The following is a 70,542-nucleotide window of genomic DNA, read 5'->3' as shown; positions in this document are numbered from 1 at the left end:
CCTTGAAGCGGACCCGGAGAACCACTGGTAACCAGTGCAGCTCACGCAGGAGGGGTGTTATATGGGAGTAACGAGGGGCTCCCATAACAACCCGTGCGGCTGCATTCTGGATCAGCTGGAGTCTCCGGGTGCATCTCAGGGGCAGGCCCATGTAGAGGGAATTGCAGTAATCCAGGCGGGAAGTAACCAGGGCATGAGTGACAGTGCGAAGGTCATCTCGGTCCAGGAAAGGGCGCAACTGGCGCACCAGGCGAACCTGCGCGAAGGCCCCCCTGGTCACGGCCGTTAGGTGGTCTTCTAGGGACAGCCGAGCATCCAGGAGGACACCCAAGTTGCAAGTCCTATCAACGGGGGCAAGTTTTTCCCCACCCATCAAAAGTGATGGGTGTCAAGTTTTGAGGTCGTCTCAAATAAATTGCATTTCAAACAAAGTCTTTGAAGAAAAACTCCTATTTATTAAGCACGACATTCTACACCCGACTCCATCGAAGCCAACACTGACTTCCAGACCCAAAACCCTCCCTTTCCGTTCCCCACTCCCCTGCACTCATTGGCCATCTTCCAAGTCATTCTACCCCTAATCTACTGCTCCAGCTCAAAGGAATTTCCCCCCTCCCATCCCACCTCCTAGGGGATATTATCTCCAGGGAAAATAAGTAGGTGAAAAGTCAAACGTCCCTTTCCAGACGCCTCCGCTTCTCCTTCTTATGTCAGCACTAGAGTAAATGCAGCTTGAAGTGCTGACAATGGGGTCTCTGAAACCCGAGATGCCGGCATCCACAGCCACTCAGTCTTGGAGGGGTTGAGTCTAAGTCTGTTTCTACCCATCCAGGCCTGCACTGCCTCCAGGCAACGGGACATCACGGAAAGGGCATCTCTGGGGTGGTCTGGGGTGGAGATGTATAACTGGGTATCATCAGCATATTGATGATATCTCACCCCGAAGCCACGAATGATCTCACCCAGTGGCTTCATATAGATGTTAAAGAGCAGGGGGGAGAGAACCGACCCCCGAGGCACCCCACAATTTAGAGGCCTTGGGGTGGATCTCTGCCCTCCCGCCCATACAAACTGTGAGCGACCTGAAAGGTAGGAGGAGAACCACTGTAAGACAGTGCCTCCCATCCCCAACCCCACAAGTCGCTGCAGTAGGATACCATGGTCGATGGTATCAAAAGCCGCTGAGAAGTCAAGTAGGACCAGGATGGAGGAGCAATCCCCATCCTGGGCCCGCCAGAGATCATTCACCAGAGCGACCAATGCCGTTTCCATGCTGTGCCCGCGTCGGAAGCCCGATTGGTCTAGGTATTTTCTGCCCGCTCTCGTGGGCATCAGGCTGGAAAACAACCTCCTCACCAGGGGTGAAATCCAGCAGGTTCTGACAGGTTCTGGAGAACCGGTAGTGGAAATTTTGAGCAGTTCGGAGAACCGGCAAATGCCACCTCTGGCTGGCCCCAGAGTGGGGTGGGAATGGAGATTTTGCAATATCCTTCCCCCAAGAGTGAGAAGGGAATGGGGATTTTGCAGTATCCTTCTCCTTCCACGCCCACCAAGCCACGCCCACAGAACCGGTAGTAAAAAAAAAATGGATTTCACCACTGCTCATTACTCTCACTGGGGTAGAACTACATCTACATTACTACATGTAGTCCTTAATGGGACTACATCTACATGGAGAGAACATCTACATCTACATCTTAGGTCCAGCACTCTTCAATATCTTCATAAAGGACTCAGATGAGGGAATAGAAGGGAAACTCATCAAAGTTGCAGATGATAGTAAGCTGGCAGGAGTAGCTAACACCCCAGAAGACAAGCTCAGGATCCAAAAAGATCTTGGCAGAGTTGAACAATGGGCCTTATCCAAAGAAATGAAATTTAATGTGGAGGAAAGCAAGGGCTTACACCTGGGCAGGAAAAAGCCAAAAGGGACAAGTACAGATTAGGTGAAACTTGGCTCAAAAACAGGAACGGAGACAGGGACCTTGGAGTCCTAATGGACGATCCCTTCAACGTGAGCCAGCCGTGTGCGGCAGCAGCCAAAAAAGCCGAGACGATCCTGGGCTGCATAAACAGAGGCAGAGAATCAAAATCACGTGAAGCCTTAGTACCGCTTTATAGTAAGGCCACAGCTGGAATACGGCATCCGGTTTTGGTCCCCACATTACGAAAAAGATGAGACGTTGGGGAAAAAAAGTGCAGAGAGCAGCAGCTAAAGACCTGGAGACTAAGACATACGAGGAATCGCTACAGGAATTGGATTTGGCCAGTCTAGTGAAGAGAAGGACCAGGGGGGGACATAATAGCAGTCTTCCAGGATTTGAGGGCCTGCCCAAAAGAGGACGGGGGGGTGTCAAGCGATTCTCCAAAGGCAGGAGAAGAAGCAACGGATGGAAACTAATCAAGGAGAGAAGCAACCTGGAATTGAGGAGAAACTTCCTAACAGGGAGAACAATTAATCAGTGGAACAGCTTGCCACCAGAAGTTGTGGGTGCTTCAACACTGGGGTTTTTTTAAGAAGAGACTGGACAGCCACTTGTCTGAAATGGTATAGGTCCATGATGGCGAACCTATGGCACACGTGCCCGAAGTGGCACGCAGAGCATGTCACCTGGCATGAGCGGCGTCACCCGTTCCTCTTCTGGGTTTCTGGTGCGCATGGTTGCGCGACAATCAGCTGATCTTTTTGCATGCGGCAGTGCTGTAAACTGGAAGAGCTGGTTTTCCATTTTCCTGCGTGGGCATGCGTGCCGGCCAGCTGATCGTGCACACCAGAAACCCAGAAGAGTAGCTGGCTGAAACCGGAAGTTCATTTTCGGGCATGCACATGCGCCCTGGGCAGCTCCTCTTCCGGGTTGTGGCCCAGACGCGTTCGTGCGGGGCGCGCTCCCTTTTCAGCATTCGGTGCCGAAAAGGTTGGGCATCACTGGTGTAGGTTCTCCAACTTCTCCTGCCTGACCAAGGGGCTGGACTAGAAGTCCTCCAAGGTCCCTTTCCGGCTCTATTCTGATTCTGACTTTTCCCCCCATGGAGCTAATGGCACAGAAACATCCCTAGGGCTCAGCAGGGAGAGAGGTCGGCCAGAGCCTGCCTGGAACTGTGCCCTGGAATCCAGGAAGGCAGAGTTTTTCCGTGGAAAAGCCCAGCCTTTGCAACCCCCAAGAGCCCTCTGGGTCAGGTCAACCCGGCCTGCTAAAACTGCTTGGACCTGGGGGGGTCCAAGCTCTCTTCCTAGGCTTGGTCCCAACTGCCCCTCCCTTGCCAGGGCCATCGCATGCCAGATGCCCATTTGAGTTTCATGCTTGTTCGACCTTTGCTTAGCAAGATGGACATCTGTTTGGGAAAAAGCAGCCCTCTCCGTTTTTATTTCTAAAACATTTCCCATATTGCTGCTCCTTTCCTTTCGCGTAGAGCCTCTGCCAAAGCTGTGGGGCGGGCTGGGGCAGGAAGGAAGCTCTTTGCAGGCCTGTTGTGGCTGTGCCTCACTCGGGTTGGTGGCAACTCCTGAAGTAAAGGACCTGTTTTTTTGCAAGGAGTTGAGTTGAGTTGAGTTGAGTTCATTGTCATTGCACCTCATACAAAGAAATTAAATGCCATCTTCACTGTACATTATAACTATAAAAATAAAATACAAACACACGTCCTTCGCATTCTATACAACTGGATTGAAAACCCCTGATCTTGCGCTAATATTGCACTATACCGTAGAATTCCATATAGTTACTGCCCTGGGATAGAAGCTGTTTTTCAGCCTCTTTGTCCTTGTTTTTATTGCCCTGTACCGGCTGCCAGATGGTAATAGTTCAAAAAAAATAATAATGAGATGGATCTTTAGGAATGTTTTGAACTTTCTTAAGGCAGCGGGAGCTATCAAGCTCTTCCGAGGAGGGGAGAGGGCAACCCATGATCCTCTGGGCAATGGCGTTGGCCCTCTGGAGCGCTGCCCTATCTCCCACAGTGCAATTGGCAAACCAGACACAGGTGCAGCAAGTTAAGATACTCTCTATGGTGCAGCGGTAGAACTTGTTCACCAGCAGTTTTCCATTCAGTTGTTGTTTCCTGAGAAGTCTCGGGTAGTAGAATCTCTGCTGGGCCCTGCAATCTGGAAGAAGCCCCAGAGGTCAGGTCGTCTTTTATGACAACGCCCAGAAACTTCAAACTGGCCACTTGCTCCACTCGGTCTCCATGGATGAGCAAGGGCTGGAAGTCTGATCTACTCCTTCTGTAGTCCACTAGAAGCTCCTGGGTCTTCTTGGTGTTAAAGACACAAGTTATTGTCACCACACCACGAAAGGAACCAATCCACCTCATCTCGATATGCAGACTCTTCCCCCACCACCCAGAGATGAGTCCCACCACTATTTTTTAATTTATTTATTTATATATGCCGCCCTTCTCCGGAGACTTACAGTGCGTTAAGCAATAGCCTTCATATTTTTGTATATTTTTATACAAAGTCAGCTTATTGCCCCCACAAACCGGGTCCTCATTTTACCCATCTTAGAAAGGATGGAAGGCTGAGTCCACCTTGAGCCTGGTGAGAATTGAACTCGCAGTAATTGCAGGCAGCTGGATGTTAAATGCTGCCATAGTAGGAGGCATTAGCCTCCTACGCCACTCAGGCTCCTTCTTGTTGTATCATCTGCAAATTTAATAATAATATTACTGGCGTGAGTGGGAATGCAGTCATGCAAATAGAGAGTATAGAGTAAGGGATGCAACACGCAATCCTGTGGTGTACCAGTGTTAAGAATAAGGGCTGAGGAGATACGATGACCTAATCTGTCCCTCTGAGAGCGGCCAGGCAGGAAATCCATAATCCAAAGGCAGATTGAATAAGAAAGCCCAAGACCCCTAAGTTTAGGCACTAGTCTCTGTGGAAGGATTATGCTCAATGGAATGGCCGGCCTTCAGAGGCTCCATCACTGGAGGTTTTTCAGAAGGGACTGCAGGGCCTTTTGCCCAAAATGGACTATAGATGATAGACTTTCTTGCTGGAACAGGGGGCTGGACTAGAAGACCTCCAAGGCCTCTTCTCTTCTCTTCTCTCTTCCCTTGCCCCCTTTCCCTTCTATTCCATTCCATTCTGTTCTCTTCTCTTCTGTTCCTATATTCTCTTCTCTTCTCTTCTCTTCCCTTCTCTTCCCTTCCCTTCCCCTTCCCCTTCCTATATTCTCTTCTCTTCTCTTCTCTTCTCTTCTCTTCTCTTCCCTTCTCTTCCTATCTTCTCTTCTCTTCTCTTCCCTTCTCTTCCTATATTCTCTTCTCTTCTCTTCTCTTCTCTTCCCTTCCCTTCCCTTCCCCTTCCCCTTCCTATCTTCTCTTCTCTTCTCTTCTCTTCTCTTCTCTTCTCTTCTCTTCTCTTCCCTTCCCTTCCCTTCTCTTCCTATCTTCTCTTCTCTTCTCTTCTCTTCTCTTCTCTTCCCTTCTCTTCCTATATTCTCTTCTCTTCTCTTCTCTTCCCTTCCCTTCCCCTTCCCCTTCCTATATTCTCTTCTCTTCTCTTCTCTTCTCTTCTCTTCTCTTCCCTTCTCTTCCTATCTTCTCTTCTCTTCTCTTCTCTTCTCTTCTCTTCTCTTCCCTTCTTTTCCTATATTCTCTTCTCTTCTCTTCTCTTCTCTTCTCTTCTCTTCTCTTCTCTTCCCTTCTCTTCTCTTCTCTTCTTTCTCTTCTCTTCTCTTCTCTTCCCTTCTTTTCCTATATTCTCTTCTCTTCTCTTCTCTTCTCTTCCCTTCCCTTCCTCTTCCCCTTCCTATATTCTCTTCTCTTCTCTTCTCTTCTCTTCTCTTCTCTTCTCTTCTCTTCTCTTCTCTTCCCTTCTCTTCCTATCTTCTCTTCTCTTCTCTTCTCTTCTCTTCTCTTCTCTTCTCTTCTCTTCTCTTCCCTTCTCTTCTCTTCTCTTCTCTTCTCTTCTTTCTCTTCTCTTCTCTTCTTTCTTCCCTTCCCTTCTCTTCCTATATTCTCTTCTCTTCCCTTCCCTTCCTTTCCTATCTTCTCTTCTCTTCTCTTCTCTTCTCTTCTCTTCTCTTCTCTTCTCTTCTCTTCTCTTCTCTTCTCTTCTCTTCTCCTCTCCTCTCTTCTCTTCCCCTCCCCTTCCCCTTCCCTTCTCTCCTCTTCTCTCTTCCCTTCCCTTCTCTTCCAATTCCACTCATTCTAATTCTAAATCTAATTTTAATTTCAGTGCTAGTTCAAATTGTAATTCTATTCTGTTCCATTCCGTTCCATTCATTCTAACTGTAAATCTGTTTTTATTTCTACTTCCATTCCAAATTAAGCTGCAGAAAATAGGGGGAAAGGCTGAGAATTTTCCAAAGAATGAAGGCTCCTGGCTTCTAACCCTAAAGCCTTCGAGCGTCCGTCCCTCTTCCAAAAAGCAGAACCCGTGAAGGAGACTTAAACAGGTAGAAGGGAGGTTTGCTTGACGGCACCTTGGAACACCTTGCAACGAACGGCTAAGGCGGAAGAGCCCCAACCGGGGAGCCCGGGCAGAAGCAGCCGCTTGCAAAGATTTGCTGGAAAGTAGGTCATTGCGCATTGACTTTCCATCGGCTGACGGCTGACAAGGGGAAGCAAAGCCAGCAATATTTTTCCCCCGACTCTGGAGTCTCTTCCAGCATTCCTGCTTTTGCTGGTGGCCACACATGGCCAGCCACGCTCTCCTTTTTTTTTATAGAATAACAGAGTTGGAAGGGACCTTGGAGGTCTTCTAGTCCAACCCCCTGCTTAAGGCAGGAAACCAGAGATCATTTCAGACAAATGGTTGCCCAACAGCTTCTTAAAAACTTCCAGTGTTGGAGCATTCACAACTTCTGGAGGCAAGTCATTCCACTGGTTAATTGTTCTCACTGTCAGGAAATTTCTCCTTAGTTCTAGGTTGCTTCGCTCCTTGTTGAGTTTCCACCCATTGCTTCTTGTCCTGCCTCCAGGTGCTTCGGAGAATAGCTTGACTCCCTCTTCTTTGGGGCAGCCCCTGAGATATTGGAAGACTGCTCTCATGTCTCCCCTAGTCCTTCTCTTCATTAAACTAGACATGCCCAGTTCCTGAAACCGTTTTTCATATGTTTTAGCCTTTAGTCCCCTATAATCCTCTTTGCTGCTCTTCTCTGCACTCTTTCTAGAGTCACCACATCTTTTTTACATCGTGGCGACCAAAACTGGATGCCATATTCCAAATGTGGTCTTATCAAGGCATTATAAAACGGTATTAACACTTCACGTGATCCTGATTCTATCCCTCCCTTAATGCAGCCCAGAACTGTGTTGGCTTTTTTGGCAGCTGCTGCACACGGCTGGCTCCTATTTAAATGGTTGTCCACTAGGACCCCAAGATCCCTCTCACAGTTACTACTATTGAGCGAGGTACTGTACCACCTGTACTGTACCTGTGCATTTTGTTTTTCTTGCCTAAATGGAGAACCTTGCTTTTTTCCCCATTGAATTTCATTTTTGTTAGATAGCCGGACAAAAACATGGCAAATTTCGCAGCCGCTTTTCCCCCAAATGGGTTGTGGGAGCTGGCTTCCTCTGGGGCCTGGCCGTGCCTTCTGGGGCCTTCAGAGCCGAGGGTGCCACGTTAGATTTAGGGCAGGGAAAGGAGGATCTATCAGAGAAAAAAAAATCTATTTTTCGGAGCACAATCCTCTCCTCCCTGGACGGCTCTCAGGCGGCTGTGCAGACAAAGCTGCTTTTTCAAGGGTTCAGGACACGAGACTACAGATATCCTCGACTTAACTACAGCTCAGTTTAGTGACCGTTCAAAGTTACAACAGCACTGAAAAGAGGGACTTATGTGACCACTTTTCACAGTTAACGACCACTGCTGCATCCTTGCAGTCACGTGATCAAAATTCAGAAGGTTAGCAACTGACTCGTATTTATGACGGTTGCAGCGGAGGTCAAGAGATTCCCCTTTGGCCACCTTCTGATAAGCAAAGTCCACAGGAGTGGGGGTGGATGGGTGGGGGGAGAGATTCACTTCACAACCAGGTCACTAATTCAACAACTGCAGTGATTCACTTAACAACGGCGGCAGAAAAAGGTGGTAAAATGGGACTAAATTCACTTGGTCAATGTCTGGCTTACCCACAGAAATTTGGGGCTGAATTGAGGAAAAAGCTCAGAGAAGAGCAACTAAGGTGATTAAAGGCCTGGAGACTAAAACGTGTGAAGGACGGTTGCAGGATTTGGGTCTGGCCAGTCTAGAGGAAAGAAGGACTGGGGGAGGCCTGATAGCAGCCTTCCAGCATTTGAGGGGCTGCCCCAAAGAGGAGGGGGGGGTAAAATTACTCTCCAAAGGGCAGGACAAGAAACAATGGATGGAAACTAATCAGGGAGAGAAGCAACCTGGAACTAAGGAGAAACTTCCTAACAGTGAGGACATTTAACCAGTGGAACTGCTTGCCACCGGAAATTGTGGGTGCTCCAACACTGGAAGTTTTTAAGAAGTGGTTGGACAGCCACCTGTTTGAAATGGGATAGGGTCTCCTGCCTGAGCAGGGGGCTGGACTAGAAGACCTCCAAGGACCCTTCCAGCTCTACTCCATTCCAGCATATTCAAAGCTAACCAGCTGCCTTGCCATTCAGCCACCTCCAGTTCTTTCGGTTTTCCAATTCTGTGACTCGGTTTCACTTCTGTGTTTGTCTATTTCGTTCAGCCGGGTGGTTTGGCTTTTGGAAACCCCCTCCTTTGGTCAACTGACCCCTCTCTTGTTTTTCCACCGGCCCATTTTTTTTGGCTGGGGTCCTGCTGGCCGACACCCTGTTGGGCTCCGTCTCTGGAAAGGAAGATTAATAATTGATGCGGCTGTAAAAGAAGGGAACTCAGACCTCCCCTGGATTGGGCGCTTGGGGGGGGCGGAGGAATTGCAAGCATTGTTTGCTGACTTCTCACTGCCTGCCCCCAAAGTGCCCCCCCCTCCCCAAAGAGGCTGCTCCTTCCTTGGGACTTTGGAAGAGGCCCAGAGTGACCACAGTCTGCTTTTGCCAAGGCAATCATTGGGTGTGTATGTGCAAGGTTGTTTATTTGTTCAGTTTATACCCTGCCTTTCCTCTGGGTAGGAGGATAAGGCTGCGTTGAAAGCGTTCCTCAAAACTGTCCTGTGAGGTAGGCTGTGGGGCATCACAGAGAGAGAGAGAGAGAGAGAGAAGGAGAAGGAGTCAGAAAGAGAGAAGGAGTGCGAAAGAGAGGAGAGAGATAGAGATAGAAAGAGAGGGGAGGGAAGAGAGAAGGAGAGAGAAATAGAGAAAAACAGGGAAAAAGAGAGATGGAGAGAGTGAAAGAGAGAGAAAGAGAGAAATATACACACAGAGAAAGGGAGACAGAAACAGACTGAAAGAGAAAGAGAGAGAGAGGAGTGAGAGAGACAGAGAGGGTGGGAGAGACAGAATGAAATAGAGAGAGAGAGGAGTGAGAAAGAGGGGGGAGAGAAAGGGAAATAGAGAGAATAAGAGAGAGAAAGAGAGGGGGAGAGAGGGGTGAGAAAGGAAGAAGGAGTGAGAAAGAAAGAAAGAAAGAAAGAAAGAAAGAAAGAAAGAAAGAAAGAAAGAAAGAAAGAGAGTGAGAGAGAGAGAGAGAAGGAGTGAGAGAGAGGGAGGGAAAGAGAAAGAATGAAAGAGAGAGAGAGGTCCAATGAGTAAAGGTTAACTGGGACTGGCCCAACCACAACCCTGTGAGGAAGGCTGGGCAGAAAGAGTGACGGGCACAAAGAGGGCATTTGCGGCTCAGGAGCCAGATTTGAACCTGGCTCCCCTCCAGGCCTATGCCAACGCTTGGACGTAGGCGATGCCATGCCAACCTGGCTCTCAGGGAGCCACGCTCGAACCGACTGGCAAAGGCCGCTGGGCCCCGTGGAGTTCCAGCCCCCGCCCCTGGCGTAGCCCACCCGGCCAATCCCCTGGAAGGCTTGTTTTCGTTAGCTGAATAAGCCACCGTCATTGGCACAGGTCAGGCCCGATGGCCAGGCTCTCCAGACGCAGGGGGACTCCACAACCCATGTAGCACAGCCGAACCTCTGGGCTCCCATCCCCTGCTGTGCCTCCGCCCTTCGACCGGAGGCTGCAGCCAAGCAAACTCGGCAAGGCTGTCTCGGAGTGGTGGGAGCCCAGCCGCCAGCGGCAAAGTAAGACAATAGCTGAATGCTAGGTTGTGCGATCCGGGCACGTGACTTGGGGGTGGCGGGAGAGAGAAGGCCACAGGAACAAAAGGACAACAAAGCCTCCTTTTTCCATCGGTGGCCTTGGCAGCTGGGCTGCCTCTCCTGCACCTGAGAGACCCACCTGAGCCCTCCTTTCTCTTTCTGCCCCCTCCCTCCCTCCTTGGGGGCACCGTTCCCAGGCAGCTGGAAAACAAGAGTGCTTGGAGGCTTGACTGAGTCCTCCCCAAGGCGCCACAGCTCAACGGAACTAGCAGATAGCAGAGTCGGAAGGGACCTTGGAGGTCTTCTAGTCCAGCCCCCTGCTCGAGCAAGGCACCCTATCCCATTCCGGACAAGTTGTCCAGTCTGTTCTTAAAAACCTCCAGTGTTGGAGCACCTATAACTTCTGGTGGCAAGCAGTTCCACTGGTTAATTGTCCTCAGTGTTAGGAAGTTTCTCCTTCATTCCAGGTTGCTTCTCTCTCTTGATCAGTTTCCATCCGTTGCTTCTCATCCTGCCTTCGGGTGCTTTGGAGAATAGTTTTTTTTATTTTATTTTTATTTTTTTATTTATTTTTATATGCCGCCCTTCTCCGGAGACTCAGGGCGGCTTACAGTGCGTTAAGCAATAGCCTTCATCCTTTTGTATATTTATACAAAGTCAGCTTATTGCCCCCACAATCTGGGTCCTCATTTCACCTACCTTAGAAAGGATGGAAGGCTGAGTCGACCTTGAGCCTGGTGAGAATTGAACTCGCAGTAATTGCAGGCAGCTGGATGTTAAATGCTGCCTTAGTAGGAGGCATTAGCCTCCTACGCCACTCAGGCTCTAGTCAAGTTTGACCCCCTCCTCTTTGGGGCAGCCCCTCAAATACTGGAAGACTGCTATCATGTCCCCCCTTAGTCCTTCTTTTCTCTAGACTGGCCAGACCCAAATCCCAAAACTGTCCTTCATGTGTTTAGTGACTGTCTCCATCTTAGTTGCTTTTCTCTGCACTTTTTCCAAAGGCTCAACATGTTTTTTGTGTCGTGATGACCAGAACTGGACGCAATTCAAATGTGGTCATACCAAGGCATTGTAAAGTTGTACTAAAAACTTCACATGATGTTGATGTTATTCCTCTGTTAATGCAGCCTAGGATTGTGCTGGCTTTTTTGGCGACTGCCACACACAGCCGGCTGGCTCATATTTAAACGACTGTCTACTAGGACTCCAAAATACCTCTCAGGCTTAGTACTGTTGAGCCAAGTACCACCTATTCTACACCTGTGTATTTTTTTGGTTTTTGCCTACGTGTAAAGCCTTCCTTTTCTCACCACTGAATTTCATTTTGTTAGTTAGGGCCCAGGGTTCAAGTCTGTCGAGATCCTTCTGTATCTTGAGCCTAATCTTCTGGGGTATTGGCTATTCCTGCCAGCTCGGTGTCGTCTGCAAATTTGATGAGTTCCAATTCTTTGCCCTCATCTATATTGAAGAGTCCTGGGCCCAAGACGGAAACTTGTGGTACCCCACTGCTTACTTCCCTCCATGCAGAGGTAGTACCATTAAGGACTACTTGTTGAGTACGGTTTGTAAGTCAGTTACGAATCCATCTGGCGGTGATGCTGTTTAACCCACATTTTTCTATCTTAGCAAGAAGTAGATTGTGGTTTACTTTGTCGAATGCTTTAGTGAAGTCCAAGTGTATTATGTCCACAGCATTCCTCAAGCACCATCCTTCTTTGGCCATCAAACTGGAGGGCTGGGGGGTTGAGATCTGTCCTCCTCAACCTGGAGATACCTATCCAAAGAATGAGCACTACATAGATTGGGGGGGTGGGGGGAAATATACTCTCCAGGTAATCTACAACATACAGTTACATCTGCAACTGTAACTGAGCCTGCAATTTCATTTGAAAGTCATGTTTGTTGTTAAGCGGGTCACCAAGTGACCGTTCTCAATTTGCCAACGTTTTTTTGTCTGACCGTTAAGCGAACCCTGCAGTCATAAAGCAAAGACTGTGGTCATTAAGCAAACCCATCGTTTGTTGAGGGGTGTTTTAGCTGGAAACTGAAAGCAAACGCCCGTTTCCAGCCAAAAGGTTGTAAACGGTGGCGATTTGACACACTGCAAATGGGCATTGCAACTTCAAATTTGGGTCCAAAGTCCCTTTTTCAAGGTCCGTTGTAAGTCATAATTTGAGGCCTATCTGGACTGTACTGCAAACCTTTTGGAAAGACCTCTGAACAAATTGGAAAGCCAAGATTTCCATAGAGGTTGAGGGCTAGAAGGTGGGACTTTTAGGAATCTGACTGGCTGCCCACCCTTGGGAGAGCTATGCAGGTGTTTGCCTGTATCTCTTTCGGGAGTGCTGGAAGCCCCCCACCCCCGCGAAGAATGAAATATTTTGGGAAATATTAAAAAAAGGCAGAATATTCCTACAGGAGAAATGGAGAAACATGTTTTTAGGGGCAGAAAGCAGTCCCCACAAGTCTTTCTTAATAGCCCACAGCAGATGCTGGCACTTAATGAGATAAAGAGCTTGTTGAAAGAGGAAGCCAACTATCTAGATGGCCCCATTCATAAGCAGAGCAAAATACTGCAGATAGAAAACCATTCAAGACAGGATATTTTGAAACTCCTTGCAGCAAAACTAACAAACTAACAAAACTAACAACTAACAGAGTGGTAGGATTAGAACAAGCAGCCCCTCACCTAAGATCCCATAGGACGAAAGAGGGAGAGGGAGGGATGGATGGATGGATGGATAGATAGATGGATGGATGGATGGATGGATAGACAGACAGACAGACAAACAGACGTAGGTAGGTAGGCAGATAGGCAGATGGACAAATACAGTAGGATGGATGGATGGATGGATGGATGGATAGATAGATAGATATGGATAAAGATGTCAATAGATGAGGGCCAGTACGCTCCCACAGAGAGGGGCTCCTCAGGGTGCCGTCGGCCAAACAGTGTCGACTGGCGGCCCCCAGGGGGAGAGCTTTCTCTGTGGGAGCACCTGCCCTCTGGAACGAGCTCCCCCCAGAGATACGGACGATTCCGGATTTACGTACTTTCCGCCGGGCCCTCAAAACTTTTTTATTTCAACAAGCCGGGCTGGCCTAACTCTCCAATTGTTTAATTTTAATTTGAATTTTAAATGGGGTATTTTAATTGTTGGGCCAAATTGTTTAATATATATATTTTAATTGTTTTTAAATTTTGTATTCTATGTTTTTTACTTTTGGCTGTTCACCACCCTGAGTCCTTTGGGAGAAGGGCGGTATATAAATTTAAATATAAATAAATAAAATAAATAAATAAATAGAATTTTTTTTATTGGCCAAGTGTGATTGGACCCACAAGGAATTTGTCTTGGTGCACACGCTGTCAGTGTACATAAAAGAAGAGATAGCCATGAAGACAAGATGATAATCAAATGCTGGGAATCATAAACAAATTTAACAAATAAATCCATGGATGGTTCTGAGCTGCAGAACAAGAAAGCCTGCCTACAAATCAACAGGGAGCAGGGTGGATAAAAATCAATGATTTTTTTAAGAAAATCAAAAAAATCAGATTTTTTAAAATTTAAATCGGATTTTTTTTTTATTTTTATCGAATTTATTTTAATAAAAAAATTTTGGGGTAAAAATCTATCGTAAGTTAGTTTTCTATTTAAGATACATAAATAATTTAGTTTATTCAGCATGAAATGGAGCTTAGTTATGTAGCAGGAGGCTGTATATTCTGCAACCCTGGGACTGTCGATGAGTCAACAGCGGGTCAAAGGAGTAGCAGAGGTGACAGTCGCTCTTTAAAAATTACGATTTAAATCGAGTTGATTTAAATCAAGCCTTTTTACTAGTGATTTAAATCATGATTTAAATTGGGATTTAAATCAACTCGATTTAAATCAAATCCACCCTGACAGGGAGGCTGTGCACACACCAACACAAAGACAATAACCGAGGTGAGCAGGAGGCAGGTGCGCACAGACGAGGGCTGGTCTAAGTGTCCTCAAGGGAACCCCTTAGCTGTGCTTGCAATCCAGGGTGCAGAAAGATGCCCTGAGCTCTGGCCTTCCCACACCCCTTGCCCCCCCCCCCGGCCCTCTTTTTGGATGGGAAGCGGGACAGAGGACTTGGGGGGGGGAGAGGAAGAGCCAGGGGAGCCCCAGCAAATCAAGCTAAAAGGTGTGAAAAGCCACATCTGGCTTGTGGGTTTGTCATCCATGACGCTTTTAAGATGGGTGGACTTCAACTCCCAGAATTCCCCAGCCGGTATGGCCGTCTGGGGAATTCTGGGAGTTGAAGTCCACCCGTCTCGAAGCGGCCAAGATTGACAAACACTTCAACTCTCGCGAGAACAGACTTTCTCCACATCCAAGAGCGCCACCGCGTGACACCACGGAACACAGTTCCGGCAGCCGCGGGCCCTCATTGGCTGAGGCGGACGTCCATCTTGCCCCGGTGGGTGGGCATGAGGCGACAAGTGATATTTCTACCCAGTTAGAGAAAAAAACCGTCGTCTTCTTCTGTCGCTAATGAAACATTAATTAAAACGATTCCCGGTTGTAATTTTAAGAAACCCGGCTACAGCGATTCCCTCATACACATAGACGCGGAGGGAGGCGCCCAAAGGTTAGAGCCGGCTTCCCGCCCTTTTCGATTTAATTTTCGCATTACCGGAAGTCCCGCCCTCGACCGTTGTTGTCGCCCAGGGATGCGTTTCTGGGAGCAGTAGGAACGCTCGGGCCGCTCTAGGCTCCCCTCTTGTTTATTAACGGATTTTTGAGGGAAATAATAAACGTTGGAAGGGGCGTTGGAGGACTTCTAGGCCAACGGAAGCCTACCTGAAAAGCCCGGCGGCCTAACGACCCAACGAAGCGGGAGACCGGCGTAGCAAAGCAGGAGTTCGAGCGGTGGGGATGAAGCGGCTGGAGGCCGCGCGACAGCGGACCAAACGGCAGCTCGAGAGGGCCTGGCTGAGCGGCAGCAACGGCTGGAGACGGCAGGGCGGAGCGGCGACCCCGGGGGACCGCAGAAAAACCGACTAGTAGACCGGCTTAACGCAGAGGGATGGTTTTAATACCTCAAAAAAATACAACCTGCCTAATAATTGTGCACACAGTGTGACAGCACAGAAAGACCAGCAATTAAACCGGCTCATCAGTGAAAAACCAACGAGTGGACTGGGATAGCACAGGAAACAAACTGGCTCAGCACAGAGATACCAGTTATTAAACTGGCTCAGCAGAGGAAAACAAACTAGTAGACTGGCTCAGCAGAAAAAAAAAAATCCAGTTAGTAAACCTGGTCAGCACAGAAAAACCGACTAGTAGTCTGTCTTAAGACAGAGACCGGCTATTAAACCGTTTTAGCAGAGATAAACTGACTAGTAGACCGGCCTAGCACAGAAAAACTGGCTCAGCAGAGAAAAACTGACTCATAGACTGGCTCAACACAGAGAGATCGGCTATTAAACCATCTCAGCAGAGAAAAAACGACTAGTAGAACGATTCAATACAGAAAAACCGACTAGTAGTCTGGCTTAAGACAGAGAGACTGGCTATTAAACCGTTTTAGCAGAGATAAACTGACCAGTAGACCGGCCTAGTGCAGAAAAACAGAGCGGCTATTAAATCATCTCAGTAAAGAAAAACCAATTAGTAGACAGTCTGATAAATAACTCAACACGAACAAGCTGGCTATTAAACCGTCTTAGCAGAGAAAAACCGACTAGTAAAACGACTCAGTACTGAAAAACCGACTAATAGACTGGCTCAACACAGAGAGACCAACTATTAAACCACCTTAACAGAGAAAAATCAATTAGTAGACAGACTAATTGATAGGTAACTCAGCTTGGAAAAAATGGCTATTAAATCATCTCAGCAGAAATAAACTGACTGGTAGACTGGCCTCGCACAGAAAAAACTGGCTCAGCAGTGCGAAACCGACTAGTAGAACGACTCAATACAGAAAAACTGGCTATTAAACCAACTCAGCACAGAAGGAGATCAACACCCCATATCAAGGTGTTTAGGCAGCTTCTTTTCCTCAGGCAAAATGGGCCAAAAAAGGGATTTATCTGACTCTGAAAAGTCAAAAATTTTAAAAAGTCTTTCAGAGGGATGCAGCACTCTTGAAATTGCTAAGATATTGGGCCGTGATCACAGAACCATCAAACGTTTTGTTGCAAATAGTCAACAGGGTCGCAAGAAACGTGTTGAGAAAAAAAGACGCACCTTAACTGCCAAAGATTTGAAAGAAATCAAACATGAAGCTACCCGAAACCCATTATCCTCCAGTGCTGCCATATTCCAGAACTGCAACCTACCTGGAGTGCCCAGAAGTACAAGGTGTTCAGTGCTTAGAGACATGGCCAAGGCAAGGCAGCCTGAAACTCGACCACCACTGAAGAAAACACAAAAGTTGAAACACAAGCAAGATTGGGCCAAGAAATATCTGAAGATAGATTTTTCAAAGGTTTAATGGACTGTTGAGATGATAGTGACTTTTGATGGGCCTGTGGCTGGATCAGTAACAGGCACAGAGACACCGGTAAGGTGGAGGTGGGTGCTGGTATGGGCTGCTGGTGTTATTCTCATGGGAACAGAACCAGCCATCTGTAGACCTGACATCAATCAATCAGGAGGTATACTGGCCGCCTGGAGCAAAAATTAAAGATGTATCTGAGAATCTTACTAAAATAATTAATCCCACAGATTACTACACCATTCTTCTCCTTCATGGAGTGACCAACAACATAACAATGAGCCTAGAAACACTTATTGAGAGATTACAAGCAGTTAGGCAAGACAGTTGAGGAGTTAGGCGCACAAGTGGTGTTTTCATCTGTATTTCTAGCAAAAGGTCAACATCCAATGAGGGAACAAAAAGTTTTAGAAATAAACCACCAGTTTAAAGAGTTGGTGCCGCCAAGGGAAGTTTGACCATGGTCTGCATTACCTACATGAAGAGCTTTTGTCAAGGGATGGACTGCACCTCACAAGAACATGTCCCAGCAGCCCAGTACATCCAAAATACTGCATTCCTTGTGGTACCTCACACACTTAATCAAATTTTTGATTGCTTGCATGGTGGTGCCGAAGCAGCATGTTTCCCAGTCCTGCTTGAAAGGGCCAGGTCCTCCTTCCAGATATTCCAATAGTCGTCTGATGTACCTTGTCCACAGATCGCGGATTTTTTCATGGATTATGGAACCCACTAAACCTAGGAGATCTGTTGCAGAAATCTGAATAACTACTTTATGCCAAACAGCAGCTATGACCAAAAGTTTAGTTAAAGGGACTTGTTGGTAGTGAAGAGAATCTTGTCCAGGAAATGCAGCTTTTAACGTTCGGAAACCCTTTTCAGGATCAGGTATATGTGCAGCCAGTTGCCAAGAGATGCATAAATCTGGAGACTGTAGATCTTGGATAATGCTGGCTTGATTTATATTATCAGAACTGCCACCTCACACCTGTGCTTTACAATTGTTCAGTGCCAGTCTGCCATGAACCCTGGGAAGGAGAGTGGATGCTGGGGGAAAGGGAAACAATTGGAAAGGAGCATGCCTCTCAGTGTCTAGTCCTCAAGGCTGTTTTCCTGGGGGAAGAATGCAGCCTTCATGCAGAATGACTGTTTCAAAAACATATCTTTTAAAACTGAACAGGGGGGGGGGGGGAATCAGCTATGATAAGAGCCGTGGTGGCGCAGTGTTTAGAATGCAGTATTGCAAGTTGACTCTTCCCACTGCCAGCAGTTTGATCCTGACTGGCTCAAGGTTGACTCCGCCTTCCCTCTTTCCGAGGTGGGTAAAATGAGGACTCAGATTGTTGGGGGCAAGAGGCTGACTCTGTAAACCGCTTAGAGAGGGCTGTAAAGCAATATAGGTGTAACTGCTATTGCTATGGGAAATGTCTGGGAGGGAAAAGTTATATCTAGGGATTTGGTGCGGGAACCTCAGGCTTTGCTTTACTGTATTTCACTTGACCTTTGGTAAACTATACCTTTCTCAACAAATGGAGTCAAGGATTGTTTTTGCTTAAAGATTCAAGTTGAGGCAGGATTGACAGCGGGTTTACAGTTGTTTATAGCAGTTTCTCAAGCTTGGCCAGTTTAAGATGTGCGCACTTTAAACTCCCAAAATTGGCTGGGGAATTCTGGGAGTTGAAGTGCAAACATTTTAAAAGTTGCCAAGGTTGAGAAACGTTGCATGAAAAATGAGATGCCAGCCTGCATTGTATTAGGGGAAGGGCTTGCAAAAACAGTGCGGCTTACGAAAAACTGCTAACAAAACTCTGTCCTCATTTAGCAAGTGTCTTGTTGTGCAACCTTTTGCAGTCAAAACTGATGAAAATGGAAGTTTACAGCTGATCCGTGCATTTACGAGGTCTGTAAAGCAGAGTTTTGGATCCCAATTGTGGTCTCTAAAGGAGGATGACGTGTATTTTGGGGGAAACGCTGTGTGTGTGTTATCTGTACATTGTCCAAAGGCAAATTGGCAGCTTTGCAAAAAGGGGCAACCAATACAAAATGGACTTGACCGTCCAATGGTCAGATTGGGTGGTTTCTCGGTCAGCTCCTGCTTTCCCTCCGAGGCCTGGCCATTTGCAGGGCCCCCTCTGGGCCAGTGACAAGACCCCTGCCCTGGCAGAAGCCTGGATGATCTGGGCTCTCTGGCGAAAGCAGCTGCCTCTTTCTCCCACCCCATAGGAAGTCTAGGGCCATCTCGTTCTGCTTTGGGATGGATGGCTGCACTACTTCTAGGTAGTCCTCGATTTACGACTACAATGGAGCTGAAAATTTCTGTTGCTAAGTGAGACAGTTGTTAACTGAGTTTTGCCTCACTGTATTACCTTTCTTGCCACCGTTAAGTGAATCACTGCAGTTGTTAACTTAGTAACAGGGTTGTTAAGTGAATCTGGTTTTCTTTTTGGACTTTCTTTGTAAGAAGATCGCAAAAGGGGATTACATGACCCCAGGACGTTGCAACCATCATAAAAACGAGTCCGTTGCCAAGCATCTGGATTTTGATCACGTGACCGTGGGGATGCTGCAACGGACACTAAGTGTGAAGTCAGTTTTTTCAGTTCCATTGTGACTGAATAGTCACTAAACGAATGGTCGTAAGTGAAGGACTACCTGTATCTCCCAGGGAGACCTGCAGGTTCCCCAGCAGCAGCGCTTGTGCCCCAGCATCCTTCGCCCTCTCACCACTCCCTTTTTCCAGGTTTATGAATATTGCAATGGGGGTCTGCTCCTTTCGTCCCCCCCCCCCAAAAAAACAGAGGTATCCCATCTAGCTCAGCCATGCCCCGGATTCTCTTGGGGGTTGACCCCCTGAATTATTTACTCTCTTCCTACAAAGAGTCTGGTTCCCCACTCTCCTGCCCTATGCCCATTAGTGCTGCCCAAGCCCATCCCCTTGGACCCCCAGCTCCCTCCCCCCTCTGCCCCAGGTCGACTGTGGGCCAGGAGGCATTTTAATGGCCTCCCTCGGGAAGATATTCCCCCCAGTGAGCTTCCGGAGGTTCACAGTTGCTCAGCTCCTGGATTTTAGATCCAATCTCAACTCTGCCCAATCCAATCTGCGTAAGGTCAGTTCCTTTGCTAAGCAAGGCGGTTCTTAAGTGACTCGCACCCGATATTATGACTCCCCTCCCCAGGTTGTTAAGTGACTCACTGCAGTTAGAGGAAACAGGTGGGCCCGTTTCCCTGGAGTTTGTCAGAAACTGTCTGGAAAGGTCACAAAAGATGATCCCATGGCCCCAGGACACTATAACCACATGCCGGTTGTCCAGCATCCTTCAGGGATTTTACAACAAGCCAAAAGGGCAGGGACCGGCCATCGGTTATTTTTTCCAGTGCCATTGTGGCTTGATTGAATCGATGCTAAAACAAATGGTTGTAAGTTGAGGATTACCTGCACAGTGCCTGCAGGTCGTTGTGGCGTGCTTTAACTTAGGGTCGGTGCCTGCCACCTCTGGATTTGCATAGGGATACACCCCCCACCCACCCCCAAAAGGGACTGGACCTTCACATCACTCTTCTGGCTCCTTGGATAATTGTAACTGAAAGGAAGAAGATGCTGCCAGTCACTCCCATTTCCTTTCATAAGGCAGTTTGGTCAAGTGGTTAAAACACCTGGCTAGAAAGCAGGAGACCATGAGTTCAAGTCCTGTCTTAGCTATGAAAGCCTGAGTTTGGGCCAATCACCAGGAGACGGTGAGTTCTAGTTCTGCCTTAGGCATGAAAGCCATCAGGGTGACTTTGAGCCAGTCCTTCTCCCTCAGCCCAATCCACCTCACAGGGTGGTTGTTGTGGGGAAAGGGGAGGAAGGATGTGTGTTTATCACCTTGAGTTATTTGTAAAAATAGTAAAGGCAGGATACAAATCAAATCAGTCAGGCTGAAGGAGGTGGAATTAAGAGCTGAGGTGGCGCAGCGGTTAGAGTCCAGTCCTGCAGCTACTTCAGCTGACTGCTAGTTCAGCAGATCAGCGGATCAAATCTCACCGGCTCAAGGTTGACTCAGCCTTCCGTCCTTCCGAGGTGGGTAAAATGAGGACCCAGATTGTTGGAGCCAATATGCTATTTAGTATACTGTCGATTGTTGTAAGCTGCCCAGAGTCCTCGGAGAGTGGGTGGCATAGAAATGAATAATAAAAATAATAATCCAGCAGAACTTAAAAAGAAGCAGAAATACTCCTGGGAACAAACTTGTATCTACTTGCCCATCCAGCATACATTTCTCTCTCCTTTTCAATTCACACAACCCTCAAAACTCAGAAACGGAAGGGTCACTCTGTGATAATTCGCCATGGCCAACTTGCCATGAGGGACAAGACTTACACTAATATCAAAGAGATGGTGGAATAGAATCATTAAAGAAAGGAGGCCAAAGGAGGGACAGAATGAAATGCGAAAGGCAAAAGCTAAAGTAAGTTTTATTTATTGTAAATAATTAAATAGAATTGCTCAATTTTCCCACAAGGAGTTGTCGTCTGCCATTCCTGAAACAGAAAGCCGTCGGCAGAGAAAGACCTGGTGGTCCATCGAGTCTTCTCCCTTTGTGTGGGGTGGGGGTTCTTGGGCCAGTTCAAAGCATTGTCGGCCACCAACATGCCCCGAAAGGCTCCCACGGAAGGGGGACACTCGCTCTTCACCCTCTTCCCCCACACCCCAGCCTTGCTCTCTAGACCACCAAGCTCCGAGTCCTTTAAATTAATAATTAGCAGCTCTCTCTAACAAACGCCAGCCTTTGATCCTGGGAGAGGGGGCAGCATCGACATGAAAAATTGATCAGCCTCGATGAGAATCGAGCGGCTCCCCCCCGTGCAGAGAACGTTTTAGTGCTGAGGGGCGCACGGCTTGATTGAGGGAGGGGGGAGGAAGAGAATGAAGAGGAGAGAAATGCTTTTAAGAGGCTCGTATCGATGCAAAAATCTTTTCCACTTAGAAGATGCTTTTTCCATTGCCAGGTTCCAAAGATGAAGCCAAGGCCATTTAGCTCCTATTAAAAGCGCGTCTCTCCCGGGGTTTCCTCCCCAGGCAATCGAAGGGCAGGGCCAAAGGAGAAGCCCCCTCCCCTTCATTCCTCAAGTTTGGAGGGTTTGAAAGAGACGGCTCCCACCCTTAAATGCCGGCCAGCCATGCGGAACCTCCCTCCCTGAATGAGAGGTTAGAAAGGCAGAGAGAGAACATGGAGCCAGCCGCGTGCTGCAGCTGCCAACAAAGCCAATGCGGTCCTGGCTGCATCAACAGAGGAGCTGCTAGCATCAGGACTGTGGCGAACGATAGCGCCATTTTCTGCTGCACGAAATCCCGCTTGTGTCCAGTTTTTCTTGCCACGATATAAAAAAAGATATCGAGATTCTGGGGGGAAAAGTGCAGAGAAGAGCAAGAGAGACGCTGCAAGAAGAGATTGGACAGCCATAGAGTGTCTCCTGCTTGAGCAGGGGGTTAGTCTGGATTAGAAGACCTCCAAGGTCTCTTCCAACCTTATTCTCATTTTATGTTCTGTGGGGTTCCGCAGTCGAGAGGGGCACCACCCCAGCCCTGCTTACAGCTGCATTTCCTGGTGGCCTCCCTTCCAAAGATGAACCAAGACGGCAAAGAGCTTTCCCAGATCTTCCCTACCCCCCCCCCCGTCTCCGATACATCTAGGCAGGGATCCCTGTGGGGGGGGGGGGGTGAGAGGCATTTGAGGGGCCCTGAAGACAACCACCCAAGGCCATATTCTCCCTGCCCCCCAAGTGTGTTGGTAGTCTGGCAACTGACCTTCAGGATTTGACCTAAGGTGGTGCTTTGGTCAAAACCCTGGCAGGAGTGTCTGGAAGAGCCCAAGAGAACAGCCACAGGATGAAAGCAGATGCCAGGCTGGCCCTGCTGCACTCCAGACCCACCCCAGATCCCCCCCCCCAGAAATCCTGCATAAATCCACCCATTATTTAAAAAAAAATAAATCCATTCCCTAATGGAGAATTTCCACCAAGGGTGGCCAACGATGGGTTGCTTCACTACCTGGCTCCCAACGCCCCGCCATCTTTGCATGCTGTTTAGTGGCCGGACCCTTTGTCCGAATGCCCAAAGATCGTGCCAGTCCATGACTCTTTTTGAATCCTCCTGCGGCCTCCGAAGGCTCAAGCTTCCCCCCCACCCACCCAGAAGCGGCTCAGCGTATCACTGCCCGCACCTCAGCACTGCCACCGTGTGACCCCAGCCCAGAGCTTTCAGACTTCAGCCGTGGGGAAGGGTCCAAACCAGGGTTCCTGAAAATAGCAGGCATCTTGGGTTTTGCAGTGCAGACGGGGTTTGACTGCAGGCCGAACAGAAGAGAGAGAACCACATTCAATGGGGCAGCAATTGCTAAAATCCAAGTGAAGCACAACCTGACTGAAGGCAGAGGAGAGGAGAGCAGTGGAAATCTATGGGCCAGTCCTTAGAGCCACTGCTGCTAGCAAAGCAATTGGTGAAGACGTCACGGTGAGGGTGACCCACCCCATAACATGCAGGCTGGGATGACACGATCCCGGGTTACGGAAATATACGGTTGGATCCAGCATGTTGCGAGATTTAATCACCTGCTCAGCATTTGCTGTGACCCAGTCACCCGAGTTGTGCTCCTGGTTCAGCCCCCAGGTCTGGAGGTGGAGGATGAGGAAGAGGAGGAACAGCTGGGTCCAGTGCCTGACGTGCGGATGCACAGAAGGCAGAGGAGAGGAGAGCAGCGGAAATCTATGGGCTGGTTTCTTAGGACGGAAGCCCCACCCTAGCTCTGGGGAGAAAAGGCAGGGGGCCGAGATGAATAGGTGTGGCAGACAACTAATCATCTCCCTGCCGGACAGACTTGTTAGCCTGCTATCAGAGAGACAGACTTTCTGCCGGGGCTGCTGGCGCTCCTAATAAAGGAATCTTTAACTTCAAAGGGTTTGTCGTGTTTGGGGAGCTGCGTCAGAACAGACTCAGCTGGACCTGTAAAGCTAACCGTGGCAACCTAGTCAGTTCAGCAGGAGTCAGCCCCCCCTGGCAGTGCCCGAAATATTGCCCGCCACGCCAGCAAACGGGTAGCTCCCGACTTACGTCCCATATTGAGTCTGGGATCACATGACCTTGGGACACAGCAAGGGTCATAGAAGTATGAACAGATCGCCAAGCATCGGAATTTCGATTGCATGATCATGGAAATAAAAGAGCCTGTAGTAGTGGACTAAAGCACTGTTATTAACATCAGCTGCTTGCAATTACTGCAAGTTCAAATCTCACCAGGCTCAAGGTTGACTCAGCCTTCCATCCTTTCGAGGTAGGTAAAATGAGGACCCAGTTTGTGGGGGGCAATAAACTGACTTTGTATAAATATACAAAAGGATGAAGGCTATTGCTTAACGCATTGTAAGCCGCCCTGAGTCTCCGGAGAAGGGCGGCATATAAATCAAATTAAAAAAAAAAAATGCTGGGAAGGTCGTAACTTTGAGACAGACACCGCCGCTGTAAATATAAGTCAGTTGCCAAGCGTCTGAATTTTGATCACACGACTATAGGGGGTGATGCAAAGGTCGTTAAGTGTGAAAAACAGTCACTTTTTTCAGCGCCATTGTAACTTTAAACCATCACTAAATGAACTGTCGTAAGTGGAGGACTACCTGTAGTAGCCCAGCACATTATGCATTAACAGGTATTTAAAACTCAGGGTTTTTGGGCTCTGTACATCACACAGTTCTACGTGGGATAACTCAATTATCCGTGGGAAGATGGCTGCGGCGAGTTGTTCTAGACCAGAGGTGGGAACTCACGGCCCAGATGTGTCACGTACTGGTCCTGCCCCCACCGTTTAGCGAAGAGGGGGCAAAAGTCATGTGACACCGTGTTTGACACCCTTGTCCTAGGCACCTGGTTGTCCTCTTCCCTTCCATCTTTTCAAGCATTAAAGTACAGGAAGTCCTCGAATTACAACAGTTCATTTAGTGACCGAACTTACTACAGCATTGGAAAAAGTGACTTGTGACTCTTTTGTGTTGTGTTACTGATTCAACACTGCAGTTAGTAACACTAACTGGGGGGCAAGAAAGGTGGTGAAATGGGGCAAAACTCAAGAACTATCTTGCTTAGCAACATAAATTTGGGGCTCCATTGTGGTCATAAGTCAAGGACTATCTGTATCCTCCAGAGATCTCAATTTTCTTATAATGTCCAAGTTAACATAATTCGAGCCTGGTGATTGGTCCCTCCAGACAAATTTACTCAAGGAGAGAAGCAACCTAGGATTAAAGAGAAATTTCCTGACATTAACCAGTGGAACAGCTTGCCACCAGAAGTGAATGCTCAGTCACTGGAGGATTTAAAGAAGAGATTGGACAGCCATTTGTCTGAAATGGGATAGGGTTTCCTGCCTTCCTGAGCAGGGGGTTGGACTAGAAGACCTCCAAGGGCCCTTCTGTTATTCTGTTCTGTTTGACAAATCCATCGCATTGCCTATTACATCAACCTGTAAGCTAAGCCACGTATGTAGAACGTACTAACTACCCAGCCTAACTTGGCTAAAACCAAGATGCACAAATTGTAAATTGCAGGCATATCACCACAGATTATAGCAGTGGTTTTCAATTTAGGTAGCCTGGAGATGGGGGTGGGCTTCAACTCCCAGAATTCCCCAGCCAGCTAACAAGCAGGCTAGGGAATTCTGGGAGTTGAAGTCCACCCCCGTCTCCAAGCGGCCAAGGTCATCAAACACTGAATTATATCAAAGTGAATCCATATTTGACCCTCTCGATCCCCAATATCAGCACCTGGGAGAAACAAAAGCCACCGCATGGGAGTTTCCCGGTTGATTTAACCTGGTTTAACCTCATCTGTGGCCCGAGGGCAACCTTTGCGGAATAGACCGCCATTCCTGGTCTTTCTCTGCCACCCCATCCCCCTTTGGGATGAAGGATCTGCACACCTCCATGGAATTACGCACTTACCCATGACCCCCCCCCCATTTTCCCTTCTCTTAGGCCAAGCTGACCTCCCAGTGCTCAAGAATCTCCTTGCTGTGGATGGATTGCACAACAAGCCATGGTTTAAAAACAAACCATGGTTTGAAGCAGATTCTGATTGCCGCACACTCCATAATTAGGAGGGCAACTCACAGGGGAAACAATGGTCTATAAAGAGGACGGTTGGTCATTTCCTTAGGCTGCGTTTATCCGAGTGGGGGGTTTGAACTGGATGGCCTCTTCCCTAAAGAGCAAGTTTAACTACTACAAGGCACTTCTGAAACCTTGTGGCCTTTTCTTCAAGACCCCTTCAAATTCCCCCTCCCAAAAGTGGGTGCACGCAATCCTCCCCTCCCAAAATCATCCCATTTTAACACATTGGCTTCCTGCATCGTTCCTTTTTAAAAACCAAGTCTTTTTATTAAAAGTCTTATCCAAATTCCATTAACAAAAAGGAGATATATAAAAGAGGGCCCAAAAATTCCGAAAGGGTGGGTGGGGAGATATTATTTATGGGGTTATTTTTTTTTTTTTTTTTTTTACCAAATCTGGGCTGAAAACTTTTGTTTTTAAAACTAGGGGCTAAAAACCACCCATCATCGGCCAGGAATGGGGGGGGGAGAGGGGGAGAGAGGAAAAGTTGAACCACAACTTCTGAACTTGGGAGGTGTGAGGTTTGTGCCCAAAGTGTTTTCCTAGCTAGGTTTGTACGGAAACTGTGCCACAAAAACTAAAATTACATTTAAAAAAACAAAACAAAAAAAAAACAGGGCTTTACAAACTGCAGAATTCTTTTTTTTTCCTTTAAAAGTTTTTTTTTTTAAACCGCCACAGAAACCCCGTTTCGAGGGAGGCTTCTTCCCCCCCCCCCCCCGGGGCAGCTTCTTGTTGTGGGGCTGGCAATGGGGGACCGCTGCCCCACACTGTCTGGAGCATGCCTGTTTGCCGCCCTCGCTGAACTCTACAGAAGGGTGGGGAGGGGGGGCACAGATCAGCAAGGAATAAATTGTGGAAGCAGACACCAAATTAAAACAAAACATCGCCGCAAGCGACCCACAATCCATGCGTAAAACACTTCAGCAGCACCGCCGCGACCCCCGTGTTGAAGAGAGGAGGGCCCCGCATCCGGAACTCGCGCCCAGGGCCTCAGCTGCACCATGCACCCCGCTCGGCCTCGTTTCCAGAAGGGGGCATCTTCAGCCTCCCAGGCAGAGTGGGAGGGGCCACGGCGGACGTGACTCCCCAGCCAGGAATGGCCGTGCCCAAGGGGGTCTGGGGAGCAGCTGCCAAGAACCCCAAACTGACTGCAGGTTTATCAAACCTGCCCTTGCATTGCTAAGCCTTTGGTCGCAAATACCTCATATCCGGAAGGGGGGGGGGGAGCACAAGGGGAGGGGGGGCTGGAGAGGGAAGAGAAAGCTAACCCCCCAAAACAAAACAAAAAAAATCCAACTTCTCCTGAAACACCTATCTTTTCTACAATCTTTAAAAAAATATATACTGTGGGTGTTCGCAGCCGTACAAAAGAGCGGGAGGGGGGGAACGGGCGGGCGGGCAGCAGCAGAGGGGACGGGGATTCGTCACAGTCTCACAAAGGGGGGGGGAATGGTGAAAGGCCGGGAGAGTCACACAGTCCGCCAAAAAACACGGATCGGCCTGCAAAGGAGCCAAGGAAGAGGGAGGGAGTCCTCAGTCGTCGTCGTTGTCTTCATCCTCCTCGTCGTCGTCAGGTTCCTCCTCAGGATCTCGTTTCCGCTTCTCGCCCTGCTGGATTTCTGCAAGGAAAGGAAGACCAAAGAGAGGGGGGGGGGGAGTGAGAGGTTGGATGAGGTGGAAATGGTGTCTTGTCTCTGCTTCCAGGGGACTGAAGGCAGGACAAGAAGCTACGGATGGAAACTAATGGAGGAGACGAGCCATCTAGAACGAAGGAGAACAATTAACCAGAGGAACAGCTTGCCACCAGAACTTGTGGGCGCTCCATCGTTGGGATGTTTTTAAGAAGGGACTGGAGCAGCCACTTGGCTGAAATGGTGTAGGGTTTCCTGCCAGAGCGGGGGCTGACTAGAAGACCTCCGAGGTCCCTTCCAACTCTGTTTATTCTGTTACCCATCAAATCAGGGTTAAAATAATAGTGCCTCTACCTAGGATCGAACTGTGAGCCTCCCGACTGTGAGGAGAGAGCTCCACCTGTAGGCCACCACACCACTCCCTTAGGTATAGCTAATAACGAAGCTTTAAAAGTAAGAGCTGAAGAAGCTTCTGGGATGGGAAGCGAAAACAACTTCAAAGAAAAAACAAGAAGTCCAGTTGCCTCCATAAAAATTTCTAGAGAGGCTTGGATTCACTGAATTTGGATTAACTCCCCATTTTACAACCTTGGCAACTTTTAAGATGGGTGGACTTCGCTTCCCAGAATTCCCCGGGGCACCCTGGTGGCAAGTGTTAGTTGGCGGGGGAATTCTGGGAAGTGAAGTGAAGTTTGGGTTTCCAAAGGGAGGCCTCCCCACCCAATCCGAGTCGCGATTCTCAGCCACAGAACAATATACCCACCGACTTCTTCATCCTCATCCTCATCCTCGTCATCCTCATCATCTTCATCCTGAAGGAGGAAGGGACATTTTTGAGGGGGGGGAAATTAAAAATTTGTGGCTCATCTGGTGGAATTCTTGTACCATATTCTTTCGTCTTAACAAATCTTGTTAAAAAGAACTCGGCGAATCTCATTCACCATGGAGACCGTTGCGCAGAAGATGGGATGTTAATGACTCACCTCATCATCGCCCCCGTTCTCCTCATCTTCACCGTCCAGGTCATCTTCGTCATCTAATTCTTCGTCTTCCTCCTCTTCGTCTTCCTCCTCATCTTCTACAAGGAAATGACACTCCTGGCATCAGAGACTGGTTCACAACTCCGGGCACTCCTCCACTTAAGAGTTCATTTAGTGACCGTTCGAAGTTACAACGGCAGGATTCCCACGGTCACGTGGTCAAAGTTTGGACGCTTGGTAATTGTCTCACATTTATGATGGTGGCAGTGTCCCTCCGTCACTTAACCATATTGCTAACCTAACAACAGCAGTGATTCACTTAGTGACTGTGGCAAGAAAGATCATAAAATGGGGTAAAACCTGCTTAACCGATGTCTCAGCAACAGATATTCTGGCCTCTATTTTGGTCGTTAACAATAACAGAATAACGGAAGGGGCAACTGCATGAACTGAGAGTGCAGGCGATTCCTAGGGGAGTCTGCGAACTAAACTCTCAATCTGGAGGGTGTTAGGAAATGATTTTACCTAACTTGTTGGGTTGGCAATATATAAACCATAAATATAGCTTTAAGACTGCTGTATTGCATCATACTGTGTCTTGATTGGTTAGCTCTGTAGCCAATGTCCATAAGAGGGAGCTAGAAACCTGGTTTATTTCTCTTTGCTGATATCTTTGCTGTTTGTTGTCTGCTCTTTACTGCTTTTTGCTGCGTTTGCTACTGTTTGCCAATATAGAAGAACTGTTATTGTGTATGACTACAACGACTGGTAAGAAGACTCTGTTATTGGATTATCCCTGGACTATTTTTTGGTATCTACTGCTTTATACGGGTATGACCTGGACTGTTTATTGGACTGTGCCTTGCTATTTCTGAAAGTAAACACAACTCAAGTGTGTTGGCTGTGTTACTTCCTAACTACTCTCAATCATTTTCATGTGCACACCCTTGCTACTCAAGGGTTGCTCTGCAGATTCCTTAACAGAGGGCAAAGGTCAGACGGGACCCTTAGAAATCTCAGGGTGCAACACTAACTTACTCCCTTTCCTCTAAAAACAAAAATGGTGAGAGGGGGTCAAATTATTCTCCAAAGCACCAGAGGGTAGGACAAGAAACAACAGATGGAAACTAATCAGAGTGAGAAGCAATCTGGAATCAAGGAGAAACTTCCTAACAGTGAGAACAATTAATCAGTGGAACAGCTTGCCACTAGAAATTGTGGGAGATTTTTAAGAAGAGGCTAGACAGTCACTTATCTGAAATGGTATAGGTTCTCCTGCTTGAGCAGGGGGCTGGACTAGAAGACCTCCAAGGTCCCTTCCAGTTCAGTTCTATTTCCATTCTATTCTCCATATGTAAAGGATTCTAGAGCAGGGCTCTCCAAATTTAGCAACTTTAAGACTTGTGGACTTCAAACTCCCAGAATTCCTCCGCCAGCCATCACGAACAGGGAATTCTGGGAGTTGAAGCAGCCCAACAAGTAGTTGCCAAGATGGGACAGCCCTGGTCTAGCCCTCAAGGTTGTCCCCCCCCCCAAAAAAGGGAGTCAATTTAACACATGAAACCATCTTATTAAAAAAGTTCTGGACACGCCTGTGGCATAGAACACAGAACCACATGTGAATCCATCACAGGCCTTTTCCGTGGCCCCCAAGTCTGTCCTCCCCTCCCCTTCCCACCCCACCAAATAACCACAACAGCAAATCATTCAATGTCTCAAGGTTTTGGAAAAGAAGTTTCTGGACTGATCCCCAGGCAGGCTTACTATGGCCTCGAAAGAGACAACAATCTTCTAACATGTCCCAACCTGCTCTGACAGTTGGGGGAAAGTCAAAAAAAGCCAAGATGGCAGCCGCACAATTGAAGCCCCGCCCCCGGGGCCGGACTACTCACCGTCTCCGTTCTCGTCGTATTCATCGTCCAGCCCGTCGGCTTCTGGATCCGAGTCGGGGGCTTCTTTCTCGCTGGCATCGAACCCATCAAGATAAATCAGCTGAGGGAGGAGGGTGAAGATGCTCTCGCGGTAGTTCATCAGCGTCGTCACCTCGCAGTTGAAGAGGTCGAGGTTCCGCAGGTGGGGCAGCTTTTTCTGCAGCGGGGAGGGGAGAAAGTGGCCCGATTCAGGGGGGGGTGGGGTGCTTGCCCGCCTGCCTCCTCCCCCCAGGCACAGCAACACGTGGACTCAGAAAACTGACGCTTTGTGACAGAAATTCTGGGCTGAATTGAGGTCGTAAATTGAGAACTATTTGTAAACTCCAAGCCTGCCCACACCTGTTTGGAGCTCAAATCATTTCACGTATCTTTCCATAGATTTCCCAGGCGAAATCTCTCGCTCGCCATTCCATGTGGCCAGACCGGCAACTCACCAGAGGTTCCAACGTGCTGATCTCTTTGATTTTACTCCCACTGAGGTTCAACTGCGTCAAATTCGGCGTTTTTTCTGCGAGGACTTCCAGCCCGCCCGAAATACGATTGTCGCTCAGCTCCAGCTGTCGGGGGAAAAAACAAGCAAACCACCAAACGGTGGCTCTAGATACTCCGGAACAAAAGCAGGAGAAGATAGTACCTCTCTTCTTCTTCAATGTGGATTATGCAACACAGCCTCATCCCCTCCCCCAGAGAATGTCCCCACTGCATCGAATCGGGGCAGGGTTTTTTTAAAAAAATAAAATAAAAAAATCGAATTTTTATTAAATTTATTTTAATAAAATGCTTTTGGAGTAAAAATCTATCTAAAGATAGTTTTCTATTTAAAATACATTCATAATTTAGTTTATTCAGCATGAAATGGAGCTTAGTTATGTAGCATGAGGCTGCATATTCTGCAATATTGAGATTGTCGGTGAGTCAACAGCAGGTCAGAGGAGGAGTCGCTGCGGGACAGAGATGACAGTTGCTCTTTAAAAATTATGATGTAAATCGAGTTGATTTAAATCAAACCCACCCTGGATCGAGGCTTCACAAAGACTCATCTGGAGCCGAATTGGGGCCCCTCTGGTGAGAGCAACAGCCCCCCCCTTTCACTTATTTATTATGCAACTCTGCTAATCCTTCAACCCTCCCAGATTCCAGGCTCTGGGCCATTAAGAATTACCCTTTTAAAACAACGGCTTCAAGTTTCTGATGACTAAGATCCACCCTGAGAAAAACAAAGTCATTTCCGTGGTGCAGAAATGCCACCAGCCAAACAGAATGGGGCCGAAAGGCTGGCCTCCTCCAAAGGGGAATTCTGCTCACCCCATCTAGCCCACTCTAAAGCTGGGCAGGTATGGAAACTAAATAAATAAAAATTAAAAATAAAATATAAAAAAAATTAATAAAATGATATAATAAATAATAAGATACAAAAATACAAATATATAACTAAATAAAAAATGTACAACGTATAAAATATAATTAAAATAAAAATGTATAATACAATAAATATATATCAAATAATGTATGAAAAATACAAATATATGTTAAATAATATAAAATATATATATATAATAAAATGAATAAAGGGAAAATAAATTTAACAAAATAAAATAAATAAATAATTGGAGGTAATTGGGGGAGAAGTCAAAGGCGGATGGGATCATGGGGCTGCAATCATCCAATTAAATCTCTCTTCCCCCCTCCCTCCCCACAAAATCTTGCAAAAGGAATGATTGAGAGCAGAGTTTTTCCAAATTTGGGGGACTTTAAGAGGCTTGGACTTCAACTCTCAGAACTCCCAGCCATCCATGCTGGCTGGGGAATTCTGGGAGTTGAAGTCCATACCTCAAAGCAAAGCAAGCTATTTAGAGCAGAGATGTCAAACTCAATTTCATTGAGGGCTGCATCAGGGTTGTTTGACCTTGGCAGTGGGGGGGGGGGGGGGGGCGTGGCCAGCTCGATGTCATTCGTCGGGGGGGGCACCTGTGGTGTCCCGAGTGCTTTGCCTGTGGAAACGGGCTCCTGAGCTCTATTTTTGGCTGTGACGGCCTCCTGCAACCCTCTGCCAGCAAAAATGGAGCTCCATTTCCAGAGTGGCCTTGCGGGCCAGGTCTAAGCACCCTGCAGGCCTTGAGTTTGACACCCCCGATTTAGAGCAAACAATCAGCACGATGGAGAACAGCCCCTGCTCAGATACGGCTCAACGCACACACACAATTTTTGCAGCTGGTCCTGTCCCCAGGTGCTCACCTTCCGGAGTTTGTTAAGCTTGGGAAGGTTAGAGATGGAGAGAAGGCCAACGTTGATCATGCTCAGGTGTTCCAGATTTTCAAAATCGGAGGAGAGCCCACTGATCTTGCCATCGTCCGAGCGGCAGTTGTCCAGCACCAGCTCCTTCACCTGGGAAAGAAAGATGTTCAAACTCTGGCTCCCAGAATTCCACCGGGCAAACAGCTAGGGGATTCTGGGGGATATGGTCTAATCTATTGGGGGGGGGGAGAGCTTTCAAGGCAGCTCCCTCAAACCTCCCAGAAGTCACTGGCTCACTGGGGACACAATGCCCCGACAGTCCTATGGCTACTTTAACAGAACAGGTCTTCGACTTTACAACAGTTCGTTTAGTGACCGTTCAAAGTTACAACAATCATGCGATCTCCTTTTTGTGACCTTTCAAAAAGCAAAGTCAACGCGGAAGCCAGATTCACTTAACAACCATGTTACCAACAACTGCAGTGATTCACTTAAGAGTGGCAAGAAAGGTCCTTAAAACGGGGCAAAAGTCATTTAACCACTGCCTTGCTACAGAAATGTTGGGCTCCATTGTGGTCGTAAGTGAAGGACTACTGTGTTTTCCCAAAAAGACGACCTACCCTAAAAGTAAATCCTAGCTTGATTTTTACACATGCGCCCAATATAAGCCCTACTCCCAAAATAAGCCCTAATCAAGATCCCGCCCACTATTTACCACAAATGGGACATTATTCACACAACCTTCCATCTTTTACAATGCGTCCTCTGAGACCGATATGCACACAGAATGGCGAGGTGGTCGGAAATATCTCCGCCAGCATTGGGCAAGAACTATATAAATGTATTGTTTTATTAACGTTTCTATTTTTTTAAAAAAAATTAAATGAAATTTAATTTTATGAAATGAAACCCTAACCCAAACCCTTTCCAGTTCCTGCATTTCTGACATGTGTTTTGTGCAGCAGGTGTCCCAAAATCAGTCAAGAGACACTGACACAATCTAGTAGTTTTGTTTAACTATATTTAACATCTATATCCACAGCAGACAAGAGTCAGGAACACAGAAACATCATGAGGTAAATCGAAACAGTATACAGAACACAGAAGAAAAAGGCAGGAAAAAAGAGAAACTCTCCCTTTACATCCACAACAACCAATCACAGCTCAGATTGCCTCATGCATGAGCAGACAAGATTGTCAGGAACATCATGAGGTAAATCAAAAAGTATACAGAGCACAAAGAAAAAGGTGGTGGGGGGGAGGGAAACTCCCCCTTTACCCTTACAGCAACCAATCACAAGAGTAGATGAGCAGACAAGATAGTTAGGAACATCATGAGGTAAATCTAAACAGTATACAGAGTACACAGAAGAAAAAGGCGGGAAAAAAGGAAAACTCCCCCCTTTCATCCACAGCAACCAATCATAGTGCAGACTGCCTCATGAATGAGTCAGCACTCTCTAACTAATCAACTACAACTGTGTGTTCTGGTCCATTGTACACTTTACTGTTCCGGCTACTAAATTAAATAGCCTAAGCAGATCAGACGAGCTGCCTCATTGAATAGCCTTGGATAAGCCTTTTAAGAAGAAGCTAAGAATTAAGCCTACCAGGCAGGCTTGTTGTGAGGCCTTTGCTGAGACATACAGCGGCTGCCTTTGCAAAGGAAGTCAATGTCCGTTCCAGGAAGCAGGAAGAAAAAAAGTTTTTAAAAAAACAGCCCTTCTTTCTGAAGCCATGCAAACATTTTGGAGTGCAGAGATAGCAATCCAAAAACATGCTAACTTTGAACCATGGTTAAATTTCCACGCATAAATGTCTCCTGCCAAGTTAGCCTACCACCAGTAGTTTTCGGCTTACAACCATTCGTTTAGCGAGCAAAGTTATAACAAACGCTGAAAAATGTGGCTTGTAACTATTTCTCACACGGATGACCACTGCTGCGTTCCGACCATGATCAAAATTCAGACGCTCGGCAGCTGCTTCGTATTTATGACCGTTGCAAAGTCCTGTGATCCCCCTTTTGTGACCCTCTGACAAGCAAATTCAATGGGGAAGCCAGATTCACTGAACAACCGTGTTATTAACTCAAAAAGGTAGTGACTCATTTAAGGACTGTGGCAAGAAAGGTCATAAACTGGGGACAAACATGCTGAATAACTAGCTTGCTTAGCAACAGAACTTCTGGGCTCCCCGATTGTGGCTGTTAAGTCAGGAACTACTTGTAGTTTCATGGCTTGGACGAAGCAAGAAACAGGAATAAATCCGTAATCGTGTGGTGAGAAGACAGCAGACAAAACAAGAAAAGAGGATCTCGCCAAGGCAGACCCAGATTCAACAAACTGACCAAAGGGGACCTCAGAATTAGAAAGGCAGCGTTTCCAGTCCTGCCCTTGGCGATCCCTTTGATTAATCAATATTCAGAGGAATCATGAGGACTAGACCCAAAGGTGCTTTTTCAAGAGGCAACTGGACTTTGAAGGGGAAAAAAGTTGCGATAGTTGTGAGTTTGACACCCCTGCTCTAAAAGGCTGCAAATAATCAGCTGTCTGCAAGGAATATAAATCTTCTCCTCTATCCTGTCAGAGCTGAAGAAGCTTCTTGGATGAGAAGCGAAATTTCTTTAAAAGAAAAAAGGAGAAAGTCCAGTTGCCTCCTGAAAAAGCCCCTTTGGGACAACCATGACCTGGATGACTGAGAATCTCTACAGACCATGAGGGACTAGAATCTTGTTTCTTTGAACATGCAGCTGCAATGCACCACTTTAACTCCCTGGGTCCCGTGCAGAGGCTGGGAAAGGCTTGCTTAGATACACACACACACACGCCCTGCCAGCAACCGGCTTTTCAAGCTGTCTGACCCGGAGGCCTCGGGACTGGCTCCACGCAGGCCATCTTCCTGAAAGTGCCCGAACTTGGCGCTGCTTGGAGCAGCTGCGTGGCACAAGCCCAGCCTGATCTCATGCGTCTGGCAGCACAGCAGCAATGCAGCCCAACCGGCCATGCCAGCAACCGCATTCTTTCACCACGCCTGACCCTGCAGTTTCTCCCCTCTGCGCAGGCCGAGGCAGGTGAAAGCTCACCGGGGGCCCGTGCATGGATGGATGCCAGCAAGGGGAGGAGGGCTGTGCCATGCGCCCAGCGGGGCTGGATGGGCTCCCCACAGCAGCTGGGCAACCCCAACGAAGGTGGGGAAGGGCCTCGTGATCGGAAAGCAAGTGGATTTGGGCGGAAGAGATTGGACTGCCATTTGTCAGAAATGGCGTAGGGCAGGGGCGTCAAACTCGATTTCATTGAGGGCCGCATCAGGGTTGTGTTTGACCTCGGGGTGGGAGGGCGTGGGGAGATGCCGTCGCCAGCTGGACATCATTTGTGGTGGCGGAAGCGCTCTGCCAGCAAAAACGGGCTCCAGAGCTCCATTTTCAGCTGCCATGGCCTCCTGCAACCCTCTGCCAGCAAAAACGGAGCTCGGGAGGGCCCTTCCGAGCTGTTTTCACTGGCAGAAGCACCACGGGCCGGTCCTTCACTGTTTTCATGGAGCCCCATGGGCCAGATCTAAGTACCCCGCAGGCTGGATCCAGCCCCCAGGCCTTGAGTTTGACACCCCTGGTGTAGGGTCTCCTGCTTGGTCAGGGGGTTGGACTAGATGACCTACAACTGTGATGGCGAACCTATGGCACGGGTGCCACATGGAGCCATATCTGAGGGCACACGAGTTAAACTCCAGCACACATGTGCCCGCCAGCCAGCTGATTTTCGGGCCTTCCGGAAGTTGAGAAATGGGCTGTTTCCGGCCTCCGGAGAGCTTCCTGGGGGGTGTTGAGGAAGGCTGTTTTTGCTCTCCCCAGGCTCCTAGAAAGCCTCTGGAGCCTGGGGAGAGTGAAAAATGGGCCCACTGTGCCATCGCGTGCCAAAAATGGAGGGAGCGCAGGAGGAGCACGCGCACGGGTGGGCATTGAATTATGGGTGTGGGCACGCACGCGCACAATCCCCCTGCGATCCCCCCGCTCTTGGCACGCGACGGCAAAAAGGTTAGCCATCACTGACCTACAAGGTCCTTTCCAACTCTGTTAATTGAAGGATTTGATTCCTGGGGAATATTTGATCCACCTTTCATTTAAGGGCAACTCAAAGCATGAAAACGCAGAACTCACAGCAAAATCCCAGCCGGCCAAACCTATACAGGTAGCCCTCAACTTTTTTATGGAGTGATATAACGGGCACAGGAAAAAAAGGAGACTTACGACTGCTCATGGTCGCATGGGTCAAAATTCAGATGTTTAGCGACTGGTTCAATATTTATGACGGTTGCCCTGTCCCGGAATCTTCCTGACAAGCCAAGTCAATCGGGAAGCCAGATCCACTTAACCATGTTACCGACTTAACCACTGCAGGATTTGCACTCCACAAGTGCGGCAAGCAAGTTCGTAAAATGGGGGTAAAGCTCAACTGCTCTCACTTAGCAACAGAAAGTCTGGTCTCAATTTTGGTGGTTAAGTTGAGGACTATCTGTACCTAGGTTAAAAAAAAAAAATCAGGAGGCATCCGGTGGTATCTTTTCCAAGCACCTTTTTGGCTAGCTAGGCTAAGGTAACCTCTCCTCTTTACATCAAGTTCTAAACCTCAGGTTGAATTGGCGGAGTTTTAATCCCTCTCCGAGGCTCTTCCAATAATCTACCTCTAAGCCCGCCGACTCTTCCATCCTTCCCACTTGCCTGGACAGGCCATCATTTTTGCATGCACCAGTGGTGCGCCAATCGAAAAAAAGACACAGATACACCTTCCGCAATCTCACCTCACTGCGTTTTATACTGCTCTCTAGAAATGACTGATTTATACCTGTGCACGATACTTAATTTGATGCTCGCCAAGCTAAATTCCTAAACGGAACGATATGCTTTGTAGAGCCTTGGTGAGGCCACATTTGAGAATATTGCATTCAGTTTTGGTCGCCACGATATGAAAAAGATTTTGAGACTCTGGAAAGGGTGCAGAGAAGAGCGACGGGGAGGATTAGGGAACTGGAGGCTAAAGCATACGAAGAACGGTTGCAGGAATTGGGTATGTCTATAGAAAAGAAGGACTACGGGGGACACGGTAGCAATATTTGAGGGGCTGCCCCAAAGAGGGGGTCAAGCTATTCTCCAAAGCGCCAAAGGGCAGGACAGGAAACAATGGATGGAAACTAATCAAGTACAGAAGCAACCTGGAATTAAGGAGAAACTTCCTAACAGTGAGGTCAATTAACCAGTGGAACAGCTTGCCACCAGAAATTGTGAGTGCTCCAACACTGGAGGTTTTTAAGAAGAGGTTGGACAGCCACCTGTTTGAAATGGCACAGGATCTCCTGCTTGAACAGGGGGCTGGACTAGAAGACCTCCAAGGTCCCTTCTAACTCCGACGATTTTGCAACTCCAGGTGACAAACATTTCCACTAATTTAAAACACATTGTCCAAGTGGTGAAAAGTTTGCAGACTTTCAACCCAGACTTCGGAGAAAAGGGGGCTGTGGCCCACAAAATTTCTGTTTTACCAAATTTTCTCTCTCTCTAATTTGGAGCTCTCCCATTTTTCTCACTAGAATCCAGAGTCCCAGGGGTGTTTAGGGGCTAATATGCCCAAGGGGAGGGGCATGTGCCTATAACAAATACTGTGTTATCCAGACAAATCTGATAATGGAAATGCCAAAAAAAGATCTAATGCAACTTTCAAGCCCTGAACAATCATTTTGAGAGACAAACTCCAAAGTGCAAAGACTTAAATCACTCATCAACTACAATACCGTGTAGAAGGATCAATAATTTCCTTGTAGGCTCCCATGGCCCAGCTCAGTTGTGCCTGTTTTTCTGAACATAACAACTTCCCAAAAGAAATGTTTTGTGCAAGCCACCAAACTTGAGTTTTCCATAAGATCTAGAAACTTGGAACTCTACGATTTCAGCGCTGAAGCAGGCAAAACGTGAGAAATCTTATTTTTTTTCTGCGAAAAGGGACAACTTTCAGAGGGGTGGACTTCAATTCCCAGAATTCCTCAGCCAGCACTCTGAAAGTTGATATTGTTGAGAATCACTGAGGACTAGAATGGTGTTCAAGAGAAACACACACACAAAACTCCACAACCAGTCTGCAAAGGGGCAATCCTTTTGCTTTAAGGAGGGTCAACACCTATGCACCCAATTTAGCAATCCACACTCTTGTTTAAAAAAGAGGAAAGACCCCCCTTCTCTTAAGGAACCCAGGCTGAGCTGCTGGGGCAACCTCTGGCACATCTGTAGAGGGGATTCCTCTCTCCCCCCCAAAAAAATTCTGGGTTAACCAACCAAACATCTCTCGGAATAAAAGCATCACACAGGAACTGAGCTGACAATGCCACACTAAATTAAAAACTCGGGTTCACTGGCATACCATATGGGGAAGCCAATATTCACTTAACCACCATGTGACCCGCTTAAGAACGGCAGTGATTTGCTTAACGATGGCGGCCAAGGAAGGTCGCCCAATGGGGCAAAACACACTGAACTGTCCCGATTAGCAACTGGGGCTCCATTTTGGTTATAAGTCGAGGATTATCTTGTATGTATGTATGTTAGCATCAGAGTGTGGACCGCACACACCCCAGTTGGGTGAGGAAGGAAAGCAAAACACAGGAGATAATTTCTTTTCATTTCGTCAGCATTTTGCTTCCCCCTGTCCTCGGCTGGCTCTCAATAGGGGAGGGGGGCATGTTTTCTGAACCGAGCCCTCCCCCCCTTTTGCAAAGGTGACTGACTCCATTCTCCATCTATCCAGAGAAAAGCCACCTCTGGATTAAATCTTACTTTGATCCAAAATTGCACTGAAATATATATATATCTATATCTATATTATATTTCCACTCCCTATTTTTAAGGCTGCAAGTTCTCTTTTAGGACCAAACCGCATTTATCATTTTTATTCTCTATTTTTTATTTTTTTGGGGGGAGGGGGCCTCTCCTTTTACTGGTATTTTTATTCTGGTGCTTTGAAAGAACAGGTAGTCCTGTAGTTCATTTGTGACAACCAAAGTTACGACGGCACCGGAAAAATGTGACTTATGACCGTTTTTCACACCACTAGGACCTTTGCAGCAGCATCGCCCCCCCCCCCGTCACATTGACTTACATTCAGACGCTTGACAATTGGTTCATATTTACGACCATCAGAGTCACTGGGGGGGTCACACAATCCCCTTTTGTGACCTCCTGACAAGCCAACTTGGGGGGGGGGGGAGGAGGGAGCCAGAGATTTGCTACTAACAACTAACTCATCAACTGCAGCGATTCAAAAACCCACTTAACGAAGGTCTCGCTTAACAACAGAAATTCTGGGCTCAATTCTGGCAGGTTAAGTGTAAGGCTACCTGTACAGGGGAGGCCAATTCCTTGTGGGTCTCATGGCAGGGAGCCAAATCAAGGGTTCAATTCAACCCCCCTGCCAAGCAAGGAAGGGCTGCAGCAGCAGAGAGGGGGGGCCCCAGGGACGCCCCCTCCCCATTGTCATTAAAATGGAGCCATGCTGGAAAGCCTCCCCCCCCAGGGTTTCCTGCTGAGCAGAAGGGAAACCAAGCCCTGTCGCAGGCCTGCAAACCCCTTCCCCACCATCCAGTCAGAGCGGAGGAAGCTTCTCGGGTGAGAAGCGAAACGTCTTCAAAGAAAAAGCAAGAAAGCACAGTTGCCTCTTGAAGAAGAAGAAAAAAAAAAAGAGGATCTGGATGGCTGACAATCTCCATAGACTACAAGCCCCAGAATTCCTTGCGGGGTGTGTAGTGGGGGGGGCTTTTGCAGCAGGGAGGCCCGCCCGGGGCTCCTTTGCAAGCCCTTTCAGGTTCCTCGGGGGCTCCGAGCCCCACCCGCTGCAATTTCAACCCCCCCCTCCAATCAACACCCCCCCCCGGCTTTCCAGGGCAGGAGGCCGCTTGCAAGGAGGCGCCCGCGGGCGGAATCCCAAACTGGGGGTTTTGGAAGGGGGTGGGGGGGGGGAAGTGAGGATTTCCCCTTCCAGCCCTCGACCTGCGGGGAAGGGGCGTCCCCTTCAGCGAGCCCCCCCCCCCCGCCCAAAGGGGCGGTGCAATGCAAAGGAAGGGGGGGGGCTCCTCCCCATGCAGCATCCTCTGCAAAAGCAAGGCGAGCTTGCAAAACATGTGGGGGGTTTTTTTTGGGGGGGGGAAGCGTTTGCTTGATGCAGAACCTCCGGCCACCTTGCAAAGACTCGGACCCCAACAGGCATCTTTTCCCCCCTCCCCACATTTCCAGGCGGATGGCACGAAGTTTGCCCCAGTGTGTGTCCCCCCCCATGCCTTCCCCCCCACCCACAAAAGCCCCTTCCCAGCAGCACCCCGAGACCTCCCTCCCATCCAGCCTCCACTTTTGCCCCCCCCCGAAAAAGACCCACGTGGAGGAGACAGGCAAACCCCCCCCGCAGTCCTTTTCCAGGTCCCCCTTTCTTCCCCCCCCCCATTTTCAAACCAGTCACCCACTAGGGGTAGTTTTTTTGGGGGGGGTCGTCCCTCCCTTCCCTCTTTCGTGGGGGGGAGGGGATTGTCTCTGTTGCAAAACGGGGGGGAGGAAAGAACTTGACCCCCCCCTCTTCCCCGGCCTGAGACCCCCTCCCTAAGCCCCCACCCTCCCCTCCAGGCCCATCGGGCAGCCCCCTCCCCACGTGCGCGACCCCCTTTCTTTTCTGGGGGGGGGTTGAGGAAACAATCGGGGGAGGGGGCCGCATTTCACCGGCTGCTCCGGCCCGGCCATGTGCGCGGGGTCCTGGGTCTGGCCATGGGAGGGGGGGGGGACTTCCAGGGTCTTTTGGGGGGGAGGGGAAGAGTCTGGGCGGCGCCTCCTAGTGTGGGGGGGGGCGAGAGGGGTGGAAGGCAGCCAAATCCCCCCCTCCCCAAATCCTCCAGGCCAGGAGGCCGCCTTCCCTCCCGGGCCTCCAACATGTCTGCCGGGCACACGTGTGTGGGAGCGTGGGGGGGAGGGCTGGGGGGGGCCAAGGAGAAGGCGACCCCTCCCCCACCCTCCCCCTCCCCCCCCACGGGGCTGACCTCGGCGGGCTTCTTGTTGCGCAGCTCCAGCGTCAGCCGCTTCTTCATCTCCATGGCGTAGCGCTGCTCTCGCTCTCTCTCGCTCGCTCTCTCTCCCACCGGGGCCTCCCAGCCAGCCAAGCGCGCAACGGCCCGCCGCGGCCCTGCTCGGGAGCGAAGTGAAGGCCGGCGCCGCCGACGCCGCCCCTTATATAGGGCGGAAACAAAGGGCGGGGCGGGGTGGCGGAGGCGCCGGAAGAGGCGGAGTCTCGCTGGGGGGGGGTGGGGGAATGAGGAGGATGAGGACGACGACGACGACGCCGGAAGAGGCGGGATCGGCGTAAGGAAATTCCCCTCCCCCCTCTCTTGACTCACTCGAGCCCGGCCTGGTGGCTCGGCTCGAGCTGAGGAGGCGGAGCTCCGTCCTCGCTGGGGAATCGGGTGGATCTCCCGCGCGGGATCCGCCGCCTCAGGCGATTTTTTTTTTTTCCCCTTGTCCCGAGCGGGCTCCAGCGATCCTCCCGTCTCCGCTGGGAGTTTTTGTCTTTTTCAAAGGGCGCGTTTGAGGCTCCTCTCCTGCGCCTCTTCCTCCCCCCGCCCCCCCCATTGGGGTCGACGGAGGCGGTTCATCTGAATGTTATAAATTCGGGGGGTCCTCGATTTAGGACCACAAAAGGGAGCCCGGCGTTTCCGTTGCTAAGCCAAGGCAGTTGCTAAGGCACCGTTTTGCGACCTTCTTGGCCACTGCTGTTAAGTGGATCCTGTGGTCGTTAAGCGAATCCCCCCCGGAAGTTGCAAACGGTGGGCATGTGACCCCGGGATGCTTGCAACTGCTGTATAAAACTTTCTTTTTTCAGCAAGCCGGGCTGGCTTAACATATTTTTTAACATATTTTTAAATATTTTTAATTGGTTTGTTATCTTAAATTGGGGCCAAATTAATATATATCCTTTTAATTGTTTTTAATGTTTGTATTGTATGTTTTTATCTGACTGTACGCCGCCCTGAGTCCCTTAGGAGAAGCTGCGGTATATAAATTTGAAATAAAATAAAAATAAATAAAAATAAAATAAACACACACGTCAGTTGCCAAGTGTATATGAATTTTGATCATGTGACTGGGGGATGGGCGAAATGGTCGCAAGTGTGAAAACTGGTCACAAGTCACTTTTTTCAGTGCTGTGGTAACTCCCGAAAGGTGCTTTTTTTTTTCCCCAAGAGGCAACTGGACTTTCTGGTTTTTCTTTGAAGAGGTTTCGCTTCTCAGCCAAGAAGCTTCTTTGGTTCAGTTCTGCAATTCAACTTCACTTCAGAACCGAAGAAGCTCCTCGGATGAGAAGCGAAACCTCTTCAAAAAAAACCAGAAAGTTCAGTTGCCTCTTGGGGAAAAAAGAAGCACCTTTCGGGACAGCCAGGACTTGGAGAACTGAGAATCTCAAGGGACATTCAACAAATGAATGAAAAATGAAAATGAAAAAAATTAAATAGTTGTAACTTGACCTTTTGACAAACAAAGTCAACAGTGGGAAGCCAGAATCACTTAAGAACTGGATTACTAGCTTGACAACTGCAGTGGTTCACTTTTTTTTATTTTTATTTTTTATTTTTTAAATTTGATTTATATGCCGCCCTTCTCCGGAGACTCAGGGCGGCTTACAATGCGCTAAGCAATAGCCTTCATTCTTTTGTATATTTTTATACAAAGTCAGCTTATTGCCCCCACAACTGGGTCCTCAATTTACCTACCTTAGAAAGGATGGAAGGCTGAGTCAACCTTGAGCCTTGGTGAGATTCGAACCTGCAGTAATTGCAGGCAGCTGGTCTTAATAACCAGCTTAATAACAGGGTGCCTTAGACCACTGTACTACCAAGGCTCTTAACAACTATGGCGAGAAAGGTCATAAAATGGGGCAAAGCTCACTTAGCAATTGTCTTGCTTAGCAACGGAAAGGTTGGACTATCATTAAGTGTTGTACCTTATGATTCTTGATGAATGTATATTTTATGTACACTCAGAGCATATGCACCAAAGACAAATTCCTTGTATTGGCCAATCACACTTGGACAATAAAGAATTCCGTTCCATTCTATTCTATTCTACTCTACTCTTATTTTTAATTAGCGACTTAACAAGGACCCTGTCATGGTGCATTGGAAGATTTGCAAGAAATAGATCCCGCCCCCCCCCCCTGAAATCCATTTTTTTTTACTACCTGTTCTGTGGGCGTGTCTTGGTGAGTGTGGCAGGGAAGGATACTGTAAAATCTCCATTCCCACCCCACTCTGGGGCCAGCCAGAGATGGCATTTGCCTGTTCTCCGAACTGCTCAAAATTTCCGCTACCGGTTCTCCAGAATCTGTCAGAACCTGCTGGATTTCACCCCTGGTCCCGCCCCAACATTCAGGAAGCCTGGATGAGCTTTCCCTGTGGGCAACAGACGCAAGGCAGGTGTGGGAAGGCTGCTAAAAGTGCTCCAGATGCTTCAGCGTCCCACCCTGGCAGACATTCCTCCCCCTTGGAGAGCTGTATGTAATGAAATTTCATTTTAATGCATGCCAGTTGGTGTGCATTTAAAGTGACAATAAAGTTATTCTCAGTCTAACGAAAAATTGCACTTTTTCCAAAATCTCAACAACTTTTGTTATAATATGGTGACCAAAAACTGGATGCAGGATTCCAGGTGTGGCCTTACTAGAGTTTTATAAAGCGGTACTAATACTTCGTATGATCTTGATTCTGTGCCTGTGTTTATACAATCCAGGATTGTCTTGGCTTTTTTGGCTGCTGCCGTAGACGGCTGGCTCGTGTTTAACCCTACATCAGCTCCCCCCCCCCAGTTCCAATTCACACCCCACCCCGCTGCTTATCCGCAGGCCATGAAAACGTGGTTTTGTCACCATGCCTGGGGACTACGAATGGCGAATGGAGCTGACCAAGTGGTGGATTGATTATGGGGTGTTTTTGTGTGGTGAATTTTTCACGTTGTAAGCCGCCTGGAATCACCCGTGTGTGAGTTGGGCGGCCATCCCCATTTTGTTTAATAAATACAGGTAGCCCCTCGACTTGGCGGCCACAATCGAGCCCCAAGAAATGTGAAACATTTCTTAAGTGAGCTTTGCCCATTTTACGACTCGCCACTGTTGTTCGGCGGAGCACTGCAACGGTTAAGGGAGTCACACAGTTGTAAAGCGAAAGTGGCTTTCCCCCGTGGACTTCGCTTGCCGGAAGGTCGCAAAAGGGGATCACGCCATCCCTGGGAGGGCGCTGCAACCGTCATAAATGTGAGTCAGTTTGACAAGCGTTGGAATTTTGATCCCGTGACTGCGAAGGTCATAACCCCCCTTTTTTCCCCCCAGTGGCGTTGTAACTTTGAAGAGTCACTTAAGTGAACCATCGTAAGTCAAGAACTACCTGTAAACACATCTACAGTCTTCCAGGCATCTATTAAGGCAATTACCCTGTCAAATCAGAAAACCAGGGTAACCTGACAAGATTTATTCCTGACAAGTCCATGCTGATTTCTGGCGATTAATGCCTTGTTTTTTTCTTGCTCCTTCAACAGCTGGCAGATGTTGACTTAACTTTTATTTGGCTCATATCTCAGGGAAGTTTTTTCTCTTCGCATCTTTTTGCTAACCTCAGCTCCTTCCCATTTTTTTTTTGAAAAACCTTTATTAACGCTTAAAATCCAAAAATACAAGTTAAAATAGCTGTTACAAAAATACATCCATAATAATTATACAATTCAACGTCTTTCTGACAGTACTTAATTCTTAACTTTCTTCATCTATTCCCACATATTCCTACTTAATCGACATACTTAATCACATTTTATATCTTATTTTGTTCTATACATTCCTTATTTTTAATTTCTATCCATTGTTACCAATTATCCCAAGTTAAGTAATATTCTGAGTCTTCCTTATTATTTAATTCTAAAGTAAGTTTGTCCATTTATGCACATTCAAAAATTTTCCGGATTATTGCAGTTGGAATAGTGGACATTTTCCAGACTTGCGCAAGTACGATTCTAGCTGCTGTAGTTGTATGAATAATTAAATATTTTATCCTTTTAGGATAATTTTCTTTAATAATCCCCAGAAGAAACAGTTCAGGTTTAAATTCTATTTTATTGTGTGTAATTTCTTTTAGCCATTTTTGTATTTTAATCCAGAATTTTTTTAACTTCTGGGCAAAGCCACCATACATTTTTTAAAATTTCCTGACGTTGCCCCTTCCGTTCCAGGCCCCTGGTCTCTCCATTCCTCCTTACAGAATACAGAATATCAGGGGACCTTAGAGGTCTTCTAGTCCAGCCCACTGCTCAAGCAGGTGGTGAGTTTTACCAGTGAAACGAGAGGAGATGCACCAATGAGTTTCGAGTCAAGGAGACCTGATCCTATTCCCCTCCACCCCCCGCCTCCCCACCGGTGAGAAAAATTGTGCGGTGCAAAAAACAAAATGTCCAGGAATTGCGCAGCCATTGTCCAAAGTGAGTCAGAGATGCTGACCCGAACGAATGGTTTTATATAAATAAATATTTATTTATTTATTTATTTATTTATTTATTTATTTATTTATTTATTTATTAAATTTATATACCGCCCTATTCCTAAGGGACTCAGGGCGGTGAACAGCGAACGATAAAAATACATGTAATACAAACGTTAATAATAAAAAACCAATTAAAATATACTAAACATTCTGGTCCTAGATAATTCAAGACATCCCAGTTTAAAATAAAATCAAAAAGCAATATAAAGGGAAAGTTAGGCCAGGCCGGCCTGCTGAAACAGGAATGTTTTGAGGGCACGGCGGAAAGTGCGCAGATCCGGAATCTTCTGTATCTCTGGGGGGAGCTTGTTCCAGATGGTGGGTGCCCCCACAGAAAAGGCTCTCCCCCTGGGGGCCGCCAGTCGACATTGTTTGGCTGACGGTACCCTGAGAAGCCCCTCTCTATGGGAGCGTACTGGGCGGTGAGAGGCTATTGGTGGCAGAAGGCACCAATAAAAATATATTTGCAGTAAATGAGGTAGGCAAACAGAAGCATCGTCAGGTAAATCGAGACAGCAGGAACATCATGAGGCAAATCAGAGAGAGCTCACATGAGAGGAAAAAAGGCGGGAAACAAGAAAACTCCAATCAGAATAGATCTGGGAAGGGACCCTTGGAGGTCTTCTCGTTCCACCCCCTGCACAAGCAGGAGACCCTATTCCCGTGATGGCGAACCTATGGCACGGATGCCACAGGTGGCACGCAGAGCTGTATCTGTGGGCATGCGAGTGTTGCCCTAGCTCAGCTCCAGTGTGCATGCGTATGCCAGCCAGCTGATTTTTGGGCCCACCAGAAATCGGGAAACGGGCCATTTCTGGCCTCCAGGAGGGGAGGCCATTTTTGTCCTCCCCAGGTTCCTAGAAAGCCTCTGGAGCCTGGGGAGGGCAAAAAACAGGCCTACCGGACCCACCGTGCCAAAAGTGTGGGGAAGCGTGGGGGGGGGGTTTGTGCATGCATGCACAGTGGGTGGGGCACAGTGAATTATGAATGTGGGTACGTGTGAGCTCCCCGCCGCACTCCCTTCCCCCGCTTTCGGCATGCGACGGCAAAAAGGTTAGCCATCACTGCCCTATTCCATTCCAGTCAAATTGTTGTCCAGTCTCTTCTTAAAAGCCTCCGGTGTTGGAGTACCCACAGCTTCTGGTGGCAAGCTGTTCCACTGGTTAATTGTTCTGTCAGGAAATTTCTCCTTAGTTCCAGGTTGCTTCTCCCCTTGACCAGTTTCCATCCATTGCTTCTTGTCCTGCCCTCAGGTGCTTTGGAGAATAGCTTGACTTCCTCTTCTTTGTGGCAACCCCTGAGATATTGGAAGACTGCTATCATGTCTCCCCTAGTCCTTCTTTTTATTAAGTTAGACCTACCCAAGACCTGCACACTTTCATATATTTTATTCTTCGGGCCTTTAATCATCTTTGTTGCTCTTCTCTGCACTTTTTCCAAAGTCTCAACATCTTAAAGATCCATCTCATCCTGGGGACCCTTTTTTTGAACTATTACCATCTGGCAGATGGTACAGGACAATAAAAACAAGGGCAAATAGGCTGAAAAATAGCTTCTATCCCAGGGCAGTAACTATATTGTATTCTACGGTATAGTGCAATATTAGCGCAATATCAGGGCTTTTCAATTCAATTGTATAGAATGTGAAGGATGTGTGTTTGTGTTTTATTTTTATAGTTATAATATACACCAAAGATGGCATTTAATTTCGTTGTATGAGGTGCAATGGCAATAAATTAACTATTTTGTAATGTGGGGACCAAAACTGGATGCAGTATTGCAGGTGTAGCCTTACTAAGGATTTACAAAGCAGTCCTAAGACTTCACACAATTTTGATTCTATGCCTCTTTTTATGCAATCAAGGATTGTATTTGCTTTTAGTCTCCAAGCAGCCAATTACAGCTCAGATTCCCTCATGCAATGGCCAGCTCTCCTTAACCAGTTAGCAATAACTCTGTGTTCTTACTCCTCGTCCAAACTTTCACTGCTCCAGGTAATACATTTTAAATATCTTAACAAGGAATCTGGTTTTCTTAGGCTGAGCACCTTTTATTGGGCTGCTAAGCCCCTTCCTGTCTCTCCAATGGAAGTGTGGCTACCACATCTGATTCTCTGATGAACACCACTGAACGGAAGGCCTGCCTACCAGCAAAGATGGTAAAGAAGAAGAAAAAAGAACAAAAACGCATCAAGGAAGTCCTCAGAAGCCCTCAAAGCTATCCCAAGTGGGCCTTCCTCAAATCTCAAAAAAGACCCTACAGGAGCTCCTCCATAACAGACAATGAAAAGGACAATAAACAAAGCAATGTTGTCATTCTGTATGTCACATGAATATCGGAAAAGCTCAGATCTTCAGTCAACGCAACATATGGCCTAACTCCCCTCTTTTAAATTTTTTAAATTTTTTAATTCGTGATTTTATAAATTGGGTGTTTTAATCTGTGTTTCGGCCAAAATATTTAATAATTTTAAGGGATTTTTAATATTTGTATTATCTGTATTTTATCTTGGCTGTTCACCGCCCTGAGTCCTTCGGGAGTAGGGCGGTATAGAAATTCGATTAAATAAATAAAATAAATAAAATATGTATACTCTTCCAACCCAAGAATACACGAAAGCAGAAGCTTGTCCATCCCAAGGATAAAACACCCAGTCAGAAACTGAGCAACGTGGCAGTACAATGCAGTCAGCCCTGTGCAGATCTGTACATTGGAGAAACAAAACAGCCACTTCACAAACACATGGCATAACCTAGGAGAACAAACCCATCTGGACTAGATTCAGCAGTCTGTCTGCGTTTGAAAGACAAAGGCCACTCTTTTGAAGACAGCAAAGTCCACATTTTGGACATTTTGGTTCGAAAGAGGGGTCAAAGAGGCCACCTGTGTCAAAATTGAACAGCCCTCTCTCAACAGAGTGGGAGGGATATGACATCATCTATCTCCAGTATTGTGTAGTGGGCATCAGTAGATAAGAAGCAGACCAGCGTAGCTACAACAGCATTTATTGACTCAAAACTGGAACTGAGGAACCGCAGCAAATGCCTGTAATTTATATTCGGGGCCAGAGGGCCTTAACCAATCATAATCCTTGAAAATATGAATCTTCAAAGTTTCCCTCCAAAACTGTTGGGAGTTAACAGTTAGGGTCATCTAAAGGTTAGTTGCACTTTAGCAGGACTTAACACAACTATATGTATTCAATACAAAACATCCAGTCTACAACAGAGTCCTTTCAACAGTTCCAAGAAGGCTCCACACCAGGGGTGAAATGCTCCCAGTTCGGACCAGATCGCCCGATCCGGTAGCGATGACGGCGGGTGGTTCAGAGAACTGGTAGCAAAAATCCCTGCCCCCCCCCATGCCCAGCTGAGCCACGCGATCATCAGAGCCTTTTTTTTATTATTTTTAAAAGCATTTTTTCTACAACCTCTTCGGCAGTCTTTCAGTATTTGAGGGGCTGCCACAAAGAGGAGGTGGGGGTCAAATTATTCTCCAAAGCACCTGAAGGCAGGAGCAGCAGCAATGGACGGAAATTAATCAAGGAGAGAAGCAACCTGGGATTAAGGAGAAACCTCCTAACAGTGAGGACAATTCACCAGTGGAACAGCTTGCCACCAGGAATCGTGGGCGCTCCATTAATGGAAGTTTTTAAGAAGAGATTGGACAGCCACCGGTCTGAAGCGGTGTGGGGTTTCCTGCTTGAGCAGAGGGTTGGACTAGAAGACCTCCAAGGTCCTTTCCATCTCTATTCCAATTCTGGAGACCTTGACACTAAACCTCCATTGAGGCAACCCCCAAACTGAAGGATCTCCTCGCATTTTATTCTCCTGAAGAGTGGTTGGAACTGGTTTACTGATAAGTCCTTGACTTCATTTACTGACTGTTCGCAGTTACAATGGCACTGAAAAATGGGACTTATGATCCTCTTTCACATTTACCACAGATGCAGCGTCCCTCTCGTCTCCTATTTACGACGGTCAGTGTCCCCGGGGGGGGGGGTTGTGTGAACCCCTTTTGCGACCTTCTGACAAGCAAAGTCCACGGGGGGAAGGCAGGTTCACTTAACAACGGTGTGGCTAACTTAACCACCTAACGATTTGCCTAACGACAGTGGCAGGAAAGGTTCTAAAACGGGGCAACTCACTTAACGACTGTCTCGCTTAGCAACGGAACTTTGGGGCTGAGGTGTGGTCACAAGTCAAGGGCTACCTGTATTTCCCTCTTGGCTCCTGTGAGTTGAGGGTTTCTTCTGGCTCAGCAGAACTTGTGGGCGATGCCTTTTCCCCGGCCTCTTAGCTTCTGGGCTCCATGCAGGCATTAATTCCACCAGTAGAGACACACAGACGCCAGAGGGAGGCAGTTGAGTTTCATCCTCACCATCCTGGAGTTTGCTTTCCCCGTCTGGTTGCGGAAAATATCTGGTTGCAAGCTGAGAAAGGGGCATCTTCCTCTTTCCAGGGGCTTTTAAGTGCCAGAGAAGAATGGGGGTCTTGCAGGACAGTGAAAAAAATAGCTCGTCGTTTGGGGTTCCCCTTTTTTTTTTTACAATCCACGCCCTCTTTTCCTTGTCCAGAGCACCCGATATTCCACTTTTTCTTTTGTTTGCAAATTCATGGACTTCAACATGAATGGACGATGCATGGTTTTCTTAAATCAAAGAATCATGGAATTGTGTGGGTGGAAGAGGGAACCCAGGGATCATCTAACCCAACCCTCTGCAAAACTGTGTGTTGGTTAAGGCAGCAGGCTAGAAACTGGGAGACGGTGAGTTCTAGTCCCAGTTTAGGGACGAAAATCAACTGGGGAACTTTAGGCCAATCACCAGGAGATGGGGAGTTCTAGTTCTGTCTTAGGCATGGAAGCCAACTGGGTGACCTGGGGCCAATCACCCTGTCTCCACCCAGCTCACCTCGCAGGGTTCCCCCTCACCTATGGGGAAGAGGAGAAAGGAGGATTGGGTGTGGTCACTTCCTTGAATTATATACATATGGAAATATAGGATATAAATACTGGATATAAAAATGAAATGTGCAGGAAATCTACCCAACCATCCCTAACAGTTGACACTCCAGCCTCCAGAGATGGAGAGAGCCGCCACTTCCCCAGAGAGGCCGATTCTTTGTGGTACCAATCGGGCCACTGTACATCGTTGTGTGTTCTTTGTCCTCCTGGTTTCTTGGGCAAAGCAACAGAATCGGGGGCCGGAAATTGAGACTCCCGTCCTTCATCCCGTCAGCGTTCCAAGTAACGCACCCAAAGAAAGCAGAACTCTGAGGCAGGTAAGATTCCTCAAGGAACAATTTATTGGATACTTCATATTGGCACAATTTGGGAAAACCGGCTCTGAAAGTTCCCGCAGCTTTCAGCTGATTCAAGAGTAAAAGTTCCCCCTCCCTCCCTCCAAGTCCTCAGTCACATTGTCCAATCGAGGAGCTGGCCGGTTGCTTGGTTACTTCACTCCTCCTCTCCCCAGCCACCTGTTGGGAGTGTCCTTGGTTCCCACAGGAAAACGTCTTGTTTTTTTTTTTTAATTTAATTTAATTTTATTTCTATACCACCCTTCTCCTGCGGAACTCAGGGCTGTGTACAGCCAAGATAAAACATAGCATATAAAATTTAAAAAACATTTTAAAAAACAAATAATTTTGGCCCAAGTTTAAAACAACCCAATTAAAACCGAATTCAAATTTAAAACTGAGAGGATGGGATCAAGCCAGCCCAGCTAGATGGAATAACGCCCGACGAAAAGTCCGGAGGTCTGATATCGTGCGTATGTCAGGGGGCAGGTCATTCCAGAGGGCAGGTGCTGCCACAGAGAAGGCTCTCCCCCTGGGGGTTGCCAGCTGGCACTGTCTGGCCGACGGCACCCTGAGGAGGCCCTCTCTGTGCGAGCGAACCGGTCGGTGGGAGGCTATTGGTGGCAGAAGGCGGTCTCGCAAAGTAGTTTTGACTACAATGCCCCCCAAGCTATCTATTCCCCCCTCTCCCTGTCCCTTCTTCTTCCTTGTGGCAACCCTGAAGCCTGCAAAATGGCCTCAGCCATGTTCCCCTTCAGGGTTGACATGTCCTTTCTCCATCCGGACCTGCCCAAGTTCCAGGATGGTTTCAGGTGCCCTCCATCGGAGCAGCCTGGCCCGAAATTGGTAGGGTCTCCTGCTTGGGCGGGGGGTTGGGCTAGATGACCTACTCTGTTAATCTGATTAACTCGGTTAATCTGTAATCTGAATCCCAGCAGCTCCAGACAGCCTAAACGAGTTTAGCAAAGCTAGACATTTGGAAATGCTACTCCCAAAACGAATGTGCTGGATTGGCACCAGGGGAGATCTGGGATCTATGGTCCTCGTCAGCCGTGTTTTGAAGTGGCTTTGGACTGGTCACTCAGTCTGAACCCAACTTACCTTACAGGTTAGGATTCTGAGGAAGCGGCACTAAGCAGGTGGCCCTAAGTTCTTTTAAAGAAAGATGGGATGGAAGGGAGGGAGGGAGGGAGGAAGGAAGGCAGGCTAGAAAAAGGTGGTAAGAGAAGGAAGGAGAGAGAAAGAAATGAGAGAGCAAAAGGAAAGATTGAGAGAAAAGGGAGGAAGAAGCAAGGAAGAAGAAGGAGGGAGGGGGGAAGGAAGGAGAGAGGGAGGAAGGAAGGGAAAACTGGTAAGGAAGGGAGGGAGGAAGAAATAAATGAGTAAAAGGAAGGATTGAGAGAAAAAAGAAGGGAAGAACAGAGGGAGGGAGAAGGAGGAGGAAAAGAAAGGGAGAGGAAGAGAGAGGAAGGGAGGGAGGGAGGGAAAAGAAGAAATATGGTAAGAAGGAAAGGAAGGCGGGAAAAAGAAATTAGAGTAAAAGGAAGGACTGAGAGAAAAAAGAAGGGAGGAACAGAGGGAGAAGAAGCAAGGAAGTAACAGAAAAGGGGAAGGGAGGAAGGAAGAAGGAAAAGAAAGGAGTGAGAAAAAGGGAGGGAGGAAAACTAAGCAAAAGGAAGAGTAGATTAAAAAAACGGTAAACACAGAAATGTTGAGCGTTGCATAAGCTTCCCACTTGCCATCTCCAGCTAAAAGCGACACCAGACACTTTCCCTTCCATGGTAAATATATGCACAGAAGGTGCCTCCATAAGTGGATGCATATCTGCATGTATATGTATTTATATATCGCAAGCGACAGTGAAAGTGTAGAGTCAGGGGGAAAAGGTTAATAACTATGGATTAATTACCTGTACACATAAGATCACGTTTGCAAAATCATTGCTCTGGATCTGCATTTCCCAAGCATTCTCTCGCATACAGGAAAACGTGGAGAGCCCTTTCGTAACCATTTCTGAAGGAGGAGGAGGAGGAGGAGGAGATGGAGGAGAAGGAAAAGACGGAGAGGGAGTAACAGATGGAGAAGATTGGGAAAAGGGAAAAGAGCTGGAGAATGGGAGGAGGAGGAGATGGAGAAGACCAAAAGAGATGGAGAAGATTAAGGAGGAGGAGAAGGAAAAGATGGAGAAGGAGAAGGAGTTGGAAATGGAGAAGATGATGTAGATGGAGAAGCTGGAGAAGGAGATGGAAAAGATCAAGAAGAAGGAAAACATGAACAAAATGGAGAAGATGGAGCAGAAGGAAAAAGAAATAGAGAAGATGACATAGATGGAAAAGATAGAGGAGGAGGAGGAGATGGAGAAGATCAAGAAGATGGAGAAGATCAAGGAAGACAAGATGAGGAAGATGGGGAAAAAGGAAAATGAGATGGACGTAGATGGGGAAGCTGGAGGAGATTGAGAAGATCAAGAAGACGGAGAAGATAAAAAAGAATTAGAAGGAAAAGGAGATGGAGAAGATGACATTGATGGAGATGGAGAAGGAGATGATCAAGAAGATGGAGCTCAAGAAGGAGAAGGAAAAGAAGAACAAAATGGAGAAGATGGGGAAGAAGGAAAAAGAGATGGGGAAGATGACATTCCCAACCTTCTTTTGGCCATGCCCCCCCTAAGCATCTCTAAAATCCTGATGCCCCTCCCTCCCGTGACATATAATTCTTATTTTTCAAAAAGTGAACTCCTGCTCACGGGGAGGGAGCCTAAAAGGCCATTAACTTGGTTTAAACAAGGTTCCAAAGAACATGGCATCCATGAAAGAGAAAAATAATAGAACGAAAGACGGTAGAAGTACTGAGAAACTTAAAAAATAATAATATGAAGGGATACAAATAAACAGCAAATAAAGTTTCAAAACATAATAGAGAACTGAAATGCATAAATATAAAATAATTGGAAGCTTCTTCTGTAATACTTTGATGATATTAATTTCTATACATATTAAAATAAAGGTACCTAACAAATTCAAAATACAATTTGAGCTCACCTGAAGACCTAGGCATGTCTACTCAGAAGTAAGTGCCACTCTCTTCAATGGGGCTTCCTCCCGGGAAAATGTTGTAGGACTGCAGCTTTAGTGAGATGCTTGTGCTTGTGCTTGATGCCTGCTGCAGAGAGACTTTATATTAGGCTCCAATTTGGTCAGCTTCATTCTCAAGTCTCCTCGTTCAGTGATATCCAGTCGATTTCTTTTCCTCAGTAGCAAATCATTTACAGCACTCAAGCCACATTCAGCGAAATATGGAGATGGGAACGGTAACAGCAGTTTTCTTGCAAAGTAGCTTGAATTTGGGTATTTAGCTTCTGTCTCATCACACAGCCATGCCATGGCTCCTTTTACACCGAATAAAGTTTTAAGTGACTCATCGTTTTGCATTTCCGAGAGTTCTTCTTGGTACTGCATTGAAACCTCAGATAGATCCACCAGCATCGGCTGCACTACCCATGCTGGAAAATCCGTTTCTTTCAAATCAGAAAACCTTTCTTTCAAATCAGAGGCCAGTCTTTTCAGATGATCCACGATGACACGTACAGCAGCAGGAGTTACCTCACATTTTTTTAGCCAGTGAAACATGTCAAATTTTTTGTCAGAAATATGCTTTTGACACAACTCTATCAACGTAATGAAGCCAAATATCTTCGCCTTTGCATCCACAAGAGTTTTATTTGTTCCTTGAAGTTGTTTATTCAACGTATTCAGTCTTTCAAAGATATCCGCTAAATAACTCACCAGCGCTTTACCGTCAACTGTTAGCAGGTGCTTCATTTCAGGCTTGTCACTTAAAAAGTGACTAAGAACACCAAATAGTTCCATGAATCTTTTCAGGCAGTTTCCCTTCGAGAGCCACCATCTCACCTCAGGGTGAAGGAAAAGTCTCACCGGCTCTGCGTTTTTATCTTCACAAAACTGCTTGAAGAGACGGTCACATTTGGCATTAGCTTTGATAGCATTGATACATTTTATAACTGATTTTAGTACCTCATTAGGAACAGGAGAAATGTTTTTGGACACCAAGTTCTCTCTATGAATAACACAGTGCACGAGAAGCATTTCTGGATTCTCATCTTTCATCAATTTTAAGCAGCCATTTTTCTTGCCCATCCTGACAGGAGCACCATCTGCAGCGCAAGACGTTATGTTTGCCATTGATATATTATTGACATCTAAGTAATTTTTTAGCTTATTATATACATCCGTAGCGGTGGCGGTGGCCTCCAACGATTTGCAGAATAACATTTCTTCAGCAAATTCGCCTTTATCGATATATCTTGCATAGGCTAGCAGTACGGCCTCATTGTCTCTCAGAGACGATTCATCCATTAGCACTGAGAATTTCCTTGATTTCAGCTTTTCAACAAGCTGTGCTTCAACATCTTCGCTCATTTCATCTATCCTTCTGCTAACGGTATGGTCACTGAGTGGCATGGCTTTCACATCTCTGTCATCTTTTCCCAGGGCCGTTTTAAGAAACGCCGATATTGATGGTTTAATTAAATCCTCCCCTATAGTATGGTTTTTTCCAGATTTAGCAATGAGTAAAGAAATGTCGTAACTAGCCTCAAGAGTACGACTGACAGTTTTTTCAAACTTCTCCTTTAAAGACTTGAAGTAATTTAAATCTGAATTTACGTACGCGCTATGATTCGCCTTCAAATGCGCCTCAAGACGGCCTCGTTCCATGGATTCGTTGGGCAAGCATTGTTGGCATAAGAGGCAGAAAGGTGACCTCTCATCGTGGGTAGCGGGAATGAAGCCCAGTTTTAAATATTCTTGCAAATACTGACGAACTTTTTTCTTGCTTGCACTACTCGTTTCAGGCATAGGATCTGTGACTAAAAGAAATAAACGTGAGAAAATGTGTTATGAAATGATGCAAATTATTAAAAGAAATTACTATTAAAAGAAGATGGCGCAGAAAGAGGGAAATTTAAAAAAACATTCTTAGCTTAATTTATGAATCGTAAGATTGTCATGAACGGAAGGGGGGTTGTAACTTATGAAACGCCCCCCCCCCTCATCCACTCGGTTTGAACCTTCAGCTTAGTGGGAAAATGCTTTGGTAGTTCAGTAGGTGGAGGTGAATCACAAGATGGATTTCCAAAGGATCTCCTCCCCACCCAATCCGTGATTCTCAGCCATGGAAGTCAGAAGTATATTACCATCTACATCCTCATCTTCGTCTCCGTCATCCTCTTCATCCTGAAGGAGGCAGGGACAAATTAGGATTACCTGTGGTTCACCTGGTGTATTTCTTGGACCACAGATTCTTTCATCGCAACAAATCTTGTTAAAAAGCTTTGCTGTGATTTGCAGAGTTCTTTTTAACAAGATTTGTTGCGATGAAAGAACTGGTCTTGGCAGCCGCCTCGGCCTGGTGATCTTGGCGTACAAACCAACCCGTCACCATGGAGACCATTGCGCAGAAGATGGGATATCATGACTCACCTCATCATCTCTCCCGTTCTTGTCATCTTCGCCGTCCAGGTCATCTTCATCATCCGATTCTTCGTCTTCCTCCTCATCTTCTACAAGGAAATGACACCCCTGGGCATCAGAGACTGGTTCATAAGCAGTCCTCGACTTACGAAGACTTCAACGAAGTTACAATGGCCGTAAGTCAGAATAACAATAACAGAATAATAAGCGTTGGAAGGGAGCACAGGCTGAGGGGAGTCTGCGCACTAAACTCCCAATTAATCTGGAAGTCAAAGGTCAGACAGGACCCCTAGAAATCTCAGGTTTTTGCCACACAGAACGCAACACTAAGCCATTCCCTTTCCTTCAAAAACAGAAACGGTGAGAGGGATCATATGAAGAATGGCTGCAGGTTTGGGGTTTGGCTAGTCTAAAGAAAAGAAGGATTAGGGGGTGACATGATAGCAGTATTCTAGTATTTGAGGGGCTGCCAGAAAGAAGAGGGGGTTAAAAGTGTTCAGAGACTACAGTTGATCCAGAACGTGGCCGCGCGAGCTGTCGTGGGTGCACCTAGATACACCCACATTTCACCAATTCTCCGCAAGCTGCACTCGCTCCCTATTGGTCTCCGGTCACAATTCAAGGTGTTGGTTATTACCTTTAAAGCCCTACATGGCTCAGGACCAGGTTATCTTCGAGACCGCCTTCTACCGCATAGCTCCCAGAGACTGGTAAGATCCCACAGAGTTGGTCTCCTCCGGGTCCTGTCAACTAAACAATGCCGGCTGGCGGACCCGCGAGGGAGGGCCTTCTCTGTGGCTGCACCAGCTCTCTGGAACCAGTTACCTCCTGAGGTCTGGACCATCCCCACCCTATTGGCCTTCCGGAAAGCGGTGAAGACCTGGCTCTCCCGGCAGGCCTGGGGCCGTTGATCTCGCTCTTGTGATCTGGCGAGATCCGGCCATGAATGGTGTGAATGAGTTTTTAATGTCTTTAATGTAAAAGAGCCTTGGTAGTACAGGGGTTTAAGGCACCCTGTTATTAAGCTGGTTATTAAGACCAGCTGCCTGCAATTACTGCAGGGTTCGAATCTCGCCAAGGCTCAAGGTTGACTCAGCCTTCCATCCTTTCTAAGGTAGGTGAAATGAGGACCCAGATTGTGGGGGCAATAAGCTGACTTTATATAAATATACAAAAGGATGAAGGCTATTGCTTAACGCATTGTAAGCCGCCCTGAGTCTCCGGAGAAGGGCGGCATATAAATCAAATTAAAATTAAAAAAAAAAATGTTTTTAATTTTTTAAGTGTTTTTATAGTGATTTTTTGAGTGTATTGTGAGCCGCCCTGGGTCTTCGGAGAGTGGAGGCAAATAAATTGAATGAATGAATGAATGAACAAACAAACCTATTCTCCAAAGCACCTGAAGGCAGGACAAGAAACAACGGATGGAAACCAGTCAAGGAGAGAAGCAACCTGGAACTCAGGAGAAGCTTCCTAAGAGTGAGGACAATTAACCAGTGGAACAGCTTGTCACCAGAAGTTGTGGGGGCTCCAACACTGGAGATTTTTAAGAAGAGTCTAGACAGTCACTTATCTGAAATGGTGTTATGGGTCTCCTGCTTGAGCAGGGGGCTGGACTAGTAGACCTCCAAGGCCCCTTCCAGTTCAGATCTATTTTCCATTTTGTAAAGGATTGTAGAGCAGGGCTCTCCAAAGTTGGCAACTTTAAGACATGCGGACTTCAAGTCCCAGAATTCCTCAACCAGCCATGACGAACGGGGAATTCTGGGAATTGAAGTCCACAAGTTGCGAAGATTGTAGAGCCCTGGTCTCGCCCTCAAGGTGGCAAAAAAGGGACTTTTAACACAGGAAACCATCTTATTACAAAAAGGTCTGGACACGCTTGCCTGTGGCGGAGAACGCAGAACCACGTGTGAATCCATCGCGGGTCTTTTATGTGGCCCCAGAGTCTACCTTTCCTGCCGCCCCAAATAACCACAACAGCAGAGTCGTCCAACGTATCAAGGTTGCTGGATCCATCTCCAAACAGGCTTACTACGGCCTCGAAGGAGACAACACATCCCAACCCACTTTTTTCTGAGTTGGGGGAAAGTCAGAAAAGTGAAGACGGAAGCCGTGCGATTGAAACCCCATCCCTCTGGGCCAGACTACTCACCGTCTCCGTTCTCATCGTATTCATCGTCCAGTCCGTCGGCTTCCAGATCCAAGTTGGATATGTTGCTGGCATCGAAGTCATCGAGATAGATCAGCTGAGGCAGGAGGGTGAAGATGCTCTCGCGGTAGTTCAACAGCTTCGTCACCTCACAGATGAAGAGATCAAGGATCCGCAGGCGGGGCAGCTTTTTCTGCAGCGGGGAGGGGAGAAAGTGGCCCGATTCAGGGGGGGGGAGAGGTCTGGTGCTTTCTCACCCCCAAGGCCCACAGCAGCCTCCAGATGTCTACCCTGGGCCATATGTGCACTCGGAAAACTGACGGGCTTTGTTGCTAACAACAAATTGTAAGTCAAGGACTACCTGTAGAACAAGGGTGCCAAACTCAAGTCCCGCAGGCCGAATCTGCTTATTTCTTATTTTTGAACTTCTATACTGCCCTTCTCCCAAAGGACTCAGGGCGGTGTACAGCCATATTAAAACACATATGAACTTACAAAATTTAAAAAAACAATTTAAAAACGAATATATAAAAATTTGGCCCACAAAATTAAAAACTAACATACACCCATTTTAAAATTCATATTAGGCCAGCCCGGCTTGTTGAAACAATAACGTCTTGAGGGCACGGCGAAAGGCGCGTAGGTCGGGGATCATCCGTATCTCTGGGGGCAGTTCATTCCAGAGGGCAGGTGCCCCCACAGAGAAGGCCCTCCCCCTGGGGGTCGCCAGTCGACATTGTTTGGCCGACGGCACCCCGAGGAGTCCCTCTCTGTGGGAGCGTATTGGCTGGTGGGAGGCTATCGGTGGCAGAAGGCGATCTTGTAAGTACCCAGGTCCTATGACATGGAGCGCTTTAAAGATGGTGACAAGCACCTTGAATCGCACCCGGAAGACCACCGGGAGCCAGTGCAGCTCACGCAAGAGAGGTGTTACATGGGTTCGCCGTGTCGCCCCCATAATCACCCGCGCCGCGGCTGCATTCTGGACCAGTTGGAGCCTCCGAGTGCTCTTCAAGGGGAGCCCCATGTAGAGAGCATTACAGTAGTCCAGACGTGATGAGGGCATGAGTGACCGTGCGCAGGGCATCCCGGTCCAGAAAGGGATGCAACTGGCATATTAGGCGCACCTGATAAAAAGCTCCACTGGCCATGGCCGTCATATGATCTTCCAAGGACAGCCGTGAGTCCAGGAGGACACCCAAGTTGCGAGCCCCAAGATCTTGCCCCCAATAGTCAGCAATGGAACCAGCTGACTATACCGGGATGCCGGGAACCACAGCCACTCGGTCTTGGAAGGGTTGAGTCTCAGCTTGTTTCTCCCCATCCAGATCTGCTCTGCGGGGCCACCCAGGAAACAGCGGAAGAACTGCCCGCGGTGCCTATGCCAGCAAAAACGGAGCTCGGGAGGGCTGTTTTCTCTGGCAGAGGATTGCAGGAAGCCGTGGCAGCTGAAAATGGAGCTCGGGAGCCTGTTTTCACTGGCAGGGGGCTTGGGCCACTACAGTCGCCCCCAATATGAGGGACAAGCTGGCCAGCCACCCACCCAGAGGTGAAATGCTCCCAGTTCGGACTGGATCACCTGATCCGGTAGCGATGGCGACGGGTGGTTCAGAGAACCGGTAGCAAAAATCCCTGCCCTCCCCCCATGCCCAGCTGAGCCGCGCAATCATCAGAGGCTTTTTTTTTTTTTAACTTTTAAAAGTATTTTTTCTACAACCTCTTCGGCCAAAAAAATGCTTTTAAAAGTTAAAAAAAAAAAAAGCCTCCTATGATCGCGCGGCTCAGCTGGGATCGTCAGAGGCTTTTAAAAGCATTTTTTTCTGCAACCTGTTAAAGTTGTAGAAAAAATGCTTTTAAAAATTAAAAAAGTTGGCCACACCTACCCAGTCACATTACCCCCCCCCACCAAGCCACGTCCACAGAACTGGTAGTAACAAATTTTACATTTCACCACTGCCCCCGCGCCCATCCCCCCTTGCGAGATCTAACACAACCCTGATGCAGCCCTCAATGAAATCAAGTTTGATACTCCTGCTGTAGGTGGTTACCAGATTCAGCAAAATACGGACTTTTTTTTGGGGGGGGAGGTATCTCATTTGCTGAGGGGGGGTGTCCTTTATTGGCATACCGAACAAAAGCCTTTTCAGACGGTCTCCCAATACAGGTGGGGTCCTTGACTTACAACAGTTCATTCAGTGACTGTTCCAACTCCAAGACAAGCAGTGCCGCAAAGTCCCATTTTATTAGAGTTGGCATATTGGCACATCTGGGAAAACCCGAATCTGAGAGTCCCAGGTTTTCCCTTCCCAAAAGAGAAATCAAAGATCCACCCATCAGTTCATCTCAGGGCCCAATCAAATCTTCTTCCCTCAATAGAGAAATCCCATCCAGGTGCAGAGTAACATGTCCTCGACTCTCTGAGAAAGAATGTTGTTATGGCTACTTTACTATCCCTCAGTAAAATCCCCCCTCCCAAATTCCCAGGCACTAAATGCGGCATTCCAAGTAGAATATGGGTTCCAAGGCTGACAAAACAAACTTAGGGCCCCATTTTTCACTCTTACGACCGCTGCTGCAGCCTTTCGAGACCTTCTGACGAGCAAAAGTCAACGGGAAAACCAGATTCACTTAACGACTGGGGTATGAAAGGTTCTAAAAAGGGAGCAAAAACTCACTTAACAAATGTTTCGCTTAACGACAGAAATTCTGGGCTGAATTGAGGTCGTAAGTTGAGAACTATTTGTAAACTCCCAAGCGCTGCCCACACCTGTTTGGAGCTCAAATCATTTCATGCATCTTTCCACAGATTTCCCAGGCAAACTCTCTCGCTCGATGTGGCCAGACCGGCAACTCACCAGAGGTTCCAACGTGCTGATCTCTCTGATTTTATTCGCGCTGAGGTTCAACTGCGTCAAATTCGGGGTTTTTTCCACGAGGACTTCCAGCCCGCCCGAAATACGATTGTCGCACAGCTCCAGCTGTCGGGGAAAAAAAAACACCAAACGGCAGCTCCGGATTTAGTTTACTTTATTGTCATTTCACCTCGTACAACGAAGTGTGAAGCGCCATCTTCAGTGTACATTATAACTATAAAAATAAAACATCCTTTGCATTCTATACAACTGAATTGAAAACCCCTGATATTGCATTAATATTGCACTATAGAGTTCAACATAGTTACTCCTCTTATTTCTCCTTGTTTTTATTGCCCTGTACCGGCTGCCAGATGGTAATAGTTCAAAAAAAAAAAAAAAAATGAGATGGATCTTTAGGAATGTTTTGAACTTTCTTAAGGCAGCAGGAGCTATCAAGCTCTTCCGAGGAGGGGAGAGGGCAACCCATGATCCTCTGGGCAATGACGTTGACCCTCTGGAGCAGTGGTCACCAACCGGTAGTCCGCAGAGAAATCATTGCATTTCTCTCGAGGAGCCCAACCAAGCTTTCCTGCACTGCTGGCGCTCCAGCGCTTTGACTTCTAGGGACAGGATGGGGTCCTTCAGGCAGTTAGCTTGGCCGCCTGTTAGCAGAGAGAAGCAGCTGGAGTCAACCCTGGCTTTGTTGTCCATTGTAGACGCTAGATCCGCCCCCTGCAAACTGTCGTGTCTCAAGGAGCACTTGCTGAAGAGGCATCGGAAACTTCGTCCGGGCTCCTCGAGACTGCGCTGGCTGGGGAATTCTGGGAGTTGAAGTCCACATCTTTTAAAGTCCACTAAGATTGGCTGATTTAGAGTGAACAGCCCACTGCAAAGTAAGAAACCTCCCAAACTCAGATCCTGCTCAATACACACGCACGATTTCTGCGCAGCCAATTCCACCCGTCCTGTCCCCAGGTGCTCACCTTCCGGAGTTTGTTAAGCTTGGGAAGGTTAGAGATGGAGAGAAGGCCGACGTTGATCATGCTCAGGTGTTCCAGGTTTTCAAAATCGGAGGAGAGCCCACTGATCTTGCCATCGTCCGAGCGGCAGTTGTCCAGCACCAGCTCCTTCACCTGGGAAAGGAAAATGTTCAAACTCTGGCTCCCAGAATTCCACCTGGCAAACAGCTAGGGGATTTATTTATTTATTTATTTAATCAGATTTCTATACCGTCCTTCTCCTTTCGGACTCAGGGCGGTGAACAGCCAAAGTAAAACATTTGTACACAAAAGTTAAAATAGATTTAAAATAATTAAATAAGTTTGGCCCATAATTTAAAACATTTCAATTCTGGGGGATGTGGTCTCAATGAGGGGTGGGTGGGTGGGTGGAGAGAGCTTTCAAGGCAGGTCCCTCAAACCTCCCGGAAGTCACCGGTCCACTGGAGACACAACTGACCTGACAGCCCAGGTAGTCCTCGACTTTACAACAGTTCATACTTACTGACCCTTCAAAAGCACTGAAAATAGTGAGTTAGGATCATTTTTCACACTTTATGACCGTTGTAGCATCCCCGCGATCACGTGATCAAAATTCAGACGCTTGGCAACTGGCATGCGTTTATGACGGTTGCGGTATCCCGCGGTCACGTGATCTCTTTTTTGCAACCTTCCGACAAGCAATGGAGAAGCCAGGTTCACTTAACGGTGTTAACACTGTGTTAACGGTGTTAACAGCTGCAGTGATTCACTTAACAACGGTGGCAAGAAAGGTCCTTAAAATGGGGCAAAGCTCACTTAACCACTGTCTTGCAACAGAAAAGTTGGACTCTGTTGTGGTTGTAAGTTAAAGACTACCATGTTTCCCCGAAAATTATGACCTACCCTAGTAGCTTGTTACACGTGTGCCCAATATAAGCCCTACCCCCCAAAATAAGCCCTAATTAAGACCCCGCCCACTCCAGGGTGCACGAGTAAAAATGAAGCTAGGGTGGGGATGGAGCTGCCCTACAACTTACCGTCGGACAGTTGCAGCCTCGCATACCTCGGTCCGTTTCTTCTGCAGCCGGCAAGGCTTTCCTGAAGGCTTCTGTAGCCGATAACAGAGCTCCGGATTGACCCAGAGTTCTGTTATCGGCTGCAGAAACCTTCAGGAAAGCCTTGTTAGCCCAAGAAGTTCCTGAAGGCCTCTGACAGCAAAAAAAGAGGCTGTGTGTGTGTGTGTGTGATGCACACAAGTGAAGTGCGTCAGTGGACAAAATTCCCCACCCCTGAAAATAAGACCTGGTGCCATTTTTTGGTGGCAAAAATGTAAGACAAGGTCTTATTTTCGGGGAAACACAGTAGCTGTACAGGCAGTCCTTGACGAACAATCATTCATTTAGCGACCAAAGTTTACAGCATCACTGAAAAAGGGGAGTAGCTATGGCAGCAGCCCCATGGCCCCGCCATCAAAATTAAGGCACTTGGCACAACAGGCGTAAAGTGCCTTTACGATGGCTTCAGCACCCCTGGGCCCCCGGACCACCATTTGCAACCTTCCCACAAGCAAAGTCAATGTGGGAAGCCAGGTTCACTTAAACACCACATGAGTCACTTTTTTTTTTTTAATTTGATTCATATACCGCCATTCTCCGGAGACTCAGGGCGGCTTACAGTGCGTTAAGCAATAGCCTTCATACTTTTGTATATTTATACAAAGTCAGCTTATTACCCCCCACAAACTGGGTCCTCAATTTACCTACCTTAGAAAGGATGGAAGGCTGAGTTAACCTTGAGCCCGGCATGATTCGAACTTACTTTAATTGCAGACAGCTGGTGTTAAATTACAGTGCTTTAGTCTGCAGAGCTATCCAGGCTCCTTAACTTAACGGCAATGATTCGCTTAACAACCATGGCAAAAGGAGGTCGCAAAATTGGGGATCCTAGCAGATCTCTCCAGCCCCACTTCTCCCAATTCTTTAAGATCCAGTCAGGACGAGCCAGCAATGACTATGGCCTCTCGCTTTAGCTCACTCGTGAATGTGTCACTATTTACCACAAATGTGACACTATTCACACAACCTTCCATCTTTTACAGTGCGCCCTCTGGGATCAATATGCGCACAAAATGACGTGGTGGTCGGATATATCTCCGCCAGCATTGGGCAAGAACTATATAAATGTATCATTTTATGAACATTTCTATTTTTTTTAAAAAAAATTAAATGAAATTTAATTTCATGAAATGAAACCCAAACCCTTTCCAGTTCCTGCATTTCTGACATGAAATGTGTTTTGTGCGGCAGGTGTCCCAAAATCAGTCAGAGACGCTGACACAATCTAGTAGTTTCCTTTAACTATATTTAACATCTATATCCACAGCAGACAAGAGTCAAGAAACACAGAAGCATCATGAGGTAAATTGAAACAGTATACAGAATACAGAAGAAAAAGGCAGGAAAAGAGAGAAACTCTCCCTTTACATCCACAACAACCAATCACAGCTCAGATTACCTCATGCATGAGCAGACAAGATTGTCAGGAACATCATGAGGTAAATCGAAACAGTATACAGAACACAGAAGAAAAAGGCAGGAAAGAAGAGAAATCCCCCCTTATACCCACAGCAACCAATCACAGCGCAGATGCCTCATGCATAAGCAGACAAAATCGTCAGGAGCACAGAATCATGAGGTAAATCTAAACCCATAATGGCGAACATGCTGGAAATGGCATGCAGAGCCATCTCTCTGGGCACACGGAACCATCGCCCATTCATGGATGCAGGAGCGACAGAAACAGAAAGAATAGCCGCCAGGTGCGCATGAGTGCACTGGGAAGATGATCTTCTGGTTTCCGGTATGTGCATGCGCGCTGGCCACCTGGTTTTGTGGCGCGCATGCGCGCACAGTTCTTCAGAATCCCGGCCGCAAGCGGCAGGTTGAAAACAGCTGTGCATCTCCTGCAAAGCTCTGCCACCCCAGGAGAGCAGCAGTGGCAGCGCTGCTTGTTCTCAGTAGTAGGTGAGGGATGGGGCGGTTCTCTTCCAGAATCCCAGACACAACGGCAGGTTGAGAACCACTGTGCTTCTCCTGTGAAGCCGTCAGGAAGAATGCCAGGAATGCAGGCACAACTCTCAACACTAGATCAAATCAGTGTTTGTTCCCGACAAACGCCTCTCCCAATTGCCTCTCCTTTAAACTCCATCCCCAGGTGTGCCTTGTTAAGGGAATCAGGGCCCTTTCCTTCCCCATAAGCCACGCAACCCATGTTGCTGTCTTCTGCGTTCTTCCCTGCGTGCCCTAGGATGAGGAGGGGGTGGGCCTTGGTCTTCATCTGAACCTCCTTTTCCCTTGTTCTACCTCTCGCCTGCTCTGCCCTTCCCCAGTTTCCTCCACAGCCAATGGAGCCACTCTCTCGCTCTGTCAGTCTCAGATTCAGACTCTGATGGGAACATGACAACTGGGTTCATCTTTATGATGGTCGCGGTGTCCTGGAATCACTTTTGCAACCTTCTGACAATCGGGAAGTCAGACTCACTTAAGAACTGTGTTACTAAGTTAATCACTGAAGGATGCACTCAAAAACTGTGGCAGGAAAGTTTGTAAAATGGGGTAATTATGGGGGATTATAGGTATTCTTTTCACACTTAACGACTGTCTCACCACACACACCCCAATGGTCACATGATCAAAACTTCAGATGCTTAGCAGCTTGACTCCTATTTATGACCGTGCATGTTTGTGTGACTTGATTCCCCTTTCTCCACCTACAAACTTTCCCCTCCGCCCACCCCAGAAAACCCTTGCGGCCTTTCCCCCCCATTAAGTCACCCTCCACACACCGGGATTTTTTTTGGGGGGAGGGTCCATCCATGGGTGAAATCCAGCAGGTTCTGGAGAACCAGTAGTGGAAATTTTGAGTAGTTCAAGAGAACCGGCAAATGCCACCTCTGCCTGGTCCCAGATTGGGATGGGAAAAGAGATTTTGCAGTATCCTTCCCCTGGCGTGGGGAGGGAATGGGGATTTTGCAGTATCCTTCCCCTGGCGTGGGGAGGGAATGGGGATTTTGCAGTATCCTTCCCCTGGAGTGGGGTGGGAATGGGGATTTTGCAGTATCCTTCCCCTGCCACGCCCACCAAGCCCACAGAACCGGGAATAAAAAAGTCTGAATTTCATCACTGGGGCCGTCCCTTCTCTCTCAAAGGGGGGGGGGGGAAGGGGAAGGAGGAGGGGAAGCCTCTCTTGCAAAAAGGGATGGGGGAGGGGGTGGAAACTGAGCCCCTCCTCCCCTCCCCCAAGGCCCAACGTTGAGCCCTCCCCCTTCCTGCGGGGGAGTGGGGGGAGGAAACGATGGGGGGAGGGTGGGGTCCCGGGTGGAGCCATTGGGGAGGGGGCGTCTGGAGGGGAGGGGGGCTTCCAGGGTGAAGGGTCTGCACGGCGCCTAGACCCTTCTCACCCCCTCCCGCCAATCCAGGAGGGGAGGCCTCCCACATACCTGCCGGGCACAGGTGTGTGCAAGAGTGGGGCGGGTGGGGGGGGAAGGAGGAGGCGACCCCCGCACCCACGGGGGTCTCACCTCGGCTGGCATCTTCCCGCGCAGCTCCAGCGTCACTCGCTTCCTCATCTCCATGGCGAAGCACCGCGCTCACTCTGGGCACCCCCACCCCACCCCACCCCACCCCTAACCGCCAGGCAGCCAAGCGAGAATCCACCCTCTGCGGCCCTGCTAGGCAGGGAAATGGAGGCAGCCGCCGCCGTCGCCCTTTATATACTGCGGAAAGAATGGGCGGGGCGGAAATTGCGGAGTCACCGGAAGAGGCGGAGTCTCGCGACGGCGGGGCGGCCTAGGGAAATTCCCCGCCCTCTTGACTCACTCGAGCCCGGCCTGGTGGCTCGGCTCGACCTGAGGAGGCGGAGCTCCGCCCCCGCCTGGGGAGCCGGTGGATCTCCCGCGCGGGATCCGCCGCCTGAGGCGATTTTTTTTCCTCGTCCCGAGCGAGCTCCGGCGATCCTCCAGTCTCCGCTCGGGGTTTTTTTCTTTTTCAGAGGGCGCGTTTGAGGCTCCTCTCCTGCGCCTCGGCGGAGGCGGTTCAATCTGAATGCTACAACTTCGGGTGGTCCTCGATTTAGGACCGCAAAAGGGAGCCCGACGTTTCCTTTGCTAAACCAAGGCAGTTGCTAAGACATTGTTTTGCCCCGTTTTGCGACCTTCTTAGCCACCGCTCTTAAGGGAAACCTGTGGTCGTTAAGCGAATCCATCTGTCCATTGCTTGTTGGAAGGAAGTCGCAAACGATGAGCGTGTGACCCCGGGATGCTGCAAACACTATATAAACATACACTTCAGTTGCCAAGCGGCTCAATATTGATCCTATGACTGGGGGATGGGCGAAACGGTCGCAAGTGTGAAAACTGGTCACAAATCACTTTTTTCAGTGCTGTTCAAACTCGATAAATAGATGTCCCGAAGCTGCTTTTTTTTTCCCCAAGAGGCAACTGGAGTTTCTGCTTTTTCTTTGAAGAGGTTTTGCTTCTTATCCGAGGAGCTTCTTCGGTTCAGTTCTGCAATACAACTTTGCTTCGGACAGATCACCTTCTTTTTGGGTGGGGGTTTGGCAGTGGAGGGTTTTTTTGGATGGCATGGTCGTTTGCGGTGGAGGCACTGGTGCTGTTTGTGAGGAAGGACTTTGATTTTATTTATTTGTTTGTTTGATCGTTTATTTGTAATTGTGCAGCTGAGCACAGTTTGCTGGATTCAGTTTTGCCTTCTATGATCTTGGGGAGGTTCATCTCCTTTGCTCGTGGCCAGTCCTAAATTAGAAGGATTGGATGGATTCTAATTTAATCCTAGTTAGGACTAAATGCGCCTCTAGAAGCTGCTCCCAACTGTGGCACATCCAGCCTAGCGGTAGATAAAGATACCAGCTCTGAGTTGGGGTGCGCAAAGGTGGTGGGAGGGAGTCTTCTGAGGAGCGCAAGTTAGCAGGGTGCAAAACTAGTGGGTGGGGATCTCCTGCGGGGGGCCGAGGAAGATTCTCCTTCTGTGCCTCAGCTGGCCCTCACTGCACTCACTCTTGTTCTTGGGGTGCCCGGCCTCTGTCTTTCATTCCCGGCCTCTCTGTGCTCAGCCACTCGCTGTTGGTGTGGCCGGCCTCTCTATTTTGCTCCCAGCCTCTCGCTCTTAGCACGTCCGGGCGGGAGCAAATGCGGGAGCAAATGGAACGTAAAGGTAGCGGGCGGAGGTCTTCTGGTGGGGTCCCCTGATTTTCTCTCCTTGATTAGTTTCCATCCATTGCTTCTCCTCCTGCCTTCCGGTGCTTTGGAGAATAGTTTGACCCCCTCCTCTTTGTGGCAGCCCCTCAAATACTGGAATCCTGCTATCATGTCCCGCCGGTCCTTATTTTCTCTAGACTGGCCAAAGCCAATTCCTGCAACCGTCCTTCATGTATTTTAGTCTCCAGGCCTTTAATCATCTTAGTTGCTCTTCTCTGTACTTTTTTCCAAAGTCTCAACATCTTTTTTGTAATGTGGAGACCAAAACAGGTGTGGCCTTACTAAGGCTTTTCAAAGCAGTCCTAAGACTTCATGTAGTTTTGATTCTATGCCTCTGTTTATGCAATCAAGGATTGTATTCACTTTTACTCTCACAGCAACCAATTACAGCTCAGATTCCCTCATGCAATGGCCAGCTCTCCTTAACCAGTTAGCAATAACTGTGTGTTCTTATTCCTCATCCAAACTTTCACTGCTCCAGCTAATACATTTTAAATATCTTTACAAGGTATCCGGTTTTCTTAGGCTGAGCACCATTTATTGGGCTGCTAAGCCCCTTCCTGTCTCTTCAGTGGAAGTGTGGCTACCACATCTGATTCTCTGATGAACACCACTGAACGGAAGGCCTGCCTACCAGCAAAGATGGTAAAGAAGAAGAAAAAAGAACAAAAACGCATCAAGGAAGCCCTCAGAAGCCCTCAAAGCTATCCCAAGTGGGCCTTCCTCAAATCTCAAAAAAGACCCTACAGAGCAACTCCATAACAGACAATGAAAAGGACAATAAACGAAGCAATGTTGTCATTCCATATGTTGCAGGAATATCGGAAGAACTTGGGAGGATCTTTAGCCACACTACATACGTGCGCACTTCAAACCCAAGAATACACAAAAGCAGAACGTTGTCCACCCCAGGATAAAACACTTAGACACAAACTGAGCAACGGGGTATATGCAGTACAATGCAGTGAGCCCTGTGCAAATCTGTACATTGGGGAAACAAAACAGCCACTTCACAAACGCATGGCACAACCTAGGAGAACAAACCCATCAGGACAAGATTCAGCAGTCTGTCCGCATTTGAAAGACAAAGGCCGCTCTTTTGAAGACGGCAAAGTCCACATTTTGGACAGAGAGGACCACTGATTTGAAAGAGGGGTCAAAGAGGTCACATACTGTACGTCCAAATTGAATAGCCCTCTCACAACAAATGGGGAGGGATACGACATCTTCTATCTCCAGTCTACAACACAGTCCTTTCAACTGTTCTAAGAAGGCTCCACCCCCATTTGCACAACTCAGGTGACCCTGAGGACACAGACAAACCTCCAAGCGGCCTCAACGACTGTCTAAAAAGGATGCAAA

At 47.8% G+C, this 70,542-nt stretch overlaps 2 protein-coding genes across 3 annotated transcripts; both read right to left on the bottom strand.

The window, feature by feature from the left end:
• Window positions 1–26,002: 26,002 nt before the first annotated feature.
• On the bottom strand, window positions 26,003–42,423 carry LOC117656378 (acidic leucine-rich nuclear phosphoprotein 32 family member D-like). Its single transcript, XM_060684574.2, has 7 exons — window positions 41,595–42,423; window positions 32,538–32,687; window positions 30,737–30,859; window positions 30,264–30,459; window positions 28,375–28,469; window positions 28,155–28,203; window positions 26,003–27,379 (listed from the first exon to the last, which is right to left on the bottom strand). Exons 1-7 carry the CDS (start codon window positions 41,646–41,648, stop codon window positions 27,294–27,296), a joined length of 753 nt encoding a protein of 250 aa, XP_060540557.2. The 5' UTR covers window positions 41,649–42,423; the 3' UTR covers window positions 26,003–27,293.
• Window positions 42,424–54,273: 11,850 nt separating this feature from the next.
• Window positions 54,274–67,649, bottom strand: LOC148116240 (protein FAM200C-like). 2 transcript variants are annotated; one of them, XM_087893233.1, is made up of 7 exons: window positions 67,405–67,649; window positions 62,910–63,059; window positions 61,927–62,049; window positions 59,075–59,264; window positions 56,929–57,008; window positions 56,643–56,682; window positions 54,274–56,315 (listed from the first exon to the last, which is right to left on the bottom strand). In XM_087893233.1, the coding sequence occupies exons 1-7, from the start codon at window positions 67,537–67,539 to the stop codon at window positions 54,556–54,558; spliced, it is 2,478 nt and encodes an 825-aa protein (XP_087749359.1). In that variant the 5' UTR covers window positions 67,540–67,649; the 3' UTR covers window positions 54,274–54,555. The 2 variants fall into 2 exon arrangements, with proteins under 2 accessions (XP_087749359.1, XP_034260433.2); XM_034404542.3 differs by having other exon boundaries at window positions 67,486–67,649.
• Between the last annotated feature and the right edge of the window lie 2,893 nt (window positions 67,650–70,542).

Source organism: Pantherophis guttatus, chromosome 1 (genome assembly GCF_059756535.1).
Source record: "Pantherophis guttatus breed Tessera chromosome 1, ASM5975653v1, whole genome shotgun sequence".
In the NCBI taxonomy this organism is placed as follows: domain Eukaryota; kingdom Metazoa; phylum Chordata; class Lepidosauria; order Squamata; family Colubridae; genus Pantherophis; species Pantherophis guttatus.
Note: the sequence above shows the minus strand (reverse complement) of the source record. Positions and strands in the feature narration are given on the sequence as shown.

Bases quoted from the DNA above. Each gene is read 5' to 3' on its own strand.
- LOC148116240 (XM_087893233.1), bottom strand. From the start codon at position 67,539: ATGGAGATGAGGAAGCGAGTGACGCTGGAGCTGCGCGGGAAGATGCCA. The intron at 63,060-67,404 runs GTATGTGGGAGG...TTCCTTTCCCAG, and splicing joins CACACACCTGTGCCCGGCAG to GTGAAGGAGCTGGTGCTGGA. The intron at 57,009-59,074 runs GTGAGTAGTCTG...ATTTCCTTGTAG, and splicing joins ATACGATGAGAACGGAGACG to AAGATGAGGAGGAAGACGAA.
- LOC117656378 (XM_060684574.2), bottom strand. From the start codon at position 41,648: ATGGAGATGAAGAAGCGGCTGACGCTGGAGCTGCGCAACAAGAAGCCC. The intron at 32,688-41,594 runs GTCAGCCCCGTG...TTTCTTTCCCAG, and splicing joins GCAACAAGAAGCCCGCCGAG to GTGAAGGAGCTGGTGCTGGA. The intron at 30,460-30,736 runs GTGAGTTGCCGG...TCCCCGCTGCAG, and splicing joins TCAGCACGTTGGAACCTCTG to AAAAAGCTGCCCCACCTGCG.